Source organism: Varroa destructor, unplaced genomic scaffold (genome assembly GCF_002443255.2).
Source record: "Varroa destructor unplaced genomic scaffold, Vdes_3.0 BEIS01000001.1, whole genome shotgun sequence".
NCBI lineage: Eukaryota > Metazoa > Arthropoda > Arachnida > Mesostigmata > Varroidae > Varroa > Varroa destructor.
The window spans coordinates 53,646,862-53,718,950 of NW_019211454.1; the positions used below are offsets into that span (position 1 = coordinate 53,646,862).

General features: G+C 40.0%; 1 protein-coding gene across 14 annotated transcripts; it reads left to right on the forward strand.

Annotated features, from left to right (window-relative positions):
* Positions 1–16,859: 16,859 nt before the first annotated feature.
* LOC111245740 (uncharacterized) lies at positions 16,860–38,595 on the forward strand. Of its 14 annotated transcripts, XM_086977785.1 has the most exons (7): positions 16,860–19,715; positions 24,140–24,843; positions 25,336–25,404; positions 31,510–31,573; positions 32,257–32,339; positions 32,549–35,089; positions 37,620–38,595. In XM_086977785.1, the coding sequence occupies exon 1, from the start codon at positions 18,098–18,100 to the stop codon at positions 19,589–19,591; it is 1,494 nt and encodes a 497-aa protein (XP_086833911.1). In that variant the 5' UTR covers positions 16,860–18,097; the 3' UTR covers positions 19,592–19,715; positions 24,140–24,843; positions 25,336–25,404; positions 31,510–31,573; positions 32,257–32,339; positions 32,549–35,089; positions 37,620–38,595. The 14 variants fall into 14 exon arrangements, 12 of the variants coding, with proteins under 12 accessions (XP_086833911.1, XP_086833912.1, XP_022650199.1 ...); XM_086977786.1 differs by lacking the exon at positions 24,140–24,843; XM_022794464.2 differs by lacking the exons at positions 24,140–24,843; positions 31,510–31,573.
* The last annotated feature ends 33,494 nt before the right edge of the window (positions 38,596–72,089 follow it).

Genomic DNA, 72,089 nt, shown 5'->3' on the forward strand with positions numbered 1-72,089 from the left:
TACGGTTGTGAAGTAGTGGATGAGCGACGGGGAGTGGTGAAAACGACCCGATGTAAATTGAAATGACTGATTTTAGAATATCAGCTAGGAAAAAGTAGAATTTATTTCAAAGTAGAGAACGATATGTCTTTCTATTTGGATGACGTCGATAAGATAGATGAGCCATGGTGTATCATATCTCGCTTTCGGGACACTTCCCAAAAGTACGCTGTGCGCCATACTTGCCCTCAATTTCTCACACAGACCAATTGGCCATTCGAGGAAGTCACCTCAACCACCCCTATAGCCAAAGTCTTCCTATGTTGTTTGTTGAGCCGTTGTAGACTTCAGCTTGAATCAACTCTATATGATAAAGTGCAGAACATATAGTGGTGAGTGCCATATAACCAATTCTGATATTCATGGCAATGATGTTTATAGTACCTCTCTTGTCCCATGTTACTTCGCCGTAGCGCAATGCCAATCAGCAACTCAAGATCCGAGGCAGCTGGCGACCGGGGGTACACTTTATTATATGTTTGTTAATTGTGTATTAATTGATCAAAAAGAAAAATCAATAATAATTATAATAGTAATAGTAACAACAACACCAGCAGCCTGTGTTGCGTATATTTTTCTTGTCAGATACCAAACAATGAAAAACAGAGAAACACCGAGAAAAAGGCGGAGGAGATAGGCGAACAGTAGCACATGTCCATTGTCATAAATAAACCTTCGATACAGCCACTGCAAACACAGAGTTATGCACCTCATGTCGACATGCAGACAGAAATTTATTTACTCATCCACTCGCTTATATATACATACATACAAGCCAAGAAAATATATACATATATATATATATATATATATATAGATATATATATATACATACATACATACATATAGATCAAACAGTTAACTAGACCCTAGATGGCTGTCAAAACAGTCGATATAAATCAACGCCATCAACAAACCTATCAACCTACAAATCGTCGAACTATTGTCCATATAAAGGAAAAATCTCACTTTTATTTCTTAACATAAATACCCCTCTGCCCAACCCTTAAGAGACAAAACCACGTTCCTATTGAATCCAACTGCAACCAACGAGTAGCTGTTGCTTCGATTCGCACGACTATAGCGACCAGACTGGCGGATATAGAACTACTTCCGATCGTCCATAAACAACACATGACTTCACACGAATATCGATAAGCGATAGCGAAAAAAAAAACACTCCCGTGCAATACTGTTTCGATAAGTATAAACAGAAGGGTTGTAGATATTAAACTTACCAGTCATGTACACAACTGGAACACTCTCACGTGGTCTAAGTGATTGATTTTGCCGTTGCGATGCTTATGGACCAGAAATTAGGGGAAGAACTAAATACCTTGGTATCTTCTCGTAGTTGGTTTCGTCCGATCAACGCAAGGCAGAGCGTAAATCATTCATCGCACTTGGTCTCAGGGAGTTGTACAAAGCAATTAGTAAATGATATTTCTGCTTTAAAGGTTTCTGTTTAAAGACCACATTAATTCTTGCCGTCACAGTTTATTAATTAACTGTCTGTGCTTCTCTGGTCATTATTCGTACGTGCGCCCGTTATTTTTTTGCTAATTATGTTGTTTGCTTTATTCGGTTCACGCTTCGTCATTGCTGACGCATTGACGAAGGCTGCTGAGCGTCATTATGAGCAAACGATGACAGAAAAAGGTGCAAAATACTGCCTCATTTGTTGGTTACTATTGTGCAGCTATGATTACTCGATTCTCATGTTTCTCCCTTTTTTTTTTTAGTGATCCTTTAGCTTTTTCAAAGCTTAGAAGCGTAGTGTTTCTGGAACACATATTTTGATTGCTTCGTGCGGTATATACGTACGATCAAAATTGAGAGAAATCGAAATGAAGTGTACTAATATGTCTGTCTCACAGCAGAAATCGTATAGTGCCCCCATCGAGTGAAGGAGTGTCATCACCACCCGATCTCCATCTAAATTCCTGTGTTCCTTCGTCGCCTGCCCCGCGTAGAAACTATACGAAAGCATTACTTTAGCTTGATAATTTCCTTTCCAAGGTCTCCTTGTTAGGGAACGTTAACGAACGTCATAAGCAAGTTTGCGGATTTGCGCTATCAAAGGTGCACTTATAATCCAACGAAGCAAAGGAGCCGATGCGGCCCGAAGCATTCACACAAAATGTGCCGTCTAAGTATTCAAAACAGGAAGTGAATATTGCGAGAGCGAGAAGAAACCCAGAGATGGCCAGAAAACCTTTCATACAAAAAAAAAGAAAAAAAAAAGAATAGACATTAGAACAACGTAATGACTTGGTTAAATCCACTGTCACGCTTTCGTAACCTCGGTCTAAAAGCGATAGTCGCCAACAACGGCAGAACAAAATTTGTATTTTGCCTAATGAAACAAAAAAGCTATCTAGTGGTGTATTATATAACACACATAGAAACCCAAAAAAGAAAGGCTGTGAAAAATAGAATGAATATGATATATACACTATGCTAACAAAGGAGTACTATAAAAACATACTGTATTGGGGCCTATTAACGTGAACGTGAACGTGAACGTGAACTGACAAACAGAAACACCAGGAGAGAAAAAATTACCATTAATGTGAACCGCTGATGCAGTTGGTCCTAACAACGATGACGATGATGTTGATGGTGCTCGGAAAAAAGAGATCGGCTGCCTTTAAGGTCCCATATGAGCGCGCGTAATTGGCTCGCTTTTTGTTAAACAATATTATCATGGTATAAAAATGTATCATGAAGGCAGGTGTAATAATAAGTATCTTTGCGGTAATACGAAGCAGAACGAAGAAGGATAATAGTAATAATAAAATAAGGATATTAATTATAGTAAAATAATATTCTTACAGACGACGATTATGACACAGAGGTTGCAGAGACGACAAAATAATACGCATGTGTTAGTTCTATATTATTAAATAAATAAATGTCAGCCATTGTATTGAAGTATGAACGCTTTGTCCGTTTTCGAGTATTTAGCTAAATATTTGTGTTATATACTAGAAAGGATGTTGAGATTTACTGCTAAATAGTTGTCCAGTGATTCCCGGCTGTGACGTCTTCCTATCACGAAGGAAAAATGGCATTTTGATAGTTGATATGAAGGATTCAATGTTCTTGCCGAAGGCTTTTGCCAGAAGTATGTTTTGAGCACGGAGATTCTCTTGAGGATACGTGAAGTCTGGGGAAGGGTTGCTTGAACGTGTAATGTCAACAAATAGATAGCTTGGATACACAACGGTGATATACGCGACAGTTTTACTACGCTAACAGTAAACATGTAGCAGCTCTGTCCGAACAACAGAAATCACTGAAGGACAGCTCACCGGTTTTGCACGATAGGTTCCATCTAAGAGTTCCCGAAAATCTCGCAAACACTTTGTGTAATATTATCGTTAAAAATATATTAGTCAGCAAAAGTTAAAGCCTAAAAACACAGTTTAGCGAGGAAAAAGAGCGCATACAAACAAATCTAACACGCTGCTCTCTAGGAACTACCAATTAATGCATTGGCACATCGTAAGTTTACTGGTTTTCTGAATCTACATGATGTTATTTAAATATAATGTGCTATTGGCCATATTGCACACAGGACTATGTGCATAAAATAGTGAAGTATTTTCATACGTAGTCTGGAAGTAAACCTTTAATGTTTCCAGGGGACGAAAGGTAAAAAACGAAACAGATACATATTTGAAGTAAACCAATACCCGCTTGATTTGAGTCCTAAAAAGATAACTCGGAGAAAATATCATATCTTTCGCAACATTGAACGAAACCTGCGAGACATTATTTATTATGCAGTCTCGTTACGCAGGGTCGACGTTCTAATCATTGTCAAACAGTCTTAGAACAACCTTCTACTATCCTATTGTATGTTACTTAGTCACCACTGCTCATTAACATTAACAGCGGGTCTTGCGCTCTATGCGATTGGATTTTTATCAGTTCATGCTTCCTTTGTCGCGGCCAGGGATCTACAGCAACGCTTACCGATAGTCAAATAAGATCAGTCACAGATGCCTTGAGCTTCTTTCTATTCTTTACATGCTTACCGAGAATGTCATAGCAAGCAAAATATTGAGTGATCTTTAGAGTTCAGCGTTCATATGATAAGATAATATTCTTCGGCTTTATTCTCCCTCCTGTCAAAAGGAAATGGCTCAAAGTGCGCAATTGTTTCTTCATGCCTCTTGTTCGCTGCTGGGTGTCAGTCTAAACCCAGTTTCGAATCGCCAAACTGCATGGTAAAGCTGGCCCATTTTGCACCGTACTACTGAAAGTCAGTCAGGCTCGAATCATAACAAGCGTTTCGCCGTAGAAGCCGTGTTTGTCTATCTATGCATCGTCATCCGGCAAACGGTTATCCAAGAGTTCGCGTTTGCGTTAATTGATGTGGATATAAACAGTTTTGCCAGTTGCTTCCTGATAGGGATCTGTGTCTTCCGGTATCTATGTGACAAGCTCTATTGCTGTTCGTCCTGTAAAAGGATTAGCGATAAAGGCAATACACTGTAGTAAGCGAGGACGTAACATTATTTATGTGATATATGTAAACTATTCTATCCAACGTGGAACAGTATATAGAAATTCAGCGTAGAGCTACTACTATCCTTCGGAACGGTTTCGACGGAAAAAAGAACTTCTTCTTAATTCCTTCTGTGTGTAAGCTTAATCGGAAGTTTCAATGACGATTATTAATGTTACGTAGTGCTCTACCATCATTATTTTTTTTGAGTAACAGCAGTCGATTTTATGGAACATGAGGCTGAATAGTAAACCCGTCCTTACCGTTTCATGACGTCGTGTATCATAACAGGATTCGAGCAGTTATTTAGCAACGATAAATCGTCGAACTTTATCTCTTACGTTATTCGTATTGTACATTAAGAACTTTTGATATAATTTCGTATTTGATATGGCACACCTAAGGTAACGTGTGAATTCTTATAGTTATCCATTCGTTTCTACATTAGCTTTCATGCTTTTTGACGTTCAATTCCATCTCTCTCGTTTAACACGATTTTAGATAAAGACATGTCTATTTCTACGAGAGACAGTGTAACCAAGGCTACTTTTGATGGCAGCCGATGGCTTGTGCAAGAAACCACGATCCTTGATATAACCGATTTGGTTAAATCGAACTACACAGAACATAGAAATCAGTAGAAACAGTGGAAAAGCCTGTTACATGCCGGATCCGTAGATCCGTCGTATTTTCTACCTTTTTAGAGCCTTTGTAGACATTTGGAAAAAAAATGCTACTTTAAACAGACAAACGGAACGTTTTCTTGTGTTTCAAAGACGATCGTTGACTTGAAGATACCGTCGGCTTGGAAGAAACGAACGCGCTCGTTCACCTGTGTCCTCGTCGCAGACAACAATACGCCAGTTTTTTCTGTAAGGCCTACACGGAACGAAATAGCCCAAAACCTTTTGACGAACTCACTATAGGAAAAATCCTATAGAAGTACCTAGAGGCCAGACTTTATCTATGCATTTATCTGCTTTCTAAACTCCTCGTAAACGTAATCTAATCTAATCTTTACTTTAGAATATCTTACCATGTTAGCAGGTTGCACATAGTTTAGATTGTGGTATTAGCTTGTCCGTATCACGGACATAAGCCGCACTTTGGACGCGGTGAATCAATTATAATCCAAATGTATCTCTTTACTTTTATCGTACTCAAAAAGTCACCAATGTACATATACAAGCGTTGCTGCACGGGCAGTTGTTGGAATTTTTTTCTAACATCTGTGTATGGAGTAATATAAGAACTGTGCACCTCTTCTAGGACCACTCTGTTTTCACTAACTCTGATGATGAAATCAGTCAAGCAACAATGGGTCACGTAACCATATGTGCTTATCTTGGCATTTAGTTGCAAGGAACACTGATATCTCGAACGTGGCGTAAATAAAAATATCTCGTATAACAGCTTATATTGGCGATATTCGTAAGCCTCGCCTTCGCAGGCAGATTTTAATAGCGGAATACTGTCCTGCTTAACAGTGGACGACCTTTTTGTGTGCAGTCAGTTTCTGTTGACATTTATACTTGCACTCTAAATGTTGTAAATGACAATTTAGTTTTGTCGTACTCGGTTCACCAAACCGTCATCCTCACGAAAATCATCTGTGGTTGGGGGGGGGGGGGGGGTAAACCAGGTTTGTGTATGTGTATGTATGAAAAAGGTAACGCCAACCTCCTCTATGATTCTTTTGCTTGACAGCGGTAATCTACAATAGATCTACGTCCTTTTGCATAATAACTATACACACAAAAGGTTACACGCTACCACTGGTCATAAAATCTAGTTAAATTGCATATAACATTGGGGTACAGTGTAAGACAAACGCATTCGATCTTTTTTTTGTATACGCGTTATAATGCTCGAAACCAATGACAGTATTTCCTCAAAAATAAAAATAGTAATATTGATTACCAAAGATATTTGTGTGTCGTTCATCCCTCGTAGGTGTCATAATTTAACGTTTGTTTTTTATATGGGCCCATTTGGTCTTATTAGGGCCAGAATAATGTCTGATTTCGTCACTCTGTTGGTTTTTGTTATTTCTCTATCTGCTGGGTTAGGTACTCGTTATTGGAGTCATGACGAAGTCTGTAAGTGCCCCTTGAATACGATTCATGTTTTTCCTTTCTGGAATTATGTCAGACTGCGAATGTTCGGTACTTCATTAATTTTTCATATATTTATTCATTTAAAAATTCCAGTAGATCCGTACTTCATTACAGTTCCTGATTCGAATCTACGCAAAGCATAAAAGGTTGCACCGTAATAGATAATTAATCGCAATTAAACTAAACTCTCGGATCAATAGACCCTATTATCCTGGTTTGAAAGGAACCACAATCCTACACGACGAGTCGATCGAAGAGTTGCCAGAAAGAAAAACGTCTAAGTGGACTCGGTTTCTCCTAGGGTTACAAGTAAGATCCAATAAGCAGTTATTTTGTTTGATTTGGGAGACGTTTTTAATTCGTTGCTTCAATAACGTCCACAATATTTAGTGGTCGGACAGTATCTTAGCTGACAAGTATCTCAGTGTTTCCGTATAGAGGTCTCATATAACAAATTGCTCCACTCAGTACGGGAAGGCCGTTGAGTACTTGTAACTATAACTTACGAATCTACATTACAAGCACAATTGAAGGCTCCTACTTGCTTTAGATGTCTATATAACACTAAGAATTCTCAGATATTTCTTAAAAAAATTACTCAAAATTTGCAAAAACTCTCTAACGGGACATTGGTGGCTCGTGAGCGTAAGTTGTCTATCTCAAATTACTGGTTTCTACGGGCCTAGCAATTCCAGGAAGCACGAAACCTTAAGCCAAAAACCGTAGATTGGAACTATTATCAAACAAGAAGGCTAAGCGTCCGAAAGACCCAACTACACAATTATCATAGATGATTGTACTCTGCGAGGGTAAATAATAAACGTTTTCAAACACTAAAGAGATCCGTCAAACATATATGATGTTTGAACCGGAACTATGCTAATGTCGGAGTGGCCGATTCAGTAGTTCTAGAGCTCTTTCAAACGATTGCACTGATGCTGGTAGCCGGTTTTCGTATTTAAATATACTCGTGTCACCGTCTATAGAAAGGTTCTCTTTACGAAGATTGAATACCTTAAGCAACGTTAGCTGCTAGATAAGTTAAGGCTATCCTGGCTATGTTAATACCATGCTTTAAATAGCTGCAAAAGGATTACAAGATCATCAATTCGCTGGCCATTAACATCAACTTCAAGAATGGTTCTAACATCATTCAGACAGACATGGAAACTTCATCTCTCCTTTGCTTAGTGGGATAGAATTAGACACCTGCCCATAGTATATACTAAGCGCCCCTTCAATTACCAGGCTGGCAATAGGGTGATGCACTGAAATCTATCCTGTTTTACTTAGAATATCAGTTTTGGTTTGAAGTTCCCTACGCATAGTATTCGGATGATACAATATAGCTACACATATTTTTAGGGTCAGGGCTCAACGGGAAAATTCGCAAAATCCCCCTTACAATCCCAACTATGTTTAGACTGTTCGAACGACTCAAATCTTGTTTTAGCAGCATGGACCCACAGCAATATCTCCAACAAGGTAAAACTGGAAGTCGCCTCCCTTCTTGTATATGATGTGACTTCGTCCTATTGAAAACAACATATATAATGTAATCATTAGAGATCGACTTAGGAAGACATTGAAAAATACTGTTGCACGGTTAGCCTATTAATTAGGACGATAGTCTATGAGTCACAGGGGCCATAGGGCCTATGTTACGCGGTCCCATTAAATCATAGTGATAATCTTCCTGCATTTCCAGCTGACATTATTGTTCGACTACCTGAAAGTTCCTCTGACGATATTATCAGAAAAGTGCATTAGGCGGGTTAACGAGTGCTAAGGTCTGGAAAGAAATCCTTGATATAATTGGTTTTGCACTAATCACCCTCGTCAGAGACCTACTATAATTGCTAAGGATTCTTTTAATGGAGGGTACCTGAAAGGTTCGCCCTTCCTGTAGTTGGGTATCCCTATAGGGCTAAACTTCCTTGGTATGGCTTCCTTGGCATAATAAGAAGTTGCTCCTGTAAGCGAGGATTTTTGGCATAAAAAGACGCAATTGGTAGCACCCATCGAGCTGCACTAGGAGGCCAAGAAGGCAATCGAGACGTGATTAAGTTAACACTACGATTGAATGTGCGCTCAGGAGGTCAGGATTATTAATCACCTTGGGTTTTGTGGCTCTGTTGATAGGAGACCTGATGCCCCAGTCATGCTTCCCTAATCTCATAGAAATGCTAGAATCTGACAATTTATTAAAAGGTTGGCTTGTTTTATTCGAGACCTTACCGGTAAAGCATCGAGAAGACCACTGCAGTTCGCTGTAGAGAAGAACACCTGTGATAGTTGTAATCGCTTGCAATGCCGCCTCCACAATCAACGGAAAGCACTGAGCTTTAGGAGGATCACGGGTACGTCGTTGGGTGGGTTACAGTTAAAACCTTCCTATCATGAAGATGCTCTAGTTAGAATATTAGTTAAATTAAATTAGATGAAGGATATTAGTTAATCAGTGTTCCTATATGCCGATCCTTTGACCCGGCGTTTCAAATTTAATGTTGTTTGAGCTTTAACCTTCTTCTTACTGGCAATCTCGATTACTGCGCAATTGAGCCTATATACCCACATATCTTCATCGTTTTCTCTTTCTAAAATCTAACGTCCACTTGAATCTACATAAATGGCCTGACCCCTACCAATGTGGACGACCAGTAAACTAAAACGAACGACCCTGATACCTATATCTCAGCGTTGACTAATGCGCGATCGTGTTTGATCGTGTGTACTACGCGAGCAGAAAAGGCGTACCTAAATTTCCCTCTGTGCGCAGTAATAAGTGGTCTAGTGATTCTGCGTCCAGCGCGCAGTACCAGAAAGACGTTCCTCCTTGAGTATTTGTAAATCTTCTCATGGTTATCGCCCGTTAGTTTCGTTGTGAATGCTGACATGACGTATGGCGTTATGCAGCAAGTCGGATTATCCCCGACAGCTACGAGAAGCGTCAAATGACGTTTAAAGCAGTGTCATCGGCACTGCCGTATTTTTTACCTGGCCGTATGCCGATAGATAATAAGCCGGCAAAACAAATGAATTTACTATTTTTTTTGTTATAGCATTCCGATACAGCATCGAGTCGTCTATGGTGATATAAAGATATCTTTATTTCGTCGACTCTTTGTTTGGCTGTCGATTCGATCTTATTCATGTTTTTAATCCAAGTACAAATTTGCGATTGATAGTATTTAGAATGTGTCAAGAGTAAATCATAGGAACAGTACGTACAGTTAATAATACACTTCTGTTGTGACGTGTTGAGTTGGCAAGCCGGTTTGCTATCTTTGTTTTAAAAAATCGAGGTCAATGGCGTTTCACGATTATGTTTGCGATACCTTCCAGAGATAGACCCGTTCAAAGCTGAAAACGTATGTCTTTTGCTCCGCGAATAAACGTTATTTTTTAAATATCTCTGGTTAAAAACGTCGCCGGTATTTAGACCGTGACAAAGATAAATAGAATACGAGGTTACATTGCAAAAGCGTTCGAATGAAAACCTCAGACCGGGCGCTTCAACAATCCATGACACGTATTCAATTGGCCAATGCGCGCTTTTCAATTTTTCCCCGTAGCGAGAAATTAAATTTTTTTCAAACTAACAAATTCACGCCAGCTAGTTTCTCTGAGTATTACTACAGACTTGGCTTTTGTTTATATTAGAGAACAATAACAGAACTGTGCTTTGGATGTCTTAAATTGCATTTGTACTCTATTCTTTTTATTTAGTAGAGGAAAACTATCCCCTACGTTGAAGACTCAATTGAACGTCGCAAAGAGGTTCACTAGACGTCTCCATCCACCTATAGCTTATCCGCTGACCCTATTCACGTCAGCAAAACCCGTAAACGTTTTCAAACGATTAAATATTTAATTACACAATATCTCTTCAGACGTCTTAACTAAAGCTGAAATCCGCCAAAATAGTTTTACCGCATTACGTTTGTTAGCAGAATATATATAGGACTATGTTCTTATGGTTCACGCAGCTGCCGTGACCGGCTCTGCCGATTTAACTAGTTTAGTTGCTTAACATGGCCGGTTTACAGGGAGTTATGGTACGTCACGCAAGCGCACTTCAGCCTGTATCATTTGTAACTGTTGCAGCCGTCGGCTATAGAATTTTTTATACATTTTACATGATTTTATAGATGACCATAGGACTGCGGCACATCAACATTAGCCTTTACATTGTGAGTCGTAATGCTTACCTTTGATATTGATGCAGCTGCTGTTTTACATTGCAAGTCTTGGAGAAGGAGGGCAAATGCGAGTTGTCCTTCTCCAAGGCTTGCTAACGGAACCCCTCTGTTTTATTTCGTATATCAATGTCATTTTATCTGGCAGTGATAAACATGGAAGATCTGTTTCGTTTGCTGATAAAGGAAAAAAACTCAGCTTTCTAGACATGATACTCCGAATGACACAAAGTGAAAAACTGTGTACTATGGAGATCTACGGCGGTAGCTTTGTGATTGATTTTAGACATCGTCTCGCAATGCGAACTCACAATTCTTTAATCTAAAAGCCATTATAGGCATCCACAGAGGCTAAGCGCGAATTTACTGGCTTAAAAAATGCGAGAAACACCAGGGTTTCTAAAAAAACGATACAGATCTTCCTAAATGGTTATACTGTATAGTTTTTAGACAATCTCATATACTAAACCTGTCAGCAAGTATGCCTTAAGTATAACTCTAGAATAGAGTTGGAATTGAATAGAAAACTTAAGAATAAAATTAGATCAGCTACTTTAGTACCTTTAATGAATTTTAGAATTGGAAGAGACTAACAGAGGAAGGCAATTTTTAGCGCACGTATTAGCGTGCCGTTCACTCGATGTATTTTGTGTTATAGAAATTTTGTTGGTATTCACCAAGTTAGCAAAAATACTAAGCCGAGATTTTAGATAAAATGTTCGTGGAAAACCCATGATGAAAATGCAAGTAGCTAGCACAGGCGTCGTTGCCTCTGCGCTGTAGAATTAAACACAGACCATTGATTGTACAGTCGTGAATTTTACATTTATATACGTTTCGTTCGTGTCTGACCTATGCAAAAGTAAATTTTAATTAATTCCGATATTTCTTAACATCGTTGCTTACCTATTGTTGTAAAATATATTCAAATTAAGAAAAAAGTTGTCAACTAAATATGTTTTGTCATACAGGCCCGCATATAAACATCAGCTACACTGATCTGTAGCAACGCTTCATTAGACGTGGATGAATCGTTTAGATAGCGTATTTTTTGCCGATGCCGCGTAGTTAAAGAATGCGTACAAAGCTATTCAGCCATATAGGAAAACATTGCATTTAGCTTCTCCATTCTAAGTAAAACGCAATATGTTGCCTACCTTAATTTTTTTCTGCTTATAGGCATCATAATAGTCCTTATTTTGCGTTGTAGAGCGTTCGACGCTGCACGTCGAATCACGGCTCGTTACGGGCACTCCGCAACAGTACAGAGCAGACCCATTGATTTAGTTGTCAACCTTGGTTGATATCATACAGAATATATACATTTCGCACATAGCCCAGCCAGCTCATACAGTGGCCGAAACTAGAACTGTTTTTATCAGAACTCAAAATTGGGCACACGCCTGTCAAGGCCAGAAAGGTAATTTTCCGAGGCCGTACACGAGGTCTAGCGGCATCACAGTATCTGGTTGATAATGACCGTTGACCATCTCCTCTATTGACGTCATACAGGGTTTCCCCAAGGGCACACGCTTAAAAAGATGCAGCTAAAACTGCCGCGGCGACGCAAGCGCCACCAACACAAAATTCAACTATGGCGTCAAATGCACCCGCCACACCGACGCGTCGTTCAGCACTTCAGGAGTTCAGCAGCGAAAGGTTTTTTATCCATTCAGTGCCGTTTGGCGTCGTATGTATTCGTTCGGACGCGGCAGCGGTGCCGAAGTGCTGGGAGTCTTTAAACAGATTTCGTTGCAACCGGCCCGACGTCCCGAATGACAGATTTGCGCTCTGCAGCTTGATTATCACTATTTCGGAGTGAAGGCGAGGCGAAACCTGCTTGTAAGCGGTTCGTCAACAGGGTCAAATACTCGATTCGATCTTTATAGCGTACTAATAAAAATCTCATATCACTCAATGCCTTCACAAACAGACACGTACACATCTGAGATTGCAACTAGGCTTAGATCCTTTGAAAAAACAGTCCTAAACAGAGCGATCTTCTCAATTAAATTTTTTGCCAAATACATGCTTAATATAATATATAATCATATGTGGATTCTACTACTTATCACCTGCTGTACGCCAGGTAGACCTCGTGATTGTATTAACTAAAAAGGAGAAGTTTGGCGAAATGTGTAATTTTAGCGTAACTTTAACTTACGTATTTTCGGCTGTAAAATAAGATATGTGCAGTATCTACCGGTGCTCACATCTAACTAATTTCAAGCAACAAAGGCTTAAAAATCGTCAAATATGGGACTCGTTTCTAAGATGCTGGTTCTGTTTCCCTATCGACAAGAAAAGTTTTCTTAAGAAACAAAGCGTGGGATAACTCACTTCAAAATAGATAGTGGTAAAACAAATATAATCCATGCATAATATAGAGCAAGCATTTTATTAAGAAGCCATAGTGATTATGAAAATACTTATGTGAGAATTTCTTTGTATAAGTAAGTCATATTTACAACCATCTCGTGAAGTTCAACATAGCAACTTTCGAATAAAGTTAAAACAGTAGTCAATCAAGGCTCCTAACAAATAATACATCTATAACTTCACGCGAATGCCCGGCGATAAGGTATTAAGAAAAAAATATTAGACCGGTTCCATTGAATGTCTTTAGTGAAAGGACACGTATTTTAGCTATTGTGACAGGATTTTTTGAATTTCAGGCAGCAAAAACGCCTGAGTAAGTTTTACCAATAGAGATCATTGAATCGAGTGAAAATGTGAAATGTAAATATAAGACGTACACGCCGCAAAGTTGGAATAAGAAACCAAAATCAAATCATTTTATTATGTAAGGCAAGAGGCAAGAGTCAATAGGCTGTTCCCTCTGGTTCTCGCTAATGCAGCGCAACTCTGATAATGAACTAGTAACATTCGGGCAGTGAAGATGCAGGCGTTAAAGCACGAAATTCTATTTTTTTTACTTTCTTCGATATTCAGACACTTTTAAAAAAGAGAATGGCTAAGCACTAACGTTTTATATGATCAACTGAATAAGATGTGATGCCTCTGCTCGTAATTGTTTCACAATTTTTAGTTTAGTCTCTACGCGCTACACCGTTAATTTTCTGCTTGAGGATTTATCTTTAGGCGCTTAGTCCTCATGTGTTCACGTGGCAAAACGAGCACGCCGACCCCGTCCCACAACAAGGAACGTGCGGACTATTGAGCCATTGTACTGATGAGCCGGTTTCAAGATTCTTGGTGTGGCAGGACATCTCAGATTATTTCATAACAAGAAAGTGGAACTTACACAAAATATATTCATTGGCCACATTCGAGCAGCAAATTAGTATATATAATATCCGTGCTACGCCCTTCTTAGACTGAACTGAGCAATATATTATGCCTATCAATTACGATGTCCTATTAGATAGACGTGTGACCTGTTAATAAATGTCTATCTAAATGATCAGCTGAATCATACCAGATAAACTCCTACCAGCCTAAACTTTCATTTGAGATTCAAAGGGTGCAATATGAGACGAAGCAGGTCCGCTGGGGGGCAAGTCTGGGGTTGATTAAACCTACAGAAGAATAATCTTGGAAGAAGATTGAGTTCTAACGAACGTCTTGATAAATGGCGGTATATATATATATATATATATATCTACGGTATATAGTACGACGACATAAACTATATCAATCTTCTTTGAGCTAACCGAAAGCCTTCAATGTTGTCTGCCAGTACCTGGCCCTTGGTGTCGGTCAGTCTCATAAAGGCAGAAATTACAGTATACGGAGTGTAGAAATATGGCGTTTACCCGTAATACCGCATTTACAATAAATGATAGTCGTGACAGAAGGCTAGCTGGATTGATGGATACCCAATGCATCATGGCTTCTATCTTCTTAAACGATTTTTATCTGTGGATAATGTTACTCGGGCGTCGAAACGTGCCTTTATATACATTTAGTATACATATACATGTATCTAAAGCATGAAGTTCCATGCAGTGATGTGGTTGGCTTTCAGTTGGCTGGCATAAATATAATCCTTCACTCGTGTCTACTCGGTGTCAACTGAAGCAAAAACAAGTATTCAGACAATTTACATGATGTGCCGAGCTCTGAAGCTCTATCCGAAGATGGTATAAATAGCGTAGAAAAAAGGAAGTATGCCATTTACCTAGAAATAGATTTCACTTTCTGGAAACATAATTTTAAGTAACTCAAGTTGGTATTAGTATTAATATGGATATTTCGTGTTCGCTGCAGATAGTGCAGTGCTTCATATAAGGTTTACAAAGTGATTGCAAATGATATATGGTTTTGCTTATTTTGTAATTTCGATTTCCTAGTACCATACTAGAGATATGAAGATCCCTAATGAAGTTCAGCAAGGGCTTCTACAACAAAGTGTATCAACGTAACAGATTTTCCTCTAATTGAGGAAGTGTTTCAGTTGTAGAGCAATACTTTTATCGTTAGAAAAGTAATATATTTTAAAAATTTTATGTTTTCGTTTAGAAACCTGTCTAAGACATCAGTGAAAGCTTTATAAAAGCGTACGGATGGGAAATCTATAGGCGATCAGCGGAATGGGTTAAGGAAACCAGTGCTGTTTTTATCACTTGGTGAACAGACAATCGAGTTGCCGTTTGCGTCTTGTAGAGCCGTATTTGCTTAAGATACGTTAATGATAGTCTGTAAGATGAAACTTTAATAGCTGGTCTTCTTATGTGCTTCTATGGATAATGCTCCGTATGCTCCTACTCGTACTGTAGTGCAGAATCAACATAAACCTCACCTTCATCCTATACCGACTCCTGTTCCTTTTTCACTCAGACGAGTGCTCATTTATATAAATATCGTGTAGATGACGGTCGCTAAATCAGCATCGAGTGTCAAATTTACTATCTCTCTTACTAATTATTTCCTTACTACAATCGTGTGGTTACTGTTGTTCAGCATTGAAAAACCTATGAGTCTCCGCTTAATCACTGCTCGGTCTGCTGTTTTCTGTTTCCGTAAACCTAATCACCGTTTCCCGTTCTTTTTATCATTTTTTCTGTACGTTTGGCCAGGGCACGTTTTCTTAATGACCTCTAGAGGCGGCTTGACGACCACCTCGTTGGCAATATCTGCACAGCCAAAGGCCTGATCGTGTGTGTCGAGACACAGTAACAAACCTTTGTATCATACACTTACTTTTTTATTGGGTCGTTTGTTACTGGGACGTCGTCTACGGCAGCGAACGAGTTACTGGCATAGCTAGAAATACCATACCCGCCAAGTTTATTCTACGAGCGAGCCATAACTAAAGAAATTGCATTCGTCTATCCATCTACTACGGCCTGTCCAAAATTTCACTCTGTTTTACAGGAGAGGAGAATAGAAAACCATTGTTACTGTGGTAAATACAGTAAAACGATAGCGGGAAGATGAGGCTTAGCCCAAAGCAACAATTGCGCAGAACAAAGTTTCAACGTATAAACAAATAAGATACTGCAATGCCAACTGTCAACGTAATCAGTCGACGTCACCCGACACACGACAGTAGCGACAAAGCTACAAGCAGCATAAATTCATGTAACAGTTTATTAGTCAGGCATACAGCTGTTGCTGAAAGCGTTCTTCCGCGGTCCTTTACGTTGGGTAGCATCATTGTCAACAATAACAACGCAGTTCAACTATTTGTATTGCGACCGTTGAGCTGGCCGGCACACAGAGAAAATAACCGCAATTAAAACTAGAGCTAGTACGAGCGCGCGAGAGTGATCGCTGATGAGCAATGAAGTACCGGCGCCGGTCGCCCGCCAACCGACCCACCGGCCAGCTAGCTATCAACACGGTAGCAGCAGCAAGCCATGCGAGTAACCTACAGCACAGAATTGTCTTTTTTTTGAAAAAGAGCGGCCAACGGCCGCGTACGAACCACTGCGGCTACTTCTCGACTAAGCAAAAGCCGTCTGCAACTTCTCCTCCCACCGTTTTTGCCTGAAACAGCAACAGCAATGACGTTAAGAGCAAAGCCAGCCAGTGATGTTAATCAGTTGGCAAGCGAGCGTGCAGGCGTTCAGGGCTCTGCGTATTTTGCTTTCCCTCAACTTTAACCGTGGCAGCGCACGTGGTAATAGTTGTACCGGCATAGTCATTGCTAGAATGCTTACTTCTCTCTTTCATCGTTAGCTGCCGCCGTCACTGCTGCTGCGGGTACCGTCACCGCTCAATGTTCCCTTTGGCTAGGCCGAGCCAGTTGTTGCGTTTCTACATTTAGTGGCGTCACTGTTTGTTTGCTGTACGCCTTCGTTACCGTTGCTGCCGTCCCTACGTTTGCCATTTCGAGTACTGGCAGCACCATCTATCAGGGGTGGTAGATCAGCAAACGTCATAACAGCAGAAAAGATTTCTCCGTTCGATTGCGACCAGCCTCCGGATGACCACTGATCGATTCAGCGACCAGCTGTTCTTTCTATGTAGGATGCCTATTATCGTTACGATCAGCCAGCTCATAGGAATGTGCCTAACTTTTGATACCTAATAGTGTGCTCAAAGTAGCTAAATATATCGACGCAAAAGGGTCAACGGTTTAACGTGGCAGTGGACTGCATCCAGCGATTACTATAGTGGAACTCTAAGCGCCAATCAAATTTAGTTGTCAGGTGGCTGCTAGAACACACCCAGCTATTCGCCCGGTGACGGACATCTCACTGAGAAATAGAAACTAGTGGAACAACAATCGGCTTGCGCTTCCGTCCACAACTGTCTCTTCAAACAGTACCCAAAAATAAGGAAAATTCATACATCAGAAAGGGACCACAAAGCAAACTCGTCCGACCACAGATGGGCGCGATAGTTACTTTATCATGAGCAGGCGTCATCTCGCGTACAAGTGGTGTTGCTAACTAGCTACTGAGACAATCGAGGAAGGAGTATCGTCGCGCTTTTGACCTTCGAAAGCGCGATTTGTTATATCTCCCGACTTGAAGAGGGGCCGTAGCTGGCCGCAACGTAAACTAACTGGAAGGTGAGCCTGTATGCATGTGCCCTGAAGGTGCCAATAGTTCGTTTTCTTTACAACTTCTGTGGTTATGACCGTACACGAAGGTGGCATCATAATACCGCACCGTGTAGATGTGCGTCTGTGCGCTAGCCATAAGTGACTTGTCCTGTGCTTAACGTTCCGTCAAGAGCGGGAGAGATACAAAAGAAGATTGAACAGTAGCATTCAGCTGCACTTCTTTCAGAGGACATCAGATTTGCAACAAGTCATGAACAGTGAAAGTTTCAAGGCGGCTCGAGCCCGGCTAAGTCCGTGGGATGAGAACTTGCCGACGAAGTTTGTCGAATTCGAGATTCGGCGGAAGTTTAAATCTATACGAAGATGCATGCATGTGCCACGACTTTGTCGAATCGACGAACTTGTACCGACAACGAACTTCATGTCGGAACTGGGCAATATTGCTGAGTTTATGTACTCAGTTGGTAGGTGCGTGATTTCGCGTGAAGAGCAACGATCGGACCCTATGGAAATTACGAAGGCGCCCGAATCAATCAGCTCAGACGATGAGGGTGTTTCCGATTTGACCTCGGTGTCACTTTTAACAGCAGTGACAATTTCCTCCAGCGGTTGTGCAGGCGAGCAGACCAGTCTAAAGGTACCAGAAAATGTGGCTGTTGTGCGTCTACGACGCAAGAGGATCTCAACCTCGTCGGGGGACGGTTTCCTCGCCGACGAAGAAGACAATGATGACGATGAGGAGAGTAGCGGCTTCTATTCTGACGCCTCTGAGTGTACGACCGCGTCTCAGCCTCTGAGTGAACGTGTGCGAACCTTCCGTAATCGCGCGGGCCTCTATTATCATTCTCAGCTACCAATATGGCTACGAAATAATGAGTACATTGTGTCTGCACATCGCCCCCCTTCGTACAGCTATATGGCTTGCATGAAGTCCATACTTCAGCTTCACAGTGAAACGGGAAATATCTGGTCCCATGGCCTAGGTGCCATCGGTTTCGCAATTTATGCATTATACTTTTATTTAGCAGACGTGGTACCCGGCATGGATTTTTATGATCGATTAGCTTTCGCCGTGTTCTTTCTGGCGTCCGTGGGTTGTATGGGCATGTCAGCCATTTATCACACGCTGGCATGCCACTCGAATCGAATCTGCACCTTGACGTGTAAACTGGACTTCACTGGAATCACAGTTCTTATCTTCGGCTCATTCTATCCGTGGCTCTATTTCACGTTCTACAAGCATCCTTACCTCCGGTGCCTATACGGCATCACAGGCACCGCTAGCGCCCTAGCAACAATCAAGATGAGCCTCAGCGATAAATTTGCTCAAGCGCATTATCGTGGAGTTCGATCTGCAATTTATATAGCGTACGCAATGATCTGCGGGGTGTTACCTGTCGTCCATTTCTGCGTGATGTATGGTCTGGGTACTCTGGCCAATGAGTTCTTCATACTTCGCTTCGCCTGTATGGTCAGCGCATACGTCATCGGAGCTATCTTCTATTCTCTACGAGTTCCAGAGCGACACTGGCCTGGCCGATTCGACTACGCCGGCCAGAGTCACCAGATTATGCATGTCTGCGTTGTCATTGGCAATCTCGCTCATTACTGGGGCTGCCATGGACTAGCCCATCATATAATGCAGGAAAAAAAGAACATTGATGGCACCGTCTATGCGTTGTTTGAGACTGCGCTGTCGCTTATTCAGTCCTCAATTAAACAACTTTCGTGCGTGATGGAGTGATGTCGATATCCTGAACACGTTCAACAGCGTTACCCCGTACCTACTCCTATATATATATATATATATATATATATATATATATATACAATCTAACAGATCTTGACGGGCCAACGCATTAATGAAGGTAAGCTGTTCGACTTTGTGCAGAAAACAGGACAAATCGATATATGATATCGATAGAAAAGGTATAGAAATGATTAACAAAACTTTAAGCGAATTGGGATATCTATGGTGCTACTAGAACGTGTAAATGAGATATGAACGACATCCCTATAGGTGGAGCCTGTGTCGGATCAGTTCAATCGATTTAGTTTACGTACTCATGTTTCACATACATAAGTTCCTATTCTAGATGGCGCTATCCCGTAATTTATCTTTTAATGCAATACCCTGAGCTATTGTGTTAGAAGCATCTGGGACTTCAGTTCAGTCCATCATATCCGATATAGGTACTCGTATGAGTCGGATTTTGGTACTTTTGACTCAGCCACCGTTTGATATTTGACTGCTTCTTTTCAGCATACTTTGAAGGTTACTTGCCATAACATCGATCACATCGTTGTCTTTAAACCATCCGTGAAGTCACATAGAATCCTTGGCTACCGTTATAGGTGGCAGATTGTCATAGGATAGTTTGCCGTTCCAAAATACATTTATTTATTGCTCTTTGTTAAGTAACTATTTAGGACATTCCTCAGACAAATGAAACTTACGATACAAGTTTTACGAAATATCAATGCAATTTCGAGGAACCGAGTTGGTTTTGTGCACTATTTCCACCCGGGCTTGTCGGCGAATCATACTACAGCCATATTTTCTTCTCCTGCTTTTTACTATTTTATTTTTCCTAGAGCTAATCCGACAGAGAACGCAACACCCTATTCGTCATTTATCATTCATCTTGTATATGAACGCCAGTATGGTAAAAACAATGTACCTCTAAATCGAGTCACACGTGCAGCAATTTTAGGAATATTTTTTTTTTGATGAAATTGCTGTTTTGTTTACTTCGTAACGTCTTCCTTAGTATGACTCACTAATGGAGGTTCTTACGCTTGATATTTCCCGCTGTGTTCGTTACGAATTGACTTATAGAACAGTTGGTTCATTGTTTTTCATTGTCAGCCGATAGATAATTTTGATAAGCGATTTTTGTTTGCAAGATATCGTGGCTAATTTAAACATGAAAAAAACATGTCTGGTTTATATTATCGATTGCGGTTAACCTTCTGGATAACAAAGTTCGAGCGAGTGGTTCTAATTAATGCTCTATGAGTATTGGATTTAGCAGGAAATGAGAGAGTGATAAACCAATTCTCATCTTTGGGGAGTTATCCACAATGTATGCATGCTTCCAAGTCCCAGTACAAAAGCATAGGACCCAAGCAGTATGATCGCTTTTCCATTTATATGTACTTTGCAGAAGCTATACCATTTTATTTAAGTTAGACGGATTAAGGCCTCTTAGTACCAATATCACGACACTATGTTAACTTACGAATTAATTTATGTTGCTGTAGTCTGCTGGTTTGTTTCATCTGCTTTTTTTAGCGGACTAAAGAACCTCGAGAGCTCTATGAATTTTTTCATGCAACGCAAAAAAGCCTTATATTTTGTTGCAATCATCCAGCAACAGACCCATTATTACCAAATATTATTCTTATTAGTAATGACTCATTATTTTGTGCATGTTGCCTTTTAAGTGTTGTAAGGGGCCAAAATATAAAAGTACATGGTCTAGCTGTGCCAACGCTACCGTGATTTTAACGCTTAATCAATCAGAGACTGTCCAGGTTTCTGACCATTCTCCGAGAAATTGTTTACTCAGCGTTTGTATGCGACGACCGCAACGCCCTTTGCTGGCGTGCGGTCGTACAAGCAGCACTACCGCTTCATCAACAGAACGCTTCGGGACAATTCCATTCTGTTGCAGTTACTCGCTCATGGTAAACATATGCCGTAGCGTAGACTAGACATCAGAGGTTTTTAAATCGAACCAGCTTGGAATATTTATATATATAGGTTGTTTTATAGCTACCTCGTCTAATGGAGCAGGGCAGGTGGAGCAAATGTAGTGAGAATTGCGTCTTACGTAATTTTATTAAACCCATTAAAATCTGTTGGAAGTCACTGGTTCAAATCTCACAAATGAAATACTATGCGATAGAGTCAATTCAATAAATAAACGTAAAAACTTGGTTTGAGAGATCTGAGTGTGCTTTCCTTGCCTATTGGTAATTCAATGGTCTCGGGTACGTTTTTCTGGTATCAATACTCGACAAATATCTCTTTCGATATACAGGACATTTAAGATCGCGCATCTATAGATCTTATACCGTTTCCTAAGTACACTCGCTGTATAGTTAAATATAATTGCTATGGATTTTCACCTGTTCTTTGTACCCGCGGTTGACTGATCATATCTCTCTTTCTCTATAGGCATCTCTAAGACTATGGGTAGGTAACCAATTATCAGAAATTTTTTTTCATTATATACTTTTACTGCAAGTGTGATTAAACGACATTGGTTTCGCGTCAGATTTACCTTATTTTCCCGCGACTCGGGACAATCAGTTAGAATTTGGGCCGGAACATGATTGTTTCAACAGAAGACATCTTACGAGGACTACCTATTGATTTAGCTGCACTAGAATACATTTGTCGGCTTGTTTTAGACACTATTCTAATGCTTTCCCCCTAGTGTGCTTGTTTAATGGCTATTGCCGTTGATTACAAGTGCTGATTTAAGGGATGGCGCAGCTACTACTTTATTTACTTTCAATTCAGATCGTGTAATCATGCAATTCTAGATTTACTCATACGGATATATGCATACCTATCTGCATACATGTCTATAAATATGCACGTAAAAATTGGCTCACCGATCTTCAGGTAATAGTCTGTAAGGAATGTTTCAGTTAACATACTTTCTCCAGTTCTATTGAGTGCATGGTAATGCAAGCAAAGACCACTGTCAGTCAGTTCATATTCAGCTTAAAAAAAACTAATTCAGTTTATTCTATTAATCGCAATAATTTTGTACTAGATAAAGCGATCTAGATATTTTAGCCATTCATGCAACGCGTTTTAGGCTAATATCTACTTTTATGCTCGTTGTTGATCCTGCAAGCACTGCACCTGTCCCGCAGGAGAAGTTTCAGTTCATCCTGCATCTATTTAGCTTGGTCCTATACCGAAAGTGATGTAAGTTTGCAAAGCGTGGCGCGGACACGCTCGACGCTGTCGTCGACACGAACGGCTATGTGACTGACTTCATGCGACACTCATCTACCACTATGCGCTTGCTGCCCCTGAGTGTACTCGGCTAGCGAACGGTGTCACTAATACAAGTTAGCGTTTGGCCTCCCCATCGGGCTGTTGTGAGCTTTTTGTCGGTATGTTATCACTGGTAAACCAAAACGAGATAGACAATGTTGCACTTATCTAGGCTGGCTGACTGCGCTGCTTTGTCGACCTTCCTGTTCGCGACGCAAAAAGGTCCAGAGCCTAAAAACAAAGGCCAAGCAAGCGATAAGGACCCGATCGCGACAAAAAGGACCAGTTTGCTTTCCGCGTGGACATGGCTGAACCCAATTAAGTGATTCATTGTTGATAGTTGTGGCTTCTCTTGACGTATTTGTCCGAAGATTACAAAGCATCATCAATTGCACCAAGGTATCTTCAAATAAGCACTCCAATCTGATGGTGTGTTTAACGGCGATACCGGATGTAAAACCAGAAACATACATATATTTAACTGGTTAAACTAGGGCCTCATGAGTTTTTCTAACGTATGATTTCTGCTGAAGTGAACATATCTTTATGCTCACCGTAAAGTAGCACCGTAAAGGCATAACAATAATGCTCCAAGCGTATTTTCGAGTTTAGGTTTGCGAGGTCAACGACTGCCTAAATTCAGTAACTACATATAGTTTTTGCCTTTGTGTAAACTGAACAAGAATTTCAATGGCGACAATGCCGCTCTCAACTTGATATCTGCGCGATTGATTATATCGATAAAATAATTGCTCTTGTTTTATGTCTAGAGAATTACCGCATCTTTGGATTCATCTGAGGCAGCATACTACAAGCACAGATTGAGGTAGTATTAAGCGGCAGCATCTAGTACAATCGCATGATAATATACTATAATTATAAGACTCCGTCTTCTACCACATTATCGTTTTACGCTTATATGTCGCTTACCTGGCTTGGTGCTACTGTGAGATCGCGTCGGGTCTATCACAGATGATCGTATAGATTCCTCTTTGTGATTCTATAGATACCTGCACATGCCCATGCGAAAGTTGATATTTGCCGAGCGAGACCTAATACTCTAGTTGTTTCTCTCACCAACGCGTTACGTTTCGCCCGTAAAACTGTTGATATGGCATCTATGTCCGTCTACTAAAAAAGTAGCACTTTGCATAATGCTATAGGACATACTGGCATGTATTAGGTGGGCAAATTACCCTTAGTTGCTTTATATCTGTGAACTAAAATGGAACAAACTGCGATCAATTTTTTTGACCATCTTCGCTGCTGTAGCTGCGCTGTTCCAGGCACCGTTGCTGGCCTCAACCAGGACGTCGCAGCCAATGGAGAAACTGTCTGCATAAATTGTATGACAGTTGATTGTGGCGTCGTCTCTCACTGATTTCTGCTTAGGCAAACACAACGACAATGACGGTCGCGACGCAAGCGGAAAGACCGCGATCGCCGTTGTTAGATGTAGTAGCAGCCTTAGGTTGTGCGTCCGTCGAGATCGATACGCTAATCGTTCTTGCTTTCGCGCGCAACGCCGGTCTCTGCTGAGCTGCAGGTCATTGTGTCGCAACGTACTCGCTTGGTATCAAGCAAGATACCGCATGTCGATGGCCATTGCTACTGGGACCATTGCCGGTGATAATCGCCAAGCATTGACGTACGGCTATTAAGGTTATGGCGGTAGAAGCGGTAGTGATACCAAAGGCAGGCGTGCTTGCGCGTGCCTTTATGAACGTATACGGGTGTACGTTGGTTTGTCAAGCACATTTTGTTCCCGGTAAGGTTTTTAAAATGCGGTTGCAGGAATTTTTGTGCGAGAAGGTCTGTAGTCACGTGCTACGAAAGTTTAATAGCACAGTCCTGGCTAAGGTGAAGCATCGTTCGCGAGCGTGGGGCTAAGCTGCTAACGACTACAGAGAAAACAAGACAGAACGAAACTAGAAAAGATCATTTACTAGGCACCGGATTTCGTGCAGCTTATAGCAGTAAATAGCTTTATTTATTTGTTGCGAAAGTATGATTCGAATATCGAGTTCAGTAAAATCTAGTTCTGTAATTGCGTCGACTAGATAAGTCATTTGCTAATATGCCTTAAAACGAGAGGTTCATAACTGTCAACTATCTATTTTAGTAAGGCGTAACGGAGCGGTAGTAGTAAGTGATAAAACGTGGCAAAACGTTTATCCTTAGCTGTCGCTATACCTAAGGATGTGAAGCTCAACAATACTCATGCCATAGACTATTTGCTTTTGTTCGAAACTCTGTATAGCCAGCTAAGGGACGAAATTTGTACAGAAGCGTTGCAGAGCCAATAACGATTTAAGGAATTATTTAATTACCTACACAAGAGTTTTATTTCTCTGGTAATAATTTCTTTAGGAAGAAAACTTTTTATCCATATTTCTATGTTGAAGTAAGACCCTGTGGCGCGTATGAAGGATGATTGTTTTGACATGTATTTTCATGTACAACGGCAGTTGCGTGAAACAATTGCATTCTATTCGGCGGTTACCGGAGGATAAAGCGTACGAGGGCCAACTGTAAACGTAAGTAAGAAAGATGGATGACGACAAGAAGTTGCTCAAAACAGGCAACTCTTACAAACTTCTAATTGAGAAACGTCGGATAATTACTACTTGTAATATATATATTTCTTGCCTCAAGGTGGAACAAACAAAAGTTTCTGATAATTTCTTCAGTTACAGGACCTTAATGAAAGGACAATTATAACGTTCGGGTAATTGGGACTCGTAGAATATAGGTTATCGATTTTTATCAAGTGTTTGTCCTACACATTACCACTTGGAATACTTGTTTTAACTTCTGAAGGGGCAGAGCAAAAAGTCATCCAACTTGAGCGGATATTGAAAAAATATGATAACGCCAGACAAATTATACGAATATCGGCAGGATCGAAGCGTCGAAAAGCAGCTGCGTGAAAAAAATTACAGCCACGATTATTGTGTTCCGCTTCAGTTCCCTTCTCCCCTTTACGGAACTATATATTTCCACGGAAAGTATCACGATCAAATCTCGAAAACTCAATAGAGCATTAGTGGTCAATTAGTTCGAACGAAATAGGTCAAACAACATAAGGGCGTCAATGGCGGGTATGTATATCCAGCCAAAACTCCCACGCAAGCGAACTTTAGATATAGCTTATAGCCAGAGTTCGTTCAAACTACCTTCTAAATGGTATTGTTACTTAAAACTATAACGAAATAATTTTACTGTAACAAACTAATCGCTCTGTCGCTTGAGAATTGGACGTCACCAACCTGAAAGCAAATATAGCGGACCAGGATCTAACGAATAAAACACGGACCGGTCTAGAATGTCGGCGGTAGATTCTTGCGCGCAGGTGCTGATAATAGCCAAATGTGCCGTCCATCCGTAAAAACGAAATAAAAACAACAGTTAGTAATAAGGATACACGGGGCCGATTAGAGGAAGCACATTATTAGCAAACAGACGTCGATATGACGATTGGTTCGACGATTGGGTTCATCATTTTTTTTTTGTCAATTTTTATTTTGTAATTTTACCATCCAAATACGACGTGCAATCATTCAAGTGTCGTATTATATATGTTCATTATCCAGCTGGCGTCTCATTCTCCTTATACGAAACGGCCATGCGTTGTTCAATTAGATAGAATAGTAAATTTACTGCAAAATTTATAATTTCGGAATAACCCACAAGCAAGCTGAATCTCTAACGTAGAAGCTTTGGTTGACTTTCATGATTCTGGGGTTTCAAGCCTTAAGCGTACCGGCTTGAAGGTTTAGTATCTGTATCTCTATCAGCAGTGTGGGATACTCTCAATTATTATATATTGAATATTATTCGAAAAAATGTTAGCAGGAACAATGCTATTTCCGCATTAATCTGTGTGTTCTCTTACACCTAGCATTGCTTGTTGAATAGAAGCTGTTTTGCATATATCCGTGTAGCAACAGTTGCCTAAAAGTAATCCTGTTTGCATTCTCGATCGACAACAGAGTTTCTAGTCCTCTGCGAATATTGCGAGTTGCACAGTAAACTTTCCAAGAGGCGATTAGGGTAAACGGCCTTAAGGTTTCACGCAGGCACTTGTTGTGTCATTCTGACAGCTTCAACACAGCGGTGCTCGAGGAAAACTCTTTAAGGAACGGACGTGATAAACGTCGCCTGCTGGAAACAGCTCGTACCACGACTATCGAAGCCGCTTTTTTACTCAAACTGTCTCACCTGCCATAGCCTTACGTTTGTAAGGCTATATCGTATAGAGTGCTATGTCTTGCGTTCAGTGTTGCCGCCGCAAGTAACACAGCAACCTGGAAATAAAGCATTATTTAACGAGATGGTTGTCCTTTATGAAACAAAATCTTCAGAGGAAGTTCTAATAGCTTTCTACGCCAGCAGTTTGTAATGCTATTGGGTTTTGAGAAACGTATAATTGGGTGATATCTATGTATATATGGTTTTATTGATGTAACAAGCAAATATTTGTGAGGCGTTGTCTACGAATACGTTTATGCATAAGCGAAACTGGGCTATTTGAATCTGCTCGACATGATTTATCAGCACTGGGATTATGCAGCACGACAACAACGCGAGAAATATTGACCGTGTACCTCAATTCTAACATCGACCCTCTAGGAAAGATTAATGAAGCAGATATGTCTAAACAATGCGTGGATACTATATGTCAAGAGCAACACCTGAACAGTTGTATTGTCCTGCAAGATTATCCTGTTCGATGCTGGCGGCGACAAAATGTTTGTTTCCTTTTCCTGAAGCGGCGCATCGCTGTCAATTCGATCACACAGCTTCAGGCTTTGTCTCCGTTGAATGTGTATAATGTTTCGCTTATTAGAGTATTAAAAACACCAGCAACGTAGCCGCGACTACCAAAGTAGCCATTGACTACTCAGGTGACTATATCTTGTACGACCATTACGTGATTCGTACTAAAAAAGATAGAAAATATTAGGTATTTTCTAATTCTAGCTTTCGACCAAATAAGTCGGACAAGCGTAAATTTTGCCGTTATATTGCGATAATGTTGTATATATATATATATACATATATATATATATAAATTACAAACGTACAAAAATAAATTGATTTTTCAGCTTACTTTAGACCTTTATCCACAAATAGTTTCTTCTCACGTAAAATTCATACAGCACGTGTCTGCAACGCTAGAAATAGTCGATAGATGCACTCTATTCAGATACAAACTCGCGCATAGAAACCCTTAATGTAACAACTCAATAGTAGCGCCAACTAGGCAGCAAGCAATTATAAAAGCAGTCGTAACGCAGATAAGTACTGCAACTATATTTTGAGTAACTTGTATGTTTAATCTTGTTCGCTTTCGTGCAAATTGTTGATGCCCGCTCAGGCTGGTTCTTTCTTGTCCGGATACATGTAAAACCGAATTGGTTGTAGGCTGACATTATTCCACTATGGACAAAAATCCAATATTGTTACAAAAGCGGTGCTGAAGCACATGTACGATGAAACGAATGTCTACCCGTTCACCGGCCGCTACGCTTCGTTAAGTCTTGTTAGCTAGACTATTCCATAGACATAATGGTTCGTCTCTTTCGTTTGTCTTCACTTACTGTATATTGAGAGCGATCTAGAATTCTAGCGAGTCAAGCAGTGCTCATAGCCGCTTTGACCTATGCGTTCTAAACTTATAAATACACATTTAGTAAGCAGGGTAAACAAACACGAAAATTTAGCAAAAGTGATATTTTGACCTTAATCACTTAACAGAACTAAGTAAAGACCTTTAACTTAGCCGCGTCGCCAGTACCCGTATAGATACCTCCTAATGTAGAAGCATTGTCTAAGCGTGAAGACGAGAAAGTTGTCAATTAGTGCAGATCTAAAAGAATGATGGTATAACGCATGCATTGCGTCGGCGACGTTAACTGCCTGATGATCAAATGTGTTACAGTGGAACTTAGTATTTAGCTAAGAAACCGAAAATTAGTTCTAGGTATTTCGTATCGCGTCACTTGTCTGTAAATAATAAAAAAAAAAAACGTTATTAGTTATTTGTTTATAGTTGGATAAGCACACGCAGCGTTCTGAAAGTTGCAATCAGAAATTATATACAGATAAAGTTAACTTAGGTATGGTAGCGAAGTTCTATTTTTCCAATAAAAACGTTTGCTGGTCCCTCTTACATCTATGTTTTAAACTAGTCTGCTAAGTTGTCGGCTTACTTACCTATAGAGTTGATTTATGAGCGTCACAGATAATCACAGAATGTGATTCAGCTCAAATGGCCGATGAATAACCATACGAGTACTGTCTGCATGAAATTGTCTTCGAAGTCCTTGTTGGTGTCCCTTCACTCTATCTTGAAGTCCCAGGCTTCAAGACAGAGCGCTGCTGCTGCTGCTGCTGCTGCTGCTCTGTGCACACTAGCTTACCTAATAATGCCTTTCTATGCTGGAATAAATACGAGGCGTTTGAAAATTTGAGAATAGTCCTTTGCACAATTCAGTAATCAAACTTTTAACCATTTAAGATACCCTTTGAAACCCAATAAATCTATATATAGAGTAGCTTCGTTGATCACTCCTCCATTCAGAGGTCAAATCACTTTTGAATGAAATTGGTTAGAAATTTTGTATCTTTTCCTTAGAAAATGAAAACCAAAACTTGCCAACTCGGGCGGTCACAGTGACTGAGCGAGGGTTCACTCTAACTTATTGGAGTTGAAATAGAAATGCGCAGCAACATCGGGAAGTGCTAACTCAGCTTGCCTCGTAAGTTCCACCATATACAATTGTGAGTGGTCTCGGAAATATTCGATCTTTCAAAACATGCACAATTTTTTTTTCGCCGGCAACATGCATATATTATAGTAAGTGGTAGCTATTTCCAGTATCTGTTGTAATGCCAACAAGTAAGTTAGTTGTAAAATTAGCTACTCTGTCAAGGCAGCCGAAAAATATGTCGAAAAATAAGCTTATAGCCCTCTACAATCGAAGCTTGAATCGCTAGGCTCATTGACTTTTAAATCGCGCCTTCTGCCATAGTAGAAAATTTGCAAATCTTAGCGATAAAGCGTGATGAATTAAAGTTAATATCTGATCTGTGTGCTGGACCAGCTGCCCTTGTAGTCACGGGTATTTTCGCTTTTTAAATCAAATCAGTAATTTTTTCCCTTATAGTTACATGTTGACCTATGTGGTACTAGCTACGGGCTCATTGAGAAAAGAGTTATTTTATATAATGAGTACTATTACTCCATTAAGAATTGACCTTCAATTTCGAAACATTCTGTATCCATATGCCTGTGTATGTTATCGCGCTTGTTCGTTATTCGAGTGCAGCATTCACGTCCTCGTGGCCTGGAAATCCGATGTAGACCACCGGGCCTGGGGCACACCACGGCCTGATCTAATCCGAACCAGTCAGGACAGCTACGATGAGAATAAATGCAAACGGGCGTACATATAAGGTAGGAAGGAATGACGGATTTTCGCAGAAGAGAGAAAAGCTGGCGAAAGCATAGCCCATAGCTTAGCTGTTATGCTATTCACATGCTGTTCGTGGCCAGTTCCTAGGATCTGCACGGCAATAGCTAGCACCTTGATTATGCGCGCAGCGGCCGGTTATTGGGAAAAGGTTAAACTGTCATCAGAGCGCTCGACATCCTTTCCATCCTGTTCTGCCTGTCATAACCGTTCAATTCCCAATTGTGCAAAGGCAAAAGGGTGCGCGAAGCGAAAGACACAAGGCACCGCAACTAGGGACGGATTACCAGTGTTAGACAGGGAAAAAATTAGCACTTATCCGACGCGTTCCAAGCAGAAGCCTAACACAACCTGAAATTACATTGAAGGCAATTTATTGGTTGAACAGGCAGCCGGACCGTTCCTGGACGTTTCCATCCAAGGGTGGCATGAATGAAGACCTTATCTTCGTTCTCGAGCTAGCTTTGTTAGTGATATCCACTGATTTCCAAACGAGTTTAAGAGTAACGATTTAATCTGTCATGCACGAAGGGAAGGGTTATATGATTGGACCAATGCTTCGGCGATTGAAATATCGTAGCACTGCTTCACCGCTTTAGATCTGGCCATTCTCTAAATAAAAGCATGATACTGATATACTTTTACCAGTAATTTCGTGTCTCTATGCGCCTAATGCCCTAGACAATCCATGGTATTAAACCAAGCTTAAATCATCGGGTCTAAAAGATCATGCTTACATGGCATATGAATTATTGGAGAACAGCTTTTCTCTAACTGGTAGTAGTATAGTTATTACAATATCGAATAAAGGATGCGTATTGAACCTGCCGAGTGTTTGGAGGAATTCGAGTAAAGGGCACGTTCAAAAGATCCTTTGTCGCAACGATATCATTAACAGTCACACAGTTTCGTATAAGCCTCTACATTAGGATCGTGGTATGTACGTCCTACGTTTATGCTATACGATTATTAAAAAATATCGAATACAAGGTGATTGAGCAGGTCCGGCATCGGCGTTCCATCTGTGAAACGCTGTCACTGGACAACTAATCTAGAAGATAAAAGTATCACCTTAACAGTAACTTTTACCGAATCACAATTACTTTATCACATCTGTTATATAGTCAACACGCACTACAATTTTGATTTTAATTTTATTTTTAGCTTTCAGAAATAGCGGCCGAACTCACGCTCAAATGGTCATATGAGCTAATATTGTGAATACATTGTAAGTCGGGAGGTCACATTGTTACCAAAACCCTAAGCACGAATTTGCAAGACCAGTTCGGAAACCTTTCCCAGGTCGTTGCTGTAGGCTTGAATAGTGGAGTGTTTTTTTGTCATACCTAATTATGCAGATTGAGTAGATTCTAAGCAAATAAAGAAGTTAAAGCGCTTTTATAAGCAAAGTCAGCTTGACATTTTCATGTTACACAAGGTCCTTGGTAGTTTTCGATCCAAAATACACTTACGTATCAGTTTTTGTACGTATTGTTTATACTTGCCTATATATATATGGATGTCGGTGGGGTAATAGCGTAACTATTAGAAGTAGCTTGCCAATTTGATAGTTCAACGTCAGTTTCTATGAATTACGATGCGCTGGTATTCTCCGTCACGGCTGACTGGTAGCTTACGGTGTTGCTCAAGTTGCCTTTGCGCAGAAGACGACGCGTAGTAACTTAATTTTCGACATATTAGAAATACAAACGAGACGCTTGTATCTTGCTTCGGCGTTGTGCTGGCGTACCTAATAGTAATAATCATAGTAAAACCTTTACTATGCTGGTGGCCTAGAGTATGTGCGACGATCAACTCGATGGCAGTATCCATATTTGGACTTGCAGAACAAACTATTTATATTGTAATGATAACTATATGTGTCTGTTGACGTGATATTTCCGGCTCCAGCCCGACTTCGTCTAGCCGCTGAAGCGACAACGTTTTTTGGCCCATCATCGAAAACGCGACGTATTCTGCTGACGTATTTTCTGGTAACGTTGAATACTTAATCATACCAACACGTTTTTGTATAACTATAAGCAATGGTTAATACCATAGAAGCGTAGAAGCGTTTCATATTGAATGCCTAAACTCTTGATGTAAAAACTCGCTAAAAGTGAAACTTCGTTCGAGTACACGAAAGCAAATTGGTACAAAGGCTTTAATTATATGTATGTATAAATTGTTGCCTCCATTTCAGGTATGCTAAAACAACAGAAAAAAGAGTCCACGAACGAAATATTGCGCGCCTGTGGCGACCTTTTTCAGGCCTCCACCTGTAATGAACTGCTTGTTTGCATGATATCGGCAAAGGATGGATAGCGGCTACTGTCAATTTACATATAACAGAAATGTTCCTACATTGGCTTTATGCTGTCTCTATCGAAAATCATTTGATGATTGCGCCAGAGCTACTTAAGATGATCAATAAGCCAATATGTACCGTGTTCGGCCTTTTCATTAGCCTTCCCTATTTAAATGCGGCTTACTTAATTTGCTTCATATTATCCAAACACTAACACACACACACAGAATACTTTTTAAAATACCGAGCATCTGTGCACATTTGCAAACTGCGAATACGTTGACCAATTCTAAGCTGAAAACTGCAGACGCTGCTCGGCAAACGTTCACATTTATTCTGGGCCAAATAAAAACCAATGCCGTTTATCTTCAAGCACAGGATATATAACTGTCACTGAAACGAAAAGACGCATATCAGAATGAGCGGATTCGTAGTAGTTAGAGTGACTGTGCAAGAAACGGGGAAAATTAGTTAAGCTTCAGAGCTATCTAGGTAACAGCCATCTGAGCGCTCTTCTTTCGGCCGATCTTGAACATCTGCGAGTTTTCGTTGCGACTACGCAGTGACTTTTTATTAACAAATGCTAACACTGAAGAGATGGTCGCAACAGACATAAGTGAAATGAGTAAATTTATATAAGGTAAATGTTTTCCATCAGATTATTACTTTTTTTCCCTTGACTACTTGAATAGGTCGGCTGTTTTTGTCTACTTGTAGTTGTTACCTTAGGAAGGAAAAGACATGCATGCGTTATTTAAAAAAAACCCGGTACACCTTCAAATGTCAGCATCCTACGATCACACCTAAACATCCCTGGTCGTGTTTGCTATCTATCTGCTATATTCACGTAATAACAGAATGTCTACCTATCAAGGCGACATTTGCCTCACAGCGCGCTTGTCTTTTATCCTTTAAGACGATAGATTTTAGGCACACATCGGAAACGTGTATCTTATTTTTTTTATGAATGCTGCACAAACGTACTCGTAAACATAATAATAGAAAATATTCTTCAAGCTAAATATGACCTAAAACATCTTTTTTCTTTAACCATCTATCGAAGGTCATAGACGCACCGGGTCAATACGCAAAGCAAATAAATGTTACTGTCAATCGAGAATTTCTGTGTGAATTTCCCCTTGTCGCCAATATTACATCCACAATCTACCGTCGGAGTTAATAAATAGTTTATCTATACATAACAAATGAGCCTCTTGATGAACTTCATCTACAAAATAAGTTAGTGCCCAACATTTGGCATTCAACGAATTTGTAAGTGCGGTCCTTACCGCTTAGGATATTTCCTCAATGAAGTGCTAATTTTATATTACATTTCCGCGGAACAATACGTCCTCATGACTAGCAGCATATTGGCGTGATAGTGCGTTATCTGCAATGTAAATGTGTATGTTTTTCACGCAATCACAGTTAGCTTTTCCTCGAATGAACAAAGAAATCTGAGAAAATAAGACGACAACGTCGCCGCCGCTACGTCGGCTGAAGGATACGATTTGTAACTGTTTTGAACCGTTTCCAGCAGTCCAAGAACGTTCGAATGATTAATTCAACATCAATTGTGTGTCTAAATTGTGTTGTTCAATATGAAGGGTACTATCCACTCTACTACGGACGTGTTCGTGTCGTTGTTTTCTTATAGCAATCAATACTTTTTTTATTCTATCTACAGTGCGATACCTCCGATCGATCCTCTGTCCAAGTGTGTATATATTTCATTGAAACAGTACCAGTGTATAACATAAAAATGCTGGCGCATTTGCAATCATTCGCCTGGTCGACTCGAACCCCCTCCCCCCCCTATAGAATCGAATGAAACGGGCCAAAGTGAAAATGTGACGGGGACGATTTAGTTGCTACAGTGACTGTCCGTATCGCCGGCGTCGCTACCGCAGAATTTAGAAAAACAGCCGTTTTTGACGGTGCAGTAATGGTGGTGGCCTTTCGCGGGGACAGTTTTTCGTCCAGTGCCCTGCCTGGACCTGGCAGACAGCGTGCACAAGTACGTACACACATATAGACAGAGAGGGAGGGAGGCAGGCCGACAGACAGACACACACGCAGATCCATCCAGTGACATTGTGAAATGCGCGCACATTGTGACGCAATAGCTCCATGCTGTTTTTTACCACTACGCAGCCACCCTTCCCACTTGAATCTGTCATTGCCAGCCCACCAACAGCATCAACAAGACGGCCGATTGCAGACCTGGCAACCGCTGAAAGTGTTCGATGGCGATCTGTTGTCGTCGTATGATTGGCGGCATGATGCGTCCCAGTCGTGTTCCAAATGAACGAAGCTCCAGGCAGCGGTAGCAGCCCCATTAACGTCTTGATGAAGTTGATGGTGAACGTCGAACGCTGGATCTACTCCCGCCTTTTTGCTGTTCTAACTGGTGCTGTTGTTGTAGATGTTGTCGAGGTGCGCGTTCGCTTAGAACAAATGGCTCTTCTTTTGGCAAGCAAAAGCAGTTGCTGTGGCCAGATAACAGCATCTGCAGAGGCCTCTGCTGCTACATACATTGAAGCCATAGAGCGACGCTGTGACTATTCGATTTAAGCACCGGCAAACTGCTGTTACTGAAATCCAACCTCCTCCTGCCGCCCTTTCTGCAACGTCTAATATCCTAGGCATATGCCTGCACCGCTAGTGTATCTAGCGTCTTTTGTCAGTTTTCTTAACAATTAATGCGTTCATTCGATCTGAGAGCGCTAAGCTTGGGTTTGCTAGTGGGATTCGATGCGGATGGCCCAACGGGTATTGATATACGAACAGATAGATGCAAATAAACGCAAACTAACGATGGGAACGCTGACTTATCTGCAAGAAGACAAAAATAGACCAGCTGCGAATTTGGCGTATATTTGATGCTGTTGGTGTTGTCTACGTCGGACTTTCGCTAGTAGTACTGCTGCCCGTTGAGTGCCCTTGTGTTGGCAGACCGAACGATGGCAGCTGTTGTTAAACTAATTCTCAGACCTGTCTTTGACTTGTACTTGGGCGATGTGTTTATGCTGATGGTGTGAGCAAAATACAAACGTATGTTCCTAAACAAAAGGTGACAAGCGCGCGCCTGATAGGTGACCTATTTGATTCTGTTCGATGGCGACGGGCGAAAACGTAATTTAGCCATGTTTATTGTGTAAATTGTGAGTAGAGACAAAAATACAGATAGAGATTAAGCAGTCCCATAGCTTACTGAGCGGTAATGGATTGTTTATATGACGATATATTGACAGCATTAGCCTTTCCGGTCTCGCAAGAATTCTGACCATAAATTATTTTTATTAATATATTTTATTAATTTAGAATTCAATAAGTGATAATGCGGCAAACTGAAGGTCAAACCAATTCGTTCAGCACTGAACCGTTTAATAGACAACACTTGGACTTGGCGCATGGCATTGTTGCTGTTTTGTATGAAGACACGTAATTAAATAAATGCCCATTTATTCCCTAATATATCAACCATCTTGTACTGTTTGATAATACAATAGCGAAAAAAATGACGACCTTCAGTGAATACGTGATGTTCAAGTGTAGACGCATACCTAACATAGATATATATTACTGGCAAATTTTTCACGACAACCAGCAGCATCTGTATAGACAAACGTTGACAATATTACAAAGCTTTGCTAATCCTGGTGCGAACGGCATGTACGCGTCCTTATCTTGATGAAGATATAAAAAAAATCCGAATCGAACCAACAGATGCCTGTCTGTTCTGATAAAACAGATATTACCACTATCCGCAGGCCGTCTTCATGTGTCTGCCCTGTGAATTGGTCTCCAATCGAATGGTCGGCGACCCTACAGACAAACAACGGTCGAATGACATAACATTGGATAGACAGTGACGTGCCGGCAAAAGTGCTCACAGTCACAACAGGACAACTCCAGGCGCGGAAGGTACATCAGATAGCTCTATTTTGCTGGTCTGGCTCGTCGAGAAGTCACGAGCTCGTGATATAAAGCGCATAGTTGATAGTGCCATAAATTGAGTAATAGTAATTGGGCAGTTTTCATATTTTTCCGCTGTTGCGTCAGCTGTGCATCGCGACGGTCTGCGGTAAACGGTCGGCTATCTTTGTTTATGACTGACGTTAGCTTCTGTGTGCTGTTGGCTAGATATGTATCTGCCAGGGCTATATGTCGAATTTGTTTTGCTATTGCCGAAGCTAAGCGAGGTCTGTCCAGCGTATTTGTCTTGGACGATATTATGGTTCTATGTATTGTTTAGATGCCCAATTGGATTTTGCTGCACGTGCTGTTAGCGGGCAGGCAAAGCGGCACTGGTAATGAGAAGGACGTTTAATAATGGCTGCAAGGCCTTATCCTTATCCACTTCCCCCCAGACCCATCCAGACCCCTAGCGTTTTTGTGGATGTTGGGTGACTTCGATGAACGAAATGCCCACTTGACTAATATGATAAGCCTTGGCGCGGACGTTATTTTTAAACTAACTGGTAAACTTATATAACGTCTATTAGGATAGTGACGGTAAATAGGTTACTAGGTGGGAATTACTAGGAAGGGTGATGAGATGCGTAGCTGGTCGCAATTAGGCGATTTCCTTTTTGAACACACACAGTAATAATTGTTATCGCTTTCGATTCGAATAGTTTCTGTATTTATAGGGAATTCTTATCGACTTGTTGTCCGATAAGCGATAAGGTCAATCAGTTAACTAACAACTATTTGCAATAGAATAGTCACAAAGCAAAGTATATATATGTATGCCAATAGATAACAGAGAACGGATTTGGGTTCCCGGAGACTACTGGAAGCGTAGTGAACAATACGACGCTCTCATAATATAGGATACTTCTATATGTGTCGTAGTTTTCACATAATAGATAGTACATGTCTTTGACATGTAAAGACAAATACGTTGATCACATTTTAACTATACTCGTCTTTTCTTTATTCGTGTCCAATCGGTTTTCAGAAAATTAAAAAGCTCAGTCAATCTATCTGCATGCTTCTATCAGACCCCATTTTGCCAAGGGATCAAACAGTGCCCAAGAACATACGGAAGGAAGCGAGACAGCGTTAATAGACGTGAAAAGCACCCAAGGGAGATTTCGAGCGACGTCGATGAGATATCGGCGGGTATCTCTGACTGAGGTTTGAGGCTGGAAAATTACGGTGTTCGGAGCTTGATATCATCAACAAAACGGCATAACTCTTACAATAAACAGTGTTCTGTAATTAGTTTTTGGTCGGATTCTACTGTCGTTGAAATATACGACCGGACAGCATGCATTAGTATTCGTCGCTAATGGAAGAAGATAGACGTTTTAGCCCAGTGGTCTAGAATGCAATAGGGAAACGATCGTCCATTACGAAATGTGACCTTTAGGGAGACAAGACATATTCTATCGCACTGGTGTTGTAGCTATATTCTGGCCATTTTAAAGTTATCCGATCCCACTTATAACGAACTTACATACAAACGACCATTTCAAATATTCCTCTAGCACTGGTAGTACTGAACAGTCTAAGTAATTTACGTAGCTTATACGTCAATTCCAAAACCCGTGCACCAAATGATCACGTTATACGTGACGTCACATATGTGATATTGACAATCGGAAAAAAAACAGGTATGTTTATCTAGAATTATCTGTTTCTATGTACAACTAGGTAGACGGAGAGAGACTCATATAAAACGGCCTACATGAACTAGCGGCCACTCCTCGTTTGATGTGATCGGACAACATAGATGTATATATAACAGGCAATTATAAATAACACAAAGTATTGATAATGATTGCTAGGAACAACGATATGTGATATAGCACGATGAATGATAAAATAGACATATACTGAAACGCGCAATGCAGTGAAGAAGACAAAGCTGATATGTAGACTGTTAATAATTTAAATAAATCTACGGTACTAGACGAAATGTTGGTTAATAAGCGTCGTATCGTCGTTTTTATCTTATAGCTTTTGAGAATAAAAACACCATTCTTTAGTTGATGAGGTAAAATTTCCTAAGATCGGTATTACCTATTCGAATGGGGTTGAAATTTAAGCGTGACTGACAAAAAAAAAAACGAGTACTATCAATGGAACAAATTCATTTCAACTGTGTTATATTCGTAAATGGTCGTTCAGCTTCTCCTTATTTCGGACTACTCAAACAATTCGATTTTATACAATTCTTTCTTGGAGATAATAAAACAATTAGATGCGGTTGCCTGATCTGGGCGCTCTCAATATTCAGTTGCGCCAAGACTACGCCTGAACTCGAGCTTTCTGTTTTTATACTGTAGGGAGTATTTTGAGATGGATTATGTTTACTGAATTGGGTGGGACACCTAAAAATGATGCCCTCATGCAATGCCAGTTCGTTTTTAGTCAATCTCTTGTATTTATAATGGACTTTTTGTCGCTTCCTTTCAAGTGTGTAGGGTTGCTTCGGGTATAGTCAACCAAGGAGCCCATTCAGCTCTATTTCTTTAATAAAATTGCACCAAAATATTGAGAAAACTACATACTCATTGGCAAAACGCCATGGGAATTTCTAGGACATACTTTATGACGATTTAAATGTGAAAGATGTATAATTTTGCACTGAATTTTGACTGAACACCCGAGTCTTTGTGAGCCAATCGAAAAGATCGACACTCAGTATTATCCGCAAACTAAGCTTGATGAAAACTATCTGTGTTGGAGTTTACTTTTCAAGTGAAATGAAAACCATCACAGGGTTGCCGTTGGTTGCTATTAGAGAAAACCTTTTTTTTTTTTTTTCGTTAGAGAGCACAGTAATTATTCATGAATTCTTGCAATGAACTGCTCATAACGACATCAATTAGCTTCTGCAGATAAAATGCATAACCAAAGCGTCGTATATGGCGCTGTGCAGGTTTCGTCATGGTGCTTTTGGCGATCTTAGCAGCGGAGCGTTACGCTGTCAAGCCGAGTACCCTTGGTTTGAGTCTGGCCACGCTACACCATGGTACATCATGCCTAAACAACGAAAAGAGACATCTTTTGCTTTTGTATAGAATCTGAAGTAAAACTAAAACTATTGACAATACGGTAGAAAGACGTAAAGCATATTATGCGGTCAAGCAATTGTAAACTATGAAGATGTGCTTTTGATTCTATTCTCTCTCTTCGATCACTGAGTGTCTGATCTGTCTTATTGTATTTGTATTATTTGCGAAACAGGATGGTCTTGAAAATGAATGAAATTTCTACGAAAAATTCACTATATTTTACAGTTCTATAACACACAGACAGGAATATAGCCCAGGCCCGTAAACAAAATTGCGCCTTTTAAGGATAAGGTGCTTTGTCAAAAGAAAAGGTCTAAAGGTGGGAATTTCAACGTGAAAGATGCTGCTGACAGTTATCGGCCAGTTACGAAAAGAGCCGATGAAATTATTGCGAAAGTTGAGCAAGACTGATAGTTAAGTGGCTAACTACGATAAACAGAACTTTAGAAATCTAGCTGCAAAATATTGGCGTACCATTTAAATACTCGTTCGTATTTCCATCTGAGAAACTCTATAGAAGAAAAATGATGCCGAGCGTTTTTTAACCTTGAGTAAACGACAATGATGTGCAGAAAAAGAAATAAGCAAAATAGGCCGTACAATTTGTGGCACAACCTAGTCCGACATCAAAGATGGTGTTTGGTGGGATACGAAAGGGATCGTACATTGTGGAACGCTTGATTCGGACTTCTATTGCTGGGAACTGCTAAGACACCAACAAGCCTATTAAAGAATCGACAAGACCTAGTAAACAGGAAAAACGTCATTTTACATCATGACAGTGGCCAGACCACATACATCGCCTAACTATTCGGCAAAAACTAAGAGAAATTAGATGGGGCACTTCAATGCATCTGTCATGAAGCCCGAATCTTGCACCATCAGACTGTGAACTGTTTCGGTCTCTGCAGAGCTCCCTTAATAATGACAGTTCGACTTCAATAGGAATATATTTTATATTTTTTTTAAAAATAAAAAAATATTAGCTTTTCTTTCGGTGTTAGGACGATCAATTTTTTAACAATCCAATGTACTCAAAATGGAGCCATTGGTGGTTTAATAGTCATTGACGCTGAAAAACCCCATCTGGTCCGTAATGATACGCTTTTTGAGCTTCAATTACATTGGTCCGCCGCGTAATCGCGATGCGTCTTTTCGTGTGAGAAATATGAAAATAGTCGTTGACTGGTTAGAGCGCACGTACCTATTTAGATGCAGATTAATTGTGCTGGATACTGCGAACTCAGTTGGTCATCTAGTTAACTCACGGTGAATCACTGTTGACGAACTCGCAGACATACTTGTATCGGAATTAAGTTAAAGGTATCTAAACTTCTCTAAAAATGACAAAGTACGTTTCAAGCGTGTGGACAGGTCGTAACGCCTAAGATAAACTCTATCTAATTCTATCATTAAAGTTTTACTATCTCGTTACAGATGTAGTAGTGTGAATATTTCTACTAAGCTTGTAATGGTGTTCGGGATATCGAAGATAACCTGATATCCCCGAAGAACGTGTGGAATGGCGATACAAACGAAAGTAACAGACGCCGAAAGAATCTGCGTTTGATCGAGACCAGATTCGGGTGCTGTTATTGTTAATATCGGCAACTGATTGCAAATCGGTCAAAAGTTATCGGCATTACGTTACAAGATAAGTGTCACTATAGAAGAAGAAGAAGAAGAAGAAAGTGTAGCTACTGTTTTTCAACATCTTCTTAATTCAACTTAACGTTAAATCCGAAAGTTACAACAAAAAATACGCTAGGTATTGCTACTGTTGTTATCACTGTTTTGTCCATTGCGAGATATAATAGAGTTGTTGATAATTCTGGAAGTAGCTTCTTTGAGATAGTTTCTATTCAGCTAGACGTATATGGTAGATAATCCTTATTAAATGTTTAAAAGTCGATCGGTATATTTAAATAGGTCGAAGAATTATAGTAACATCTGTACCAATCGCCATTTATTGTCTTCTTCGATTGCCGATTTAAGTACGTACAGTTTGGTGAAAAAAAGTAGAATGGTCGTGAATAGAGAAACTGCTATGGTAAATTGTTATTAGAGGATTATATATTAACTTCGAGTAGGCATTTGTTGCCTTACGACGAGAAGTTAGATGAACAGCTTTCATCTATCGGACATTAACAAATCGTCCTAAATCATTTCGCTGAGTCGCAGTGGTAGAAGCAGCAGGCAGTAGGGTTGCCTAAAATGAGCGAAGATAAAAGAAATGCAGCTAATAGAGTGGCAAATAAGGCCGTACGGAAACTGTAGGAACGGAGAGATTGTTCGCGGTCGCCAACGACGCCAATTAAGAAATGGGTCGTTGGTCATAATCTTCGACTGTGTATCGGGTTTGGCTAGACTGCGGCGGCTGCTGAATAGGAATAGGTCTTTGGGTTTAGAGCAAAAGGCGTCGATCCGATGAGTGCCCAGAAAAAGTGCCCCGCCTGTTTTTTCGTACTTTGGAAAAAAGTAGACAAGAACGCAAAGAATGACGACTGGTGGTCTTCCACTCAGAGTGTAGGACCGTACTAGTCTTATTCATCCGTTCTCAGTAGAGAATTCGTGGTGGACAACGGATTATCGTAACGAATACTGCTGTCGATGAGCATAGCACCTACACGGTGCCCCCAGACACGTCCACAGGATGGGGGAGAAGCCACGTTGGATGTACGGAATAGGTCCCATTGCATCGCACGTGCTTGTCCTGTAGAGTATATATATATATATATATATATCATACTTCATACGTACAAATACTTAACCATGTGTGTATGAGTGTCGGGGCTGTGCGGTGGTTGCTGCTTCAGGGTACGAAAGTGCACTAGAAGGCATTGTTTATCTGAAAACATATCCCGAAGATGTTTGTCGTCCCATCTAGTTAGATATGAACTGTTTTAGAAGCTTTAAATGCTACATTTCGTTATTTGGTTTTTCCACGTGTAAAATTTGAGGTTTACGATTGTTTTTTTTTTTCTGGAATCAAATACAACTGATCTAGTCGCACTTTTGTATCGACTGGGCTCGTCCTCACTTACAAAATGCAGCGTAGAATATTATATTGGCTTACTACATTACTATGGGAATTTTAACTCGAGTGATAAAAGCATTATTTCAGGTACACAGAGTAATTAGCCTGACATATCTTTACCCTGCACTCGCAGCTTCATGAGCTATAATTCTATTTAAAGTATTATCAGACTTTTCTAGGTCTGAAGATTCGCTGGCTGGATCGCCATCTGTTTCCGAAGTGTTATAAGAAGGCAACTTTACCAGTAACATGGGTCATACATTCAATAGTTACTTCGCTATTTCCCTCCAATACATTCAGAAACGCTACACGTAATCATAATCAGACGCCAATAATCAACGTTATCGGAGCTTTGATAAGAGACACATTTGCGCACTTTGAACAGAGCTAAGAATAGTCAATTCGGCTGGAGACCAGATGTGGCGCGGTTACTCGGCTGGACCGTTTTTTCTAACCTTAATATTAGAAAATTAATATTTGTTAATAACATCATATATTTCTAGTTAGCAGATTTTAATCTTAAAAGTTTACCCGAAGAGTTGTTTGTTACACAAAGTCGTGATCCGGACCGAGTGTGCTCTCAGATTCTAGCTGCGTCATCAGTCTCGAAGCAAAAAACATAATTCGTGTCTTACTACGTAGAGGTAACGTCTGCGGAATACCGATGTAGATGTGCGTCATATTATCAACGCTATTTTGATCATAACAGAATATCAATACTAAACAAACCGAGTCTTTCTGTAGATAGATTTCTATAATTATCCCAGCTCGAGTAGCCAGATGACAAAATAGAGTTTGTGACCTACGACAAACAGTAGCAAACCAACGCTACGCGAAATTATTAAAAACAAAAAAATATGGTCTGTTTTTGTTGAAAATAATAACAGACCCTGTTGATATAAACAAACATGGACTGTTAGTGTGAATAAACAACTCAATAACGTTATGCTTTTCGCCATCTTGTCATTATGACATTTAATCGAAAAATCTCGGACTAGCTGTAGATGGTTTAAAGATGTTAACGTTTTCTTCTTTTTTATATCAGATATGCGGACGTATATTTCTTTTCGTAGAGGGAGCTTCTCCTCATGGTGATACAAGGTGGAATTACATTAATACTAGCCCGTCAAAATCTCGAAGGCATCATTTTCCAGCACTTTACCAGTTGATGATTACCAGAGATAGTTTTGCATAGATTTCGAATCGTTATCAGTTATCGCCATAAAATATTTTTTAGCTTATTCCTTTTTGCTGAAAAATAATTTCAACATTATTACCCGCCATTCCTATCTGTTGTTAATGAGCTCAAAAAATTCGGAATTCCGATCCCTAAATATATATATATATATATATATATATATATATATATATATATATTTATACTAAGTACCATCAGCCTGGAGCAAGAATGATTTGAAAGGCTATTAAATTTTAGGGCCCCATTTGCGATGACCCTCGGGTAACCAATGTTTGCTAAAATATATGCATCGCTATCAGGGAAAACATTTACATATTCGACAGGAATAAATCACAATAATCGTGCTAGTGATTCACACTTGCAGATTCGCTTCACCCATTTCATTATACAGGCAGGCGTGGACCATTTATGAACAATTTTTTTTTAAATACATCAGGTGATGGCAGCGAGTGTAAGTATATGAATGTCGTTACGAACGATGCTGGCCCTACTCGAAATGAAAGCAGCTCCCGGCATCTTTTTACGGAATATGGGCACTGGGGAACACTCCTTGTCGATAAAATACATCAAAGACTCAAAACGGACCGAATCAAGCCGAAATTGGGTTTCTAAAGTGCGTTATAGGACAGATTCGTTCATCGTTAGATAGATAGGTAACACGCTGATATTTGTAGAGGTTCGAAGGTATATATTCAAGCTTCTTCCTACTTCTTTTTATCTGGAGTTTATCAGTCTATTGAAGAGAAGAGCAGCTGACTTTGATAGCACAAAACAAAGCCGCAGAATGGTGAACAGAACTAAGCGACACATAATTACGCATATTGCAGTACATAAATTTCCTCTTACCCAATGCGATGCATTGGGTTTTCGTTTTACAGGCTCAACGTGCGCCTGAATGTGATAGAATAAGTCTAAGGTAGCATGAGGCGTCACGCATTGCAGTATATTCGCTGAGCAGTAGCTCTAATCGCGTGGATCAGTCTTTAAATGATAATATGCTCATATAATCAAGCTGTATCTTCAAACACATATTCCATTCGATATAATCTGAACGAGACAGAGGCCTATTACGTTTTCTATCTGTCTAGAAAAAGCGACATATTGAAAGCCCACATCAGCGTAAAGACCCTGATCTATTAGATGGCAGAATCTAACTTGATGTCTTCGTAACACTTGACCTACGAAAATAAAAGTGCCAGACAGGACATAGAAGGCCTGTTTGGCACTTTTACTGGAAGCGGCGAAATAGTTCATCACTAAAATACTGCGTGCGGCCAAGAATAAACTAACTCGTTCTATTCGCCTTTAGTGGCGCATGAGTATTCAAAAGTCGATTTTTTCGGACCAGTTAAAGTTGTCGAAAGTGTAACCTTTGAAGGGATCGGCGAGACGGATCGAAAAAGCGAATATATGATTTAGTGGCTTTATAACCTTCAAAGAAAAGTTATACTTAGGGTCAGCGCCTCAGGGAATAAGTGCTAATAATTTTATAACGTGCTCTGACTTTTAGTTTCTACTGCAGTTTGACCCTGTTCTACGGACACGTCCTTCTTTAGTTAGTATTATCAAGGCAAACCTGGCCGTACCAAGGTCATTGAGAATTCTTTTTAGCATGTCCTCTGTGATCGGATCGAAGAGACGCAGACTTACGATTGTTTTTATTATCATTGAAAATATGTACAGCTAGAAGCTAACAATATTGCAAGTTTCTGAATAAGTATTTCAGAGCTGTTATATACTGTCTCAAGTTAGTAATAGTATTCGCTTTGCACAAAACTTGTGTTTCTAACCTGAGGATGAAAAAACTGGGCGGGTAGGCAGAAGCTGGAATAGAAAGCACAACGAGCAGCTGTACCCATGCATCGTTATTAAACATCTAGGCTGAGCTTGTTAGAATCGTATCGCATAAGCGTACGTGCTATGTATTATCGTGCATTTTATAGGGATGTGTGACAGTGAATACAAACGCAGGTACAATCGTAATAGCTGTGTGATTATTCAGTGATAACGTGTTTGCATAAATAGAGGAATTGGCCACGCTGTATAGGTTAGAGACTACACGTAGACACACAACTTTTGTGCTGGGAGCTAGCCATCTAAAACAATACTTAATGGCAGCTGCGGACGCAGAAATCGAGATGCTTATTGACTCATATAGGTGCGGGCCTCAACAACAAAACGTATCGATGGGGTTACGTATCGTATCTATTTGAAATAGAGAAATAGAATTGGTACCATCAAAATCCACACAGCTTAGAAAACTAGTCAAGAACACATTTCCTATCTCTTGTTCTGCTCAAACATTATACACAGACCGTATCATACATATATGGGAGTATACTTATAACAATGACATGATTATCCTAGTGTACGAATACATTTCAACTAAAACCATATAAGTCCTTCGAGAGAATTTGGAATTGCCATGATATAAGGGCTGAATATTAATGTTTACATAGAGAAAGTCAGTCCTTCTGCAACGCTTGTTCGGAACACACCTCATAATTAAAAGCAGTTATTTCTGGGTCAGCCTTTATTAAAGCTTCTAAGGAAACATTTCTAACATTACGCAGACTGTTAACCGAATTCCAAAAAACTATTGTAAACTAAACACGGTACAACTTTAGTTAGTTTTTGAGAGAATCTCTCACTTAGGGGAAATACGGAAGATCACGAGTATACACATAGAATGAGTTACGAAACAATACTATAACGATTTTCTGTTATTCTAGAAAAATAGTCAATGTAGTGGCTATAGAGGTTGCAGGCATAGAATTCAATATAGTAACGCACGCGTTCTCGTAGCACCAACAACTAGGCGAATAAACGATTTTCAGCTTTGTTATTGTTAATACGATTGCTTTGTATTACGTGTGAAAATGACGTATTTGAGTTGAATAATTGTTAAATATCTTCTTTGACTCGACAAAAGTGTGTCGAATCAAGATCGATACGTCCAGAGGTACTTCATTGTGATGCCCCTTATTTCCCCGCGTTTTTAAGATTTAAGAGCGTACGAGGTAGTTAAATAGCCTTCAGAGATCCAGATGGATACGATACAGTGATTGAAAAGTAGCGGACTGAAGCCACAACTGATCGGCAGTGAAGTGGTATGTCGGAAACGACAAGCTACAGAGTGGTGATTCGTACAATGCGGAATAGATGGAATCTAGTACAGGGGTGATGCGTTACTCTTGGCAACCGATTTCAGCAATGGCGTCAGTTAATTAATTAATTTATTCAATTTATTTGTCCAAGAGGCGTAAAAGCTCACAAATGGCATATTAAAAGAGACCATTAAATATCTAGGAAGGGAGCTAATTAGATACTACCTAGAATATTATAATAATATATTTTTCAATTAGGTTCAGTTTTGTAATCGTGATTTATACTAAGCTCTCGGCTCGATGGAGCGTATTTTTTGAAGTTATCATTCCTTCTTTGACACTGAACGTCTCTATGCATTAGGCAAACTACAATAACTTCGGATAGGTATCAAAGTAAGGCTAATGCAAGGCCTATTGAAATAATAAGGCCCTAATGGAAATTAACAGGTCTTGTTAAAGTTAACTTGAGCAACGTCAACAATTTGTCGTTGGCTAATGGAGTTTAGATTGATACCTGAACTCTATAGCATTGATGTAGCTACGCTGTATTGATCCTAGACTGGATAAAATAAAAGTCGTCGATAATTTTGCGATTGGTTCTACTAGTTTCATCTTTTGATCCTAGCAGGTCGATTTAACGGTTAGAAAGCAAACAGACATATTCGGAGGACTCTTTCTTGACGTATGTCGACCATTGGACGTAAAGTGTGTCGTAGTAAGTTTAAAGTGCCTTGTCTAGCGTGCCCTTTGAAACTTGCTGTTTTCTTTGATAATAAGGTATACTTCGTATTTCAGATGGCCGTTCCCTCGATTGGGTGTTGTGAAAGTTTCATAATGCCATGTCCTCTGTTTATGTAAACTGCATAAATTCTTATAGTACAAATTGGTCTAACAGGTTCTAGTTACTAAGCGGAATAGAACCTACCTTTTTACATTGTTTTTTTGAGCTTATTACACAAGCTCTTATAGTGCTAATGCTCTGTAAGACTGATAGAAATCGGTCTGTCGACAATTTTATTATAGTAAACACTTCAGTGAGCAGTCGTCATTTACATCGAAGACCGCCACCCTTGATTTGCACATGTGCGATTTCCGAAAAGAACAATGTTATTCTACATTTAGATGTCGTGTAAGCTGGAGCTTCATCTAGTGCGGCTTAGGTTAGGTCCTGAAAGCCCGGTTTGTGAAATAAGACCTTCGAAGATAGAGCTTTGGCTGCCAGACTGAATTAGTTAACCCACAAAAAGCTTTAGATATTTCTGAAGCAAACTGAGACTTCTAGCTCTAGACGAGACAGGCTTTAATCGAAATATACGCAAAGCGAAGAACCCGCTTCATTCGATTTATATATTTAACTAGTATAGCGCCTAATTTTATAAAGTCAATTTTCATATTCCAATATTTGGGGCACTCGTTTTGGGCTCTGAATCGAATGCATGCACATAAAAAGGTTTGTCATCCTACTTCTGTCAAATTTACGTACTACGGTTGCATAACGCTTGAGAACGCGTCTCTTTTTGCCCTTGTCTCATGCACTTAGACAACGGAACTATGAAAGTCACTAGAGGCAATTAAGCGAAGCATATCTGAAAAACAATATTTGCCGCGCACGCCGATAGATTGCATCCCGAGGCGAACGCATAAGCGGTTTTGTGTTTTTTGCAGGATTTAATACTAATCCATCTATAAGTTCATTCTCAAGTGGACAATAAATGTCATTTGTTTTTGCAACGCCACGCTCGAGAAAACGAGGGACGGCCGTCGACTCGTAGGTCTCCGGTTCACGCGCATATTTTGCTCCTGTTCAGGAATAAAAATACTATTGGGTTATTTGCTTCCGAGACCTTTAAATATTCCATCGAAGTATGACAAGTCATGTACGCTGTTTGACGTCCAGCAGCTTTATCTGACTGTGTTATTATCAGGCGAACGTAGGTTCAGAGATGACATCTCACGTTGAACATCTTACTTTGTTAGCTATGGCTTATCCTTGATCGTTTCCGTTACTGGACGATATATAATGTTTGTACGAATTAAATTCTTATCAGCTATTAAGGATTACGTCATTACCGCATGCAATTAGAAGGAGCTGTGCTTCTCAGAAAGGTTACACTGTCTACAATAACGTCTAACTAATAAATCTTGCCTTTCAAGTACACTCTACACCGATGTCTCAACAACATCTCGGTTATCTGAGAACCTTTGCATCGATTTTTTTTTGGCAAAGTTAGTTTCCTATGATTCTGGAATGTGCCGTTATCGATTTCCACGAGCTTGTTCTTGAGATTTATAGGCCCGTAGCTTCCAAAGGCAGAACACAACGTAGGGGTTTTATAAACGTATCATTTTCTCTACCTGAAACTCCGAATCAAAGCCTGAGAGGCAGGAAAGTGTATTTTTTTTCACTCTTTCTATGCGGCATTTAGATATATAACTTTTTTTTTTTTTCATTAGAAAATTTTAGGTTGGAACCCAACTCGACGAGATGTACATCTCTACAAATGCGACTGGTACAATTTGTGTTTGCTATGAGATTTCACGTTTGTCTCTGACGGGAAGATTTTTGTTGTGGATGCGTTTCGTCCACTGTGGACAACTATAGTCCTGGAATACTAAGATCATGTAGGTTTATGGCTTTAATAGAATTTTAGTTACAATCTACACAATGTTTATGTTTTAATTTTAAAGAAAGCTCGTAGCGCGCTTAACTTAGTCGTTCTATGATGGGGTTGCTTTGAGCAGTAACCGTCAAAACATGGCTACTGTCCCGCCTATTTCAATATGCGAGTTGAAGTAACTGACCCTCAACTGGAGGATATACGCCCAAGTACATATATATATATATTCAAAGAAATTTCTATTCGATAGCAAATACTTTTTGATGCACCTGACTGTAGCTACCGTTTGAAAAAAACATGATTTCTTTAGTCTAAGAGTATTTGTTTGAGAGCTATAGTACCTGTTTAACAGTTCGAGTAGTCGATTGCCGCGCTGCTCGATGGGGCATGGCTGCAACTAAACTATCCCTTGTATTTGTCGATCGTGGAGTTTATGTGGGGTCAACGTTTATACGTTTCGTTGGATTAAATGCTGCTATTATACGCAGAAGCTTCCAATTGGATTCTGCGTCACGTTCACAAATCTAGCTAACAGATGGTTTACAGCCTTTTTGACAAGAGGAACATTCCGTAGTTTTATCGCTTTAGAAATTAAAACAATCTTTTACTCCCTTATCAGATCCTTGTACATTTTCGCTAGGTTACCCTCATTCGTTGTATGTCAAATTAGATCTATTTTTAGCTCGTAACTCTTAGTGTCACATAGCTTCTCTACAGGCAGTTTGTCCGCTTTAATTGTGGACAGATTTCTAATTTACATTAGACACGATCTTCCTGAAATGTTTGTTTGCTAATGGGAACAGCTTACGCATCAACTGCGATCTAAGAGAGATGGTTCCCTCAATCGTAATTTGGGTTGTTGCAATTTCAGCCCAGTTTGTACAACTCTCAATGATAATCAATACGTAATGACTTGAATGATTCAGTAGTGGTTTGGCCATGTGAAACAAACCTTTGATTTAGTTTACACCTTCGCGTACTTCCAACGTGTAGAAATCTTTCAAACATGTTTGTAGACTGATATTCTATAATAGTAAAACACGATCATTCACTTAACTAATTGCAAGTATCACAAACTGCACGCGTCCCGCCAGATTGGAACCCAGCAGCCCCCGACGCTATTGACTGTTCTATGCGTGTAAAGTTACTAAAAGAGTTTACTATTATAATATTTCCTGGTGATTTGAATAGTGAACTTAGCATGAATTGATCCATACATACATATATATGTTATAACTGTTGAATTTTAGACTGGCCGTGTCGAAAGGCAACACTGAACAACTTAAACGTTTTTTTATAAAAGCTCTCATATATACGACCGCTAGTTTTACATTGGCTTTTAACATACAGCATGTATCGTGCAACAGCGAATATTGCAGCAGACTACTTTAGTAATTATCTGCGTAAGAATCTGTCAGCGCGGTCGTTCATAGGTTTTACAGTCGGTCGTCTTAATTTTGCTACAGCTGAAATATTAAATATATGTTAAGGTTAGAGATTCTACGAAGCGCCTAAACATCGTGTCACGATCAAAAGCTTCTCAGTCGTTGCATCAACATAAAACTTGGGCACGAGCGGCCCTTCTCCCGACAATAGGGCAGAGTAAGTATTCTATTGGCGGTAAAGTGCGGCGTTTTTTTTCTACTACGAACAACGAAACGAAGTATTGCACGATAAGGTGCTTAATTTAATTAAAGCTATGAGTGATCGTTCTAAGTAGCTAAAATTTAGTTAGTCTGAAATAGAACGCCACTTTGACTATATAAAACATATTGTCTCATAGATAATGTTGAAAAATTTTATCGCGTATATTTTGAAGCAGTGTTCTGCAGTATCATACCCTAGGCTTGATACTACAATATCTTCATGTCCAGACTAAAAGTAAAGATATGATTGATCCTACTGTTGATTCTCATAGGATAATGAGAAAGTACGACTCCTGCGAAACTGCTAAAAGAGTCACTAGCCTTTCTATCTAGGAGACTATTATTTGCCAAATAGCTTCTTCTGTATAAGGTGGTTACTGTCTAAAAGACGAAATCATGTAAACACTGCATTAGTTCATTATGATTTAGACATATACAGTCAAAGGTCCCTTTGGTTACTTACTATCTTGGACCAGAGGATTTGGTTCGATTTGTCCCTGGAAGCGTCAATAGCGAGAAACTTAATAATGGTATATAACGAGTAGATAACTATCGTTTTTTTACATACTTTTATGCGGACAAATTCTTCGAATAACCTCCAAAGGCATAACGTATAGTATATGTTTCCGCTAAAAGCTCTAGTCCCATCCCGACTGATTAGTGCCAAAACGATCAGTGAACGTCTTGCCAGAGGTTTTTTTGGCAGACCTATGGAAAGATACCGTAATTATATGCCACCGTAACTATTTACCAAGGCTGAGGTAAAAACAAGGTTTATATAAAAAAAACTAAATAATAGCATTTGTCCATCAGTAGAAAAATCGTTATGTCGAAAACTAATGGCTCGTGTAAAACAGTTGAATTTTTTTATGAACTACGAGAGAAATACCAGCTGAAGTTGTGTTTCTAGACGTTTTTTTTTTAATTCGAATCGATGTTATTTTATAGTCGGAGTTGGGAAGATTACAAAAAACTATTTCCTTTTTGTGACTATGTGTTAGTCAATTACATTCTAGCTACTAATCTAGTTGATTCCTTCACTCTAAGCCTCTTGTTAGTAAGTTGCCAGGAACTTTTGGAGACAACTTTAATGCTTCACAAACTCTAGGCATGAATCTATGGATTTGACTTTTATCTGTAAGCCCGTTCATATCATTGATGGCTCCTGTGCGTTTTTGTCCATTAGCTAATTGTCTTTTAGAAGTGAATGATCTAAACAAGCAGAGTGAATGAATAGGCAGATTCCATCAATTTTTTCAAAGGCTTTTCAGCTACTTAACAATTTGTTTTATATCTGTTATATATAACAGACACAAAAACTCGATTGTATGAGAGGTTTTTAGTTTGTAATGATAACTAGGTTTGAATGAACGGTTGAAAGCCCAGGGAATTAACCCATTGTTTATGCAGCTGGTCTTTCTTTCTACGAACTGATGAGCTCAAATGAAAATAATAGATCAACTATGTTCCAAAGATGTTTAGTTTTCAATGAGATTAGTAAGAAAGGGAAACTCTCGAGGTGGCAGGATATCAAAGCAATAGTCGTTATGCCTCTGACCATAGTTAATGACTGTTCGCGTGAATATTAAATGATACAAAACGTACGCGCGTTCAAAATGATAGCAGAATTGTATATAGATATAGGTATGTATATAGATATAGATATGTATATAGATATATATAAATATATATCTATATAGATTGGATGTGATGAAAGCGACATCTGGTGTTTGATTTGAATCGCAGAACAAAATCCATTTAGGCGTCTAGTCAGCGATGAAAGGAGTCATCGGATGACTAATGTGCAGTATTCCATATTTAAATGTGAATTACGCAGGCTCGATTAAAAGGTAGCGCTACGAGTGATGTAACGGTCGAGACCGACGAAAGCTGAAGCAGTTGAATTTATAAACAAAGTAAAAGTCAGTCGTTTATATAGGAAAAGATCAGTGGAGGTAATAGGTGTGATTAGTAAGTGTTAGCAAGTATTGTAATGATTCAGTTTAATAACACGTAAAACAAGCGCATAAAACAACTAAACAATATAGTAGTACGCGTTAGAATTGTCTTGGATTATCTAAAAAAGAAAAAAAAAGCCTAGAGGTTAGTACCTGCGAAATATTCAAAAAGTTTGGTTCACAGGAAACCTGTTTCATGATGGATTAAAATCGAGCCCATGTAATGCGGACTATCCATGCAGAGGGAAAGCCTGCTTCATATCGTTGCCATGATGTCATAAATACATGTTACTTCTGAAAGCCGTTGTTACTTTGAATCATATTTACAAGGACTGGTCGGGTAAAGAAAGAAGAAATAGGAGAATAAATCAAATGTATGCTAACGTATGTAACATGCAATGTATGTAACGGAATAAACAATATCGTATCGGGTAAATATGTAGCAAGAAGTCACAGGTTTCAACAGTCCCAAAGACGTAAATAATAATTTGAGTAATCCCAAATTAAGCAATTCTGTGCTATGCGACCAATAACGTTAGATGGTAAACGTACATTCGCACGACCATTGCCAGTGATTAACTTGAACAAAAAATGCTATGTTAGTCGTTGATGTTATTTGAAATCAGGACGACAGGACTGTTTAGTAAACCTGAAAGAAGTTAAATGTTACAACGGGTGACCCCCTAATAGCTTAGTTTAGAATAGTTTCAGAGTTGGCCTATTTTTGCTGCGAAGATGTGAGTGGATTATGATTGAAAGTTACGGAACAATCCTAACATTAGAAAAAAGAAAAATGTTACAAGCGAAACTTGCAGAACACGAACTACTTGTGATAGCCTAAAATTTACAAGGTTTTTACAATTAGTTTTGCAAATAATTATCACCAAATCATCAATTAAAAGCTATAGTGTAGACGTTGATAGAGCAATCCAAGCATACATGGAGCTTTTAAGCACTTGTGACGTACACCTAAAAATAATTCCTATTCCTGCTTATCCACTAGACAGCATCTTTGATAATCGTGAGACTGGTGGATTTTTGAAAGTAGCGGTTCGCATTCAATAGACAAACTCCGTAGAAGTGAAGGAAAAAAGATTGACGTTTCTTGCCTCTCTTTCTGTCACCAGCGGATTTGCATGTCACTAACATGAAAACTATTTTCTCTTCGCTAAGAATTCACAGGCTGCTGGAAGGCGCGCTTCAACAAGCGGAAGGCGAAGTCAAAGACTAGCGTAAGAGAGATACAGAAAGACATAACCATATGCATAACTACGGAACGTATTAAATTGGGGTCTATAACTACCCAAATAGTCATTGACCGGATTAGCATGTCTAAGTTTGAAAGCTGGAGCATCGCGGCGAGGGTGACAGCCAGAGAGTAGTTCGCTAAAGTTCGGATCAAGATAACAAAAACGATAGTAAAGAAGAACAGATAGCAGCAGGGTAAAACTGCTACGGATCTATCTAGATCTTGAAACGCGAAGCGCGGGAAGATTAAAAACACTTTGATGTTAATCGTAGAGAGACATAAACCATTTTGCCACTCATGTAGTTCTCATGGTAACTTCCCTAGATTTGTTGATTGGGATTTACTCAGATAGAAGCGGACAGACTATTAGGTACTGCCCTGGGGCATAATCTACCCATAATGGTTTGGGTCATGTTCGGTTCGAGGGAGTCTATGCTGTTTGGTGTAAAACAGTCCATCACCTGCCGCAATGCGACATCGAGGCACAGTGCCGCACGTCTCAGATGTGCTGCGTACTCCGTCACAATGGCACCGGAATGCCCGAAAGTGCTCTGCCAGACTCTTAGTACAAACGACGTGGATGGATAATGCAAAAGTTGGCTGTTCCTAGTATATAGAAGGCCATGTTGACTGGAGTCCCTGGAACCATGGGATCGAGGTTTACCTGCTGGAAGAGGGGCATGGAGGCGTACGGTCGATAAAACGTATTCTAAATCCTGTATCACAAAAGGCGACCCGCGCACTTGGTTAGCGCCCTTCGAACTGGCTACTCGAGTTCACTTTTCATTAAAGAAGCGTTGTTTTACGTGCACGTGTCTGGAAGTCGATGTATCCTGCCGTCTCTTAAATGACAAAAAGAAATTGTTTTATTTTTTGTTGTCTTGGAGCGGGCGCACGTATAACTGTTTCTTCCTTGTCGACGTTATGCATGAGGCCGTTCTGAAGCGTGTGGATTATAACACGGACTTCTGCTTTCAGACCTGAGATTATGGTCCGCAGTTGAGAGTTTTCCTCAGTGTGTTCCTCCTTCTAACTTATCATTGCTGTATCCTACCACGACGGTATTCCACGACGTCACCAGTAATGGCGGTATTTTCTGCATGGGTAACCTTAACCGATGCATGCCCAACGAGTCAACTTAATGCAAAACTTTGCCTTCAGCACTTCTATACAATACTGTCGGTGACGGCCTTTAAGTGATGTTCCATAAATTTAATTGAAGTTCTTCACAACGAACACTACTGCTGAGCCGTCACAGAAAAGTGACATTCTTGGCCGTAAACAAGATGGGCGGGGTTTGGACCACTCGGAGTCTTCTCGGGTTCCAAAAGACGTTCGACGGCCGCAAACATATGTTTTTTCTGGACCAAAAAGTAAATTTTTGGCCTTCGGTCGTTTCCTGGCAAAGCCGATAGCCCTAGCTTCAAGTTCATTATGTAAAGGCCGAAATTGGCGTAGTGAATTATGATGTCGTTCACATGGACTGCATCATTCATCTGCTACTTTGAATGAAGCTACGACGTTGTGTAGTACTCTTTGGAATATTCTGTGAAATCGGCGTCTAGACTGAGGGAGCAAAACAAGAATCAACTGAGAGATCACTGTGAATGACCAACCTTGTAAATGTTGTCGGAGGATATATATTCACCCTGAGTTGTGTAGTTCTGAAGAGGCCATATTCTGCCTACTCAGGCAAACTCAGGCACAACAAGACCCATGGTTCTGACGCTATGTGAGAACGCATACGCGCACCTAGGAAGTAACTTACGGCTCCAACAAACTAGACAGGCCGTGAATGTGTTCATAAGGCTGTCGTGTACAATCGGCGAAATAAAATATCTCTCAGTGGTTGTATATGTTTAATTGTTTACGGCATACATCGTACCGTTCTTTAACGCCACTTTCGTACGGTTCATAGCAGACGCGTTAGTCTTCAGCGCTCCGAATTCATTCAGTCTAGCCATCTAATCGATTTCAAGTATAAATGAGAATATTTATGACGATACTGACAATTAATTCCAATAATCGTGTTTATAACAAAATGCTATTTCGGGAAAAACTAAATCCGTCGATGCATTCTTAGCTAGATACTGATTTTATTAATATTTAGATAATTTCCCTACAATCATTGATGATTGTAAAATCATGATACAAAGAAATTGTATTAAATATTCTTAAATAAAGAAATTTTTAAACGCATTTTCATACTACTACTTCAAATACGCTTCTTAATGGCTACGCTAGCTTTCTGGTAATGAGGCAACTCTATCATTCGGAATGCTTGGTGGTATCGTTCAAGCATGATATTCAATGTTTTTTTAAACGACGGTTTCTTCGTTTATACGATCCTCAGCCATGGCGGCCCTTCGCCGAGCCATGTCCCTGGCGGAGGACTCGACGCCGGCCACGCTTAAGACTCTAAAGAAGCCTGTTCCTCTTTTGGCAAAAAACTCAGACTTTGCCAGCGCTATAGGCAGCTACGATTATAATTTACGTGCCTTGCTTCAGATCACACTGCTCATATCTCGTGTCCTTGGATATTTAACAAGCGTTTCTTTTACCGTTCATATTGTCGCCCAAATGATCAGCTAGGGCTCTATGAAGACCCACTAACTGCTACGACACGTTCGAAATCGCAACTAACAATCACTTGAACATTTTGTAATTCATAATTGGGTCGACTTCTCTCTTCAACTAATTAACCTCGTGTCTTCATTGCCGCCGAATGTTGCCGATAACTACACAATTTATCTTCCATAACATATACCTTTCGTATATACTGATCTTATATATCCAACTTATAATCATGAGTATACAAATATCTAGAGTTTCGCGTCTGATATTGCTGTTAAGCATTGCTTCAAACGGCTGGTTGGTTCCCACACGCGTGAAACGGAACGGGCTTTAAGGCCAGATTCGTGTTATGCCTTTGAGAAGGCCAGATTTAAGATTGTCTCCTTAAGTTCACTAGGAAGACACGTGATCACTGGGGCGGATTTAACTGACGCCGTATTAGCTGTACAACAGCGGTTTTGTCAAATCAAGCTCTAACATATCAGTATGAAATGACCTACGGAATGCGTTGCAACAGCCCACGCGTCTCATTGGACAACGAGGAGTTTCAATATTTACACTGCTACACAGACAATCTACTTCAATAATGTCTTCCATTACACATTCTATTGTTTATACTGTCCTACAGCATCATGCTTTTAAATTGAACTGGGCTAAATTACATCAGCTCATTAACCTGTCATGATGAATGAGGAATACGGTTCGGCGGCATTGTCAGCTTCAATCATACTGCATTTAAGCACAAATGAAGAAAAATCAAAATTACTTTTGTATTGATTTCCTATGCAATGAACATTTTAGATCATGTGGGGTTTGTTCCCGTACGTTGCGCGCTTTACATCCAGTATGGCCGTTGGACATTCCATCAGACGGACGGCTGGCTCTCAGCACGAAACGAAGTCTGTCGACGCTCGGGTTCGAACCGAGATTACAGCGTGCCCCTACGATTAACATCCAAATACGTTTCCCATTATGTTACCATGGTGACATGTGGGTTCGATTCAAAGCAAACTAGGTAACACAATATTACCTTTGTTCTTGTTCTTTCCACGTTTTCCACAATAGTATTAATATTAATTGGCCTAACCTCGTTTGAAGCACATCTCTTTTAACCTAAATGTACATGTAACTGCTATGGTACACAACTTCACTGCGAAATTAACAAGGCTATAATCGACCAACAGAAAAAAATAGCAGTTCCTACATTTTTTATGTTTTAGAAATTTTTTTTATTAAATAAAGACCCTCGTAAAAGTTCTAGAAAATAAGAGTAATCTATAATTCTTCTAGTTCTAGAGTTCTATAATTCATTGAAAAGTAGCAACTTATTGTTTACAGTGAAACGCGATCCACCGCATTAACTGTATAGTATCAATTTGCCTATTCACCAGGCTACTATAGTCCTCCAGCTGCACACACGTACATATTGCTTGTCCTCTTTCAGGCCGTTGTTTGTCTTAAGTCGCACACTTTCACGACATTTGGAAACGTTCAAATATGATCCCCGGCCTCCTTCAATTCAGTAAAGCTGGCCTTTACATATCACACGTCACTGTTTACGCGATTTCGCGATTCTACCGTCCAAAGACATACCCAGCAGCCCGAACTGTAATCCAGCTAGCGGGATCAGTTAGAATTAGATCTTACCTAGGTAAACAGTACATTCGTGTACCTTCTATGACAACAGATCAGTGCCATGATCAACTTCACTAATGTCAGCCTTGAACTCGATCTCAGCATCACACCGAGTCCTAATCGTCAGAAGTGCGTTAACATGGAAGGGCCGCCGAAAGTTAGAGAACGAGCGACGACAGCACGCGGAAAGATCTCTAAACGAAAAAATGAGAATATTGCATTAAATTGAGATCATCTGCAGAAGTAATACAGACATTGTAGAATCGATAGCGGTATCACGAGCTGATCGTTTACTTGATGTGTTTTTTTACTATTACTACATCTTGTTGGTTTGGTTAATAAACCACTCTTAAATGACGCTGATAACAAAAACATGGCGCCTTGTAAAATGTGAGATATACCAAAATGTCAATTTGCACTATAATATTGTAAAGAAGCTTATTACTGAAAAATAATAGAGTGTTAATTAAAATTTAGCAATATATATCCCATGGAAGTGATATTTTAATCATAGCAAATTTTTCTGTTTCTCAAACTCAGGAAGCTTGTTAGTCTTACAATACGTAGACTTGTTTTATCCGTTGCAACCTAGATGTTATATATAGTTATCGGCTTGAACCACTCGGGCTAGGATGTGGACCTGCGAAACATAGATTTGATCTAAGCGAGACTGGTTTTGAGCAGCTTAATATGATGTATATGATGAATAATAGGTCCCATAGTACTTCCCCAATTTTCCCCGGTAGGTAAGCACCTAGTAATACTAAGTGTGCATACTTAACTTTGCAGCACGATGTCAGAATAAACAAAAAACACTTCATGGACAATCCTTATAATGACTGCTACAGGATACTAACGAACCGCTTTTATCATATCACTAGGCAATGCTATGCATTGTTCTTCTATGAGATTGATAATTAATAAAAGCTTTCTATGATATACCCTTAATCATACGATTGCCTAATTCGTCGCCACACCTACAACCTCTCGTGACAATGATTCTAGCGTCTCTACATCGCCTCTTTCTTTAGGTGCTTTTTTTATGTGTAGTCCTGTTTGTGAATCGTTCTCTATCTACCTCTATCAAACACCTGGCCATTAAAGAAAAACGGATGACGGTTCCTCTCTGATACAGCCAGTAAAGGTGGACGTCGCCGCTACCCTATGCTCCGGTCACGTTAAATCGGTCTGTATTTGTGTGTCTGCATTAAGTTCCGGTTCATCACCAATTATCTTTTTAGCAAGCTCCTTATTCTTAGGATTATCATTGAGAAGACGTCACAATGACACGTCTATTACGTTTAATGTTCCAATTCGGTTCCTCTCAATAAAATGAAACAGACGAACTATTTCACACCGACCTAAATTAACATGCAATGTAATGATAATAATAGTAGTAATTATGATACTCATGTATGTCCTATTTCACTCTCAAAAAGAAATTTTTACAAAACTAGACTTTTTTTTGCTGTTTTTATTGCAAATATTTAGATCTATTCGCTGTCATCGTTTAACAAGACGCTCGTTATAGATGATTCTCTAATAAAGTAATGGCTCATTAAGTTACGGTAATAGCGTATTTCACAGGTTTTGCGCTCTTCAAGATTTTGTTAAAGCTACACAATCGCATTATGTAATATTTCAGACGTGTAGCTAATTATGTTGGTTCTTCAAATTGGCAATGATGCCATTCGAAAACTTAAGAGCCAGCAAAACAACCTAGAATAAGGCAGAATGGAACCTTAAATCTCTCAGCCTTCGGCTGCAGTTGGCTTTGTATTATTCTATTATTTCTCCTCAGCCCCAATTCACCGAGGAATATTTTTTCCAGGACTGCTGTGTCTAAACGAGCGAGATCTCCAGATTACTCTGCCTTGTAATATGCAACGAGCCTACTAAAAGGCACAGACGGTTGGTTGTGTGAACACAGGCCGTTCAAAAAGTATCATATTCTTTTCAGCTGGGCGTTGATGTTTTCTTAGGAGTCTTGATCACTCCGTAAACAGTTTTTTTTTTTTAAATTCGAGTTCAAATGAGTAGAGAAGTCAGTGCTCAATGAGTTTAGTATATTGATTCGCAAAATAGCACCGCCTGTTCGAAGAATGTTTGAAACGTCTCTAGCAAACGTTTATATGTCGTACTTAGCTGTACATAGGTTCCAAGAAAATGAGTTGCCCCTTTTATTAAAATGATAAATTTGTAACGAGATGTAAATATTTACACTGACTGGATTTAGAGTCTTGGAGCAGTAGAGTTGTTCCTTCTCAGAAAAGTATACGTGGCTCAATGCTTAGTTATAATGAGAGTTAATTGTTGACGTAGCAAAGACTAATTTGCTGGAACAAAACTTACCTTAGTAATGTTTCTGATATCATATCAAGTTTTGGCCTGTCTCAAATCAAATGCGTCAACGAGAAAAGTAATCCCTTCCTTCGGGATGGTTGCGCTGTTCTCTAAGGGAAATTCTAGTCATGATACATACCGATAATAGAAGCAGAGCTGCAGCGACTTTAAGGCAGAATGGCCATTCGCACGTGTTCGGTCCTTAGATCAATACTTGATGAGTGCCTATTGAAGCCGCAAAAAGCTCAATTACTGCCAACTAATTATGCTAGCCTTGAGATGTCTTTCAAACGTCAAGTTCAGGCACCCTATTCGTAATGGTGGGCCCATGCAAGTACGAAATGCCTCTGAATGTGTCTGATGTCGAGAGCTTGCAGTAAGGGACTGACACAGGATTGAATTTCAACGTCCTGTCCTTCTGTTTTTCATTTGTAGGGAACACTTAATCCTAGATTCACATAATGGTTGCTTACAAATCTCCATACAGGTTGTTGGTGCGTAACTATACGTATAATAAAGCTTTGTGTGAAAGGGGAAAATAGCACCTTGTTTTGTTAAGGCAAATAACTAGTAATGCTAGTTTGAGATCGAATTTGAACAATGTTAAGCTAAAAGCAGCAGATCACGGACGAAACTGTAGAAACATCGCAAAATGGTATCGCTGCAGGTGACTGAGGAAAGTAAGTCTTTGCAGCCCCTTTCCCGCTTTCACCTGGCTACCTTCTACGCAAAATAAAGTCGTCCGTGGGCTTTAACCCACTATAGGATCTCAACGAACACGCCTATACAGACCCTATTCCTACGGTTTATCTGGAAGCTCTTGAGTAAGGATTTCAACGCCCATGAAAGTTGGCGTCCGAGCAAGAATTAGGGGGCAAGTTGTTGAGCCAGTCCAACTTGAACATGTGGCGCAGCTGCGGCCGCGCCCCGGTACTTAACAAGCTCACTCCTCAAGCCCTCTATTTAGTGGGGGAGAACTGAGGGAGAGGCGGGCACAGTTTTAAGGCTGACAGCAAATCGCAAGAAACAAAAATCCCAGATACCAGCAGTACGCTAGGAGCACCGAACCCCATTGACTGGCCGCTTAGAATTCTGCTTATGGGCTCAAAAATCCAAGAGTCTTTAGGGCTATAGGGCGGAAGAGAAGGACCCCTTTAAGGGGACAGGAGAGATCTTGAAGTCCTTGGTGCTGATAAAGAAACAGCCTAATTTAGGGGCAACTTCAAATACCAGAAATAAAGAACAAGGCGAGGCACCAGAGGGAATTCCAATAGCCATAGATAAGCCAGTCATGAACGACGCATTCACCCTGGGCTCGGACAGCGCGTTAAACATCACGGATAATGGAACTAATGGAACTAAAGGTTATATCTATGCAAGTGACGAGGAAAAGGGCACAAAAAAGTCCGTCGTGGACTCACCCAAGGGATCAAACCTGCCTTTCATGTGTAAATAGTAGCAAAAGGAAAGGCGATAAAGAAAAATAAAGTAGCTGCCCGAGACGGGTCTAGCAGTTGAACTACCGGCTGACTATAATGATACCTTCAAGAAAGTTAAGTAATTAGTTAAATCCCTTAAGGACCTCGGAAAATAACATAGGACCATGAAGAGCCCAATAAAGGAAACCATAATAAGACTCGTCTCAAGTATAGGTGCCTTCGGCTGGTAAACAAGAGAATGCAACAGCTGCAAATGCTCTATGAAAAGAAAAGTTTTATTACGATAGATTCCCGAGCAACAGAACAGAGTATACCTTGCATGAAATGCCACCAACAGGTTGGGAAAAACACTTAGAGCGGTTGAAACTCCTGACGACATCGGAGATCTAGAAAGCGCAAACGCTTAACAACCTAGCTCACTTGATTTCCAAATGATAATTTGAGGCAGTATTTGAACGACCCACCTTTGGGTGGAAACGTATTCTGGGTGCGCGGTCTTCACTTAAGACTGAGCTAACGACGATGCTTTCATTGAAGAAGTGAACGCACAGTTTTCTCCTGCTTTGGCAGTGAAAGGACTTTTGTTAAGCGACCAAGCGGTACTCCGAAGCATCGGTGAAATGGAGGTAGCAAACCACGGGCGTTTACTAGGATGCTTGTCATTGGAAGGGTTGGCCAGACGAAAGTCTCATCGGTATTTCATAAACCCTCGGCACGTTAATTAAGAAAAATGGATCACTCGTATATAGGGGCTACCTGGGTTTTCACATTTGAGGAATGAGAAGAATACTTAATTAGGCAAGTTATTGAGCTTTTTTGCAGAAAAAGCGAATACAAATGGGAGCCGCAAAGAGAAACCTAAAGCTTCCTTGTGAATCTAGCATATCCCGCGTAGGACATTAAAAGACAGATCGAGGCAAAAACGGAGAGATCTCTCTCAGGGTTAAGGAGCATTGGACCCTCAAAAAGATTTAGCACTACCAGAGTTCATGTAAAACACAAGAAGCAGGGGTGAAGGTCAGCAAAGTTAGAAAGGTCTGAAAAGAGATCTTGTCATAAAGGTAGTTCAAACTAGGACGGCAAAATTTTTGCAGACATCATACGGAAAGGAGCGGGCACGGTAATTAACCTGCGAGGGGTCTTGGAAGCTTTCTCCACCAATACATTACGCGGTGTAGATTCTTCTTGTTGTTATCTAGATTAAGAAGGAATTAAAATCTAGACTGGCTTTGTCTGAAGGCGTTTGGACACGTGCAGAGGATCCCCGCTGGGAGAAAAATGAAGAATGGCAAAGCCTGGCTATTCTCCCTTGGATTGTTGCAAATAAGGTACTCGAACGGAAGCGAATAATACCAAGTAACTGAATCTTAAAGATTCAAAAGTGGGTTTCGCTGCTTGAATGCCTTAGCTTCCAGAGGCTGGGCTACTTTGCCAAGGAGCTTAAAAAAAAAAGCAGATCGAGGGGCGTCGGTGTTACAGGTATGGAGCAGTTGGACACACTTGCAGAACGTGCCCAGGAATTGTCTCAATTATAAATGCAGGGAGGACGATCACTCTGTGGAGTCGATAACTTGTTTCACGTTGAAGAAAGCAGCCTGGAAAAACCGCCTAGGCCAAGACATAAGTAAAAGGGTAATGGGAGACGGCCCGCGGTAGAACCAATTGCAAGGCAAAGATGAGATACACAACGGGCGCAGAAAATTGGTGTGGATCATCACATAGAAATCACAGCTTAAATCAGCGGCAATTGTTCCGATTAAAGTAATACACGTCAACTGCAATCACAGTCAACCTGCATATGCTATAGAGTACGAGATATAGAATAAATGAAAAATTCGCTCATTTTTATATATGTCATTACTGCATCGAATCTGTGATTGCTACGGACGCACTTCGCCGACCGGCCCTACACAAAGTTCAATACAGAGCGCGAAGCGCAGTAGCACTAAAAGGCATTTTGAGCAAAGCAATTAGATGAAACGGCATTTCTGAGGGCGTTGAGGGCGCACGGCGAATCCTGGGTTATGCCTACAAATGGGCAAGCGGGCTAATTAACTACCCCGAGAGAAGGAAACCTGTTCAACCCAAGCACTGGAAAAACTCACAGGTGGCAGAAGCATGAAGGAATTGTTAGTATGCCAGAGGAGCAACCAAGAAAATTAAAGGCAACACGGAGGAAATAGCAAGTTTGTTCACTTTATGCCGACGACAAAGCGCATTACAGATGAGAGCAAAAACGTAGTTAGAAGGTCTTCCCTGTAGAGTTAGAGCAGGGCCTATGGAGGAAGCTTTATAGGATAATTAGGAGAAAATTAGAAACACCTCAGTTAGGCATGCTGGAAAGATACAAAAAGACCATCCACGAAGGAAGACTTTTACAAATAACATTTAGGCACAGACAAGCAACAGCGGGTCCGGAGGACGAGATACCAGTGGCCACTCTGGTCGAAATCTTCAAGGTAGTAGAGCTGTTTAAGCAACGAAAAGCTATGGCACGGTAAACGGACTGAGCGGCATGTTGCCATTGTCGATTAAAATCCCGTTCAAGAAATATCCGGGAGTAGTGGCCATAATAGCCACAAGCACGATACGTGAAGGTTAGTTCCCGGCTGCCTGGAAAAAAGAAGTTTTATTTATCCAAAAAAGAAAAGGGCTTAAATTGATCTTTATATTGATGATAAACTCCCTGGCCAAAAGCATAGACTGGAGCCCTTCACATAGTTCGGTTTCCGCAAGAGCCGCTCGGTCTGGCAACGATACATCAGCAACAGCTAAGGCCGAATTTTCACATCATTCGACTCTCAGTATTCACGGACTATATATGTCACTACCCTTAGACACCAAGTACGCTCTCTACCGTTTTCCGTGGCAGGTAATACTTGGAGCTATAATTAGAAAGGCTATACCATTTTACTTGGTGCGGGTGAATTACCCGAAGGACAGAACGGTAACGAGCGAAAGGATCGTACTCCTAATGATGGCGGGGGTGCCCTGAGGCTCTCTATAAGGCCTGACGAATGCAGACGATCTAACCGTTGCGGTACACGCAAAAATGGCGGTGCAGATACAGCCATATACCAATAACCTGTGAGCGCAATCTCGGAATGGATGACGAAAAAAGGGCTCGAGAAGAGCGAGAGCATTTTGCTTATAGAAAAATAATATATGCATGAAATCAATCTCCATCTAACGGGTAGACAGATTAGGATGTTAAATAGTGCTAGGTGAGGTATCACGATATACTCCTGAACAATGAGACTAAGTGAATTGCGCCATGTTAAAACGGCTATGGCGAAAGTTAGTCACATGGTCAACAAAATGACAAGGATTCTACCCAATTTACATGGGCAAAGGAAAACAGACAGGCGAAGGATTCTGCCGACCCACAACCCTCTTCGGTCCTCCACATTTGTTCGTATCATCTACAGACTTCAAAACAAACAAAGAGCTCCTCCGTAGCACACAAAGGACGGTTGCAGTCCTAATTTCCTAAACATATAAGACAATCAGTACGTTAACGGCTTTTGTTTTGGTTTGAACACTACGGGTGTTGAGGATGAAAGAGAGGAAGTGACTGTAGAGCAGCGAACCCGGAGGCTCCAGGGAAGCTGAACACAAACTTACCATAGAGGCATAATAAACCGAGTGGGAGACTATATTAGCCGAAAGTACAGGAGCCAGAATCCATGACCTTACTCTAGATATCAGAAAATAGCTAGAGCACTGCGAACGAGAGGTAAACTTTTACGTAACAGAGATCGTTATAGGTCATTAGGGCCTATAGTCCCACTTACACAGAATTGGAAATCTGGCATATGCGTACATTGCAACCAAAGAGCAGAGAACGCCTTTGCGTCCCCGTTACTCCCAACACAAGGTGCCGACCAAGCAGAAAAAATAGAGTACTTCCTCCATCGCAGATCCTTTCTTGAGTTGCCTATAACACGACGAGCGGAATTTGTGCGAATCATTTGTGCTACCATCGGGGGATGGCAACTCACAGCGATTGGAGCTAGCGAAATCTTGAAAGAACAGTGCTTTGGGCGCCAGCAGAGAATGAGATTCATTTTCGAAGTTGCAGAGGAGGCAGACAATGCGACTAGAATTCCGGGTTTACAGGTGTTGGGACAGAGCACGACTGGTGAAACGAGGAACCCATAGGCGGCTACGGCGAATTGGTCCATAAGTATCGACTATTTCTCCTGCTAATCCGCAGTAATGTTTCATGTCGTTTCACGCACTGGTGAAGAGCAAAGCCTAGGGTAGGGCCTGCGTTAGTCAATGTTAGGTTCAGCGGAAGCAAGCCCAGCCGTCGAGGTTGAGTCCGATTCTACACTGAGTGTCCACGTATCATTTGGGTATCATCACCTAACTGGGTGTGTCAATGCGTCAATTCCACGTTTTCAAGAAGTCTTAAAAAAAATCAACCAAGTCCCATTAAGTAACCTCACTAATGTATTTGAAAGCTACAAAGCTTCCAGATAACTTTCTTATATAACATCTACTGCTCCTATAGGTGTCAAGTACACTAATAACGGGCTAACGGTAGAACCCATTTCCTATCAATTAAAATGTATACGAACACAGTTATTCTATAATCCGCGTCCGATAAAGTAAAAGAACCACACACAGGGTTCGATAATATATGTATGTATTCATAATCTAGCATTTTCCCTTCAACTGTTGGGGCTTTGTTGTTGACAGAGAAGATAAACCCGCTCTCTCAAGGGATCGGTTACGACAATTTAGGGGAGTTTGCATACTGCACTTCTGTGTGAATTTTCACAGTGCCGCCAAGATGGGTGTCAGTGGATTTTGAGTCAAGGTTTATCATTATACAACCGTTCAGACCCACTGACTGTTGCTATAAGAAGTAAAAGATTATCATAATAGATAAATGTATGTTTTGGCAAGTCAAGCTGGCCCATTTAAGTGTTTTATTTTTGCAATGAATATAAACGTCTAGTCGGAATCATATGACTCTTTATTGTTGTTTTCAATGGAGTAATAATTCTAGGTTTCGCAGAGAATGGCGTGCACGAGGAGCTTGTATTCAGCATTTAGATGATCTAAGCTCAATTTTTTTCATTTACCTGCTTGACGTAGCATTACGTGGTGAACTAACGCAAATATCGTTTTGTTACGCAATATATTTATATTATGCTGAATCTCGTTCTCAGGATTGACTCCAAGGTGTACCTGTCTCATACATAATTACAAATAGAAGTACAATAAGAAAATCAGGTTATATATAGGCAGATGTTAACCGTATTCTTCGTTGATGGTCTTCACAATCACACTCCATGAGAATCGAAGGTTTCCTATGTTTGTGTGCATTTTGTAAGTATCAGGAACAAATCTATGCTGAAAAAGCACACTACAATAGGTTTGAAGCATTAACACATTCGCAAATTCTAACGAATTGTCTTTTTGGTGATTTCCTGTTGTACCTACCTTTAAACTCACTCTACCTTAAGCGACTCGCCATTTGAAAAAGGTTCATTGGAACAGCCAAGTTGCTGGTAGAAGAAATGAGCGTAGGCAGAAATGTAGCGTTCAAAAAAGGCGCCAACCTTTAATGAGAATACGTGAAACCGGAATAACAACGAAAAACGGTTGAAGATGTAGTCGTCTTTAGGGGCACTCGTAGCAGAAATACAATTGTTAACGTACATTCCGTTATCGCGGGTTACTAAAGAGAAGTAAATTACTAATCACAAAACCAATAGGTGCACAAAGTCGGCAGTCTGCTCGTAATTATAAGGCCAGAAAAAGAAAACCGGTTTATTCAATCAAACAGCTTTCGGATTAGTTTTGGACAAGGGGCATGACATAGCACTTCATGGAAAGCATATACTTTTCTGTAACTATTCCACGTGACCCTTTAGCGCTTTGTCCTTATACGATTAAGGGCAAAGCTGCTTTATATTTTGCTTCAGTTTTGATACTAGTAAGAAAAACTGTGATCAACATTGTAGGCGTCAGCGAGACATGAGATTTTTCGTGAGAAGCCCAGAGAATAATTCAATGCTCCTTTTTTTGTTGAATGCAATAGAATTCCTACAAAGTAACTATTGGCCAAATACAATACGATTTACGATGCTTAACCGTCCGTTTATGAGGGTTCTAGTCATTGTCGATTTTTCGTCAATTTTAGCTTCTAGCCCTGCAGATTATGTTACAAATAAATTAGTGATTCATTGCGGACAACAGACAACCTTTCTTCAGCTTGTTCACGAAATATTCTTCGTTTCATCTGAATACATTGTTTGTTCATTGTACATGATCGCTATCTCTAAAAGGATTTTCTTTGTTGAAATCGTTCTAACTTAGCCTATAGGCTTATTGGATTATAACCCCATATCGATATACTGAAGGGCAACAAGCAGGTCTAAGCAGATTTTTCCGACGCCTTGCAGATAGTTGACAGTTTTTTTTTTTTTTTTTTTTTTAAATTAAGCAACGCAAAACAGGTACCGCATTGCGCACAGAAACGACATGTCAAGTGGTGATTTATTATGGATCTATGTTATCGTATGACGTTTTGGCTTTTGTATATATTGACTATAGAGAAATTGTGTTCTTTCAACAATTTCAAAGATGGACACAATTCACCGCTTTTCTTCTACGTATTTGTAAGCTTTTGCTTATTTGTTGTATTGAGCGTACTTAAATAAGTCAAAATAATATCGTTTATGTACTGCCCTTGGCGTTATTTGTTCAACGTTACGCGCATAGTTATCGGAGGGTAATGAAACGATCTTGTCCGGAAACACTAGATCCGTACCGTCTTCTTGTATCAATGGGAGTTTTATTTTTGATCTCTGGGATTTTTTGATACTGCCGGCCAGTTGCTTTAAATACCGCCGCCTGGTCTAGCGCCTGAGGTCTTGTCTAGACTTGAGCCAAATATTTGTATTTCTTCTTTATGGAAGCTTCCATTACCAAATTAGTTAGAATCCAGAATGTTGTCAGCAATTAGCTGCTTAGGCGTAAGCACGGTTATCATGCATCAAGCCTTGGAGGTGGAATCCCGTAGAGAGGGCTGATTTGGGCAGGCAAATTATAGCAAAAACTCTATGAAAACGCAAGATTGTAATGAGCAAGCTTACTATATTTTTTTTCCGCAATAACATAATCTTTTTGCAGAAATTTCCTACGAGGTATTCAAATAATTTCAGTGTACCGGACGCATAAGTTTGGCGGCTAGGAAGATTTAACTACATCACTGAGGAACTTCCGCGAAACAAGTGGTAAGTGAAAATCGGACAGTTGACTGCTACTTATCAAACTTCACTCATTGCTCTTTAAGTGATTCTTTGAGCAACGTGTAGCGCGCGTATATATATATGTATATATATATATATATACGGAAATGTGCATAACTGACGATATTGGCTTAATCAAGGAAAACTATGTCTTGAGACAACGTTCAGAACATGTTCCGCCAGGTATTATAAGGGTTGATAACGTTTCGTTGGTCCATATGGGTACCGCGAGGAACAACCCAGTGCAACGAGAAAATACAGGTAGAGAAGTAGTTCTCCACGAGGTGTATTTGTTACTATAGCAATGAAGTTCAGAAAGCGTAATTAGTCAATGATACACTTTGCCAATACTACGTGTGGTTTTTTAAAGGCAAAATCACTATATTTCATATGTAATTTGCACTGGATTTCTAAATTAATTAGGTAAATTCTTAAAAAACGAGTCCTGAAAAAAGGACAGAGCTTTACAATATAAGTAGCTAAATTTGCGTTTTGTTCGATTACTAGCAAAGATAACAAACAAGTGACGTTTCCAGGATTATTAAAATTGTTTTGTTTCGGAGGATCGAGATAATAATGATCTGCTGTGATATCGTGGACACCAGCAGTCTGTTCAATTAACACACACGCTGTGCCTCGAACTGAGTACGTTCCCCAGCTTAGTGTTTTGAGAATAAGGAAAACGAAACGCTGCTCAGGCATTTCCACAGTCTTTTTTATGTTTTAGATACGTTTAGAATGAAAAATCAATCTTTGTCCTACTAACCTTATCTTTCCTATGGAAGCCCTATTCATGTAAAGTCTCGTGAAGAGGCGTGGTTTTGGTACGTAGGATACGATGCGAATTATCAAATATCCAATATTTTTATGATGCTTTTAAAATATTGCTTTATAAATGTCAGCGTATCTTGTTGTTAAATAATATTAGTCTATTCTAGTGTATGGCAATAGTATATAACATGTAATTGTTTTTATCAACAGGAAGTGTGACGTAAGAAAAATACAGGACAGAATTTTGCTGATACAACTAACAGAATTATCTATTAGCCGATATAATATTCGTGTATACACTCGTGTGCACGTCAAGGTAAAAAGGGACACAGTTTAAAATGCTACCTTCACTCCTGAAGTACACTCATGGTCTTAATCTAAAAAGCAACTCATGGACCGTGGTTACTTTAGTTGTAAGTGACAAAGCTAAATTAATTATTTCCATTTAGAGGACCAGAAGAGATACGTGTATGCTAGAAACCATGGTACACCCTTTTTTCGTTCCCTTAAATTATATAATATGTGCTTATGTGGTGATTTAATCCAGACAGTACCTGAAACGGAAATAAATAAAATCGAGCTTTACCTGTCAGAAGCAGGCACCATCCTATTTCGTACGTACCCTTACGAGATTATTATCCATGCTGAACCAAAGTCTTAAGACGTCTGACAAAACTCAATTTGAATCATGATCGATTCACATTAGTCCTAGGCATTTTACCAGAATCAAGACAGAGTACTAGGGCTTTTCACGTACTTGGGCTCTTTAGGTAGCCGAACTACGCAAAAACGTACTCCTCTCTCTTATTAAGGTTTCAGCTATAACGCCATGATGTATTCAGATTTAGGCACTCTAATCCTTTAAGGTCCTTTTGATATAGCCTTTCGCGGGCACGCCCCCCAAGAGTTCAAAGTGCCAAAACTAGTTTGATTATTAGAATAAAGTTAGTTAGAACAATATGACGATAATAATGGAGGCACCACTTCGTTTTTTTTTTTTTATTATTACATTGTAACACATAAAGACTGTGAGATAGTAGTGAGCGATAGTGTATTGTACATATGTACATTTTGTATCTTATTTTTATTTACTTAGCTGGCTTTGTGCACTGCGCTGGTTACCGCTTTATCATTAGCTGGTTTGACAAAGACTGATTGTCATTCACATAGAAACCCACTTTGCTGTAACCGAGTTTCAATGATTATTGATTTCTACGAGTTTTCGTATGATTTCAGCCATTGCGAGACCCAAGTGAAGCACTCAAATGATACGTAAGTAAGTCCATTGGTAGGTATTTTCACTGGGGAAGTTATCTTCATTACCTTTGCACATTTACGGGCCTCTTTCACAAGTGGGCATCAGTGGGCAAGTCGAGTGACCTATTTTCATCCCTTGACTGTCTGATCTAACCGTGCGTTCTCAGCTGCTGTCATCGGAAAGCTCGGGCCAGCAGAGCTTCATTAACTACGCTCTGACATGCCTAACGCGCGATGAGGTCGACTGGGTAAGAAAGGCTGGCTTCTATGCGAATCAACATATAAACAAGGAGGAGGTTTGCGCA

Excerpts from the sequence above, each read along its gene's own strand:
- LOC111245740 (XM_086977785.1), top strand. The coding sequence starts at position 18,098 with ATGAACAGTGAAAGTTTCAAGGCGGCTCGAGCCCGGCTAAGTCCGTGG.